The following is a 72,089-nucleotide window of genomic DNA, read 5'->3' on the forward strand; positions in this document are numbered from 1 at the left end:
CTTTGTTGAAATATTTATGGATGAAATGATATGGTGTCTGGGAACTGCCCCAGAATAATATCAGGGAGAGGTCAGTGTGGGGGATCCTAATGAAACAGGATTGGCATTAAGTTGTTAATTGTAGATGCATGTGATAGGTAAATAGAGGTTCATTGCACGATCCTGTCTACTTTAAAAAAAACTTTTTATGTTTATTTATTTAAGTAATCTTCAATGGGACTCAAACTCATGACCCCGAGATCAAGAGTCGGTTATGCTTTGGACTGAGCCAGCCAGGCAGCCCTAAAACTTTTAATTTTGAAATAGAGACTTACAGGAAGTTCCAAAGAAATAGGCAGGGAGGTCCATGCACCCTTCACCCTCCCTCAGTGTTGACATCTTGCATAACTCTAATAGGATACCAAAACCAGAAAACTGATATTGGTGCCATAAACTGAGCTTATTCAGATTCTATGGGTTGTAGGTAAACTTGTGTGTGTGCATGTGTATGTGTGTGTACTTCAGTATTGTTAATGTCACATGTAAGCTTTACGTAGCCATCACCACAAATCTCCGGGTGTTATTCCTTTGAGTCACACTTACCGTCCACCCCATCTCCGGATCCCTCACCCTGTTTTCAGCTGTACAGTTTTATTTCAAGGATGCCATGTAAATGGAATCACATAGTATGTAACACTTTTTTACTTTTACTTTTACTTTTACTGGCTTTTTTACTCTGCGTAAGTCAAAGTCCATCCACATTGTTGCATGAATCAATTTACTGCTGAGTGGTATCGCCTAGTATCATAGTTTGTCTAACTATTCACCCTTTGAAGGATATTGGTCTGTTTCCGGTTTTGGGCTAGTTGTACATAGGTTTTGCATATGTTCATGGAAATACATGAGCACAGGTGCTCATGGAATTCATGGAAATGCCCAGAAAATGAAGAATACCACGATTGCCTAAAACATCCCCATCTATACCACCCAAAGTCTCCTCGTTCCTGATGACTTCCTTGATTGATTTCAAATTCTACATGTCGGGGGTGCCTGCGTGGCTCAGTGCTTTAAGCCTCTGTCTTCGACTCAGGCCATGATCTCAAGGTCCTGGGATCGAGCCCCGCATCGGGCTCTCTGCTCAGTGGGGAGCCTGCTTCCTCCTCTCTCTCTGCCTGCCTCTCTGCCTACTTGTGATCTCTCTCCATCAAAATAAATAAATAAAATCTCAAAAAAAAGAAATTCTACATGTCCTTCAAGCAATAATTGCAATATAAATTACTAGTGTAGCAACAAGAAACCAAGCATAATTTGCTTAGAGTGTATCAGAATAGAAATGTGTAAGCAGACAAACACTTCTGCTGTGTAATGGGTTTCATACTCCTGCAAGAAAATAACCAAAAATTTCAAAAAACATTTAGAGCAAGACAAAAACTTTATTTAACAAATTAAATAGATTTTACATAGAATAGTCCATACCAAAAAGTGCCCAGAGCTGATGTTATTTTATTTTAGCAATAAAAGATTTTACTTTATTTTATTAAGATGTGTTTTTGATACTGGGTTTCAAAGTTTTGACCACTTTTTACTAAGATTTATGTGTCTGTGACCATTATTAGTGTTCATTGCTTATATCTGAGATAAAAAGCACCAGAACATAAAATAATAAACCAGGGAAGAGTATACTTTCTGAAAAAAATGCAAATAGATTACATTAAGACACATATAATAGTAAAGACAGCATGAAACCATCATAGCTAGTGCCTTTCACATTAGAATTTCACGCACACACTTACACATACACACACTCACACGCACCTGTATTTAGAACATTTATCACGTGGGAAAAGAAGACAGAGAAAATTCTAGGTCAAGAAAAAAGGTATTATCAGAATCTAAACATGTTTGGCAGGACTTCTAAACACTAAGTGAACTATATATCCAGAATAAATGAAACTCCATGGAAACACATAATCTTTGCCATTGGAACGTAAAGGCAAAATCTACCTCAGATTACCATATACATATTTACAAAACCTTTATTAACATCAATCCCATTAAATAGTCCAGAAGCTGATATTCCTTTGATTACACTAAGATTCATTCTTGCTCTTTTCCTCCTCCAGATAATGGCTTATAGCTTAGTTAAGCCTTGGGAAATCAGCTTCCTGAAACTCACCGAGGTCAAAGTGAATGTTGTGTCTGTGATCTTGGTAAAAATGTTCTAGTTCTTCCTCCTGTGAAGGGAGGAGGATCCATCTTCTCATTCCTATCTCCGTGATCTCGGAAAGTTTGGTGATAGCATTTAACAAGTGTCCAAACCATTGTCCACAATCTCGAGAAATTGATGGCCGAAGGCTAATATCCAACTCGGTCAGCTCTTTGAGGAACCACACATTTTGGCAGAAGATGGCCCATCCTGCATCACAGATGCCGTCATTATAGCTCAGGTCAAGCTCCTGTAACTTGGCCAGGTGACCTGTATGTATTACCGATGCTGAAAAATAAAGTCACAGTAAATGCTAAAATACAAGAAAACTGTCTCCCGTGGCTGTTTGCCAGTTCCAAGATCAGTAATGATTGGTGATTAGAAATTATTTGTTATTAGCTAGCAGCTTTATTCGGGGCATCTGAAATCAAGTTAATACCAAATCTGTTCTCTGTGCATCCCAAGTACAGCTTGAAAGTTTTTGTTTTGTTTTTTTTCCCCTCTCTTTCCAAATCCCAACCCAAAGAATATCTTTTGTGTCAAGTTCCTGCTCTTGGCTCCACTAAAGTCCCAGCTCTTCTACAGACTCTAATTAAATGTGAGGAGTGATGGCTCTCACTTAACTGAGGACCATTTATAAATTGTCATCTTGCTGTTTAATACCGTTTCATTGGTCACTGTTCATTCAGTCATTCTTCATTCAGCAAGTATTTAACTGAGCACTTTTTATGGCCAAATACACATGGGTGATTTCTAAGTCGCCTTAGGGACCTCCAATTCATAGAATAGTTTTCCCTTTGAAGAGCACATATCACAGTATGACCTAAAATGGCACTTGATAATAGTTTGTGATGAAGCTAAGAAAAGATGGTAACACTAGATAGTAACTAGCTTAGTTAACAAGAGTGTAACACTTGAGTAACACTCAAGATAGTAACTTGAGATAGGAGAGCTTCCCAGAGCAGCCAGCATGTGCTTCCCCTTGCCAGCCAAATGCAGTGATGGACTACAGAGGTCCCATGAGTAGCAGGGAATCTCAGAGTTGGCAGGGACCCACCCTGGAGGCATCCTCATTCAGCCTCTGGATCAATGATCAGAGATGACTCTCCCTCCGGCTTCTCTACTGGTCACCAGCCAGCTCCTGCCTGAGGCACCCTTGCCAGTTGCCCCCACAGAGTGGGGTGGCTCTCAGCAGGAGGAAGCCCCCCGTCCTTTAGGTCCCTTTCTGCCTTCCGGTGATGTTCACTGATGGCTCTGCAGCCTGCCAGATGCTTTGGCTCCTTCCTCACACCAGCCTTGCGGTGTTGGACGACAGTCTGTTCCCCTCGTATTCTCTCCCTTTAGGAGTAAGTGTGTCCCGGTCTTTCAGTCGTTCTTCATGTGTTCTGGCTCCCAGAGCAAGCAGGTTGCTCCATCCCCATTGCTTTCACTTGCCCAAGGTCTGGGTCCACTGTGCATTCAAAAGCTTAGCATTCCATACACTCGAGAGCCGCACTCTTGTTTGTGGTGTCCGTATTGATGTGGGTCTCTTCCTCTCTCTGCAACATTACTCACCATATTCTCAAGACCTAACTGTTAGAGACAATGTGCATGCTTTTCTGTTTTATAATTTTTTCTATTATGTAATTATGGCAATTTTAAAGGGTATAAAAAAATAGACCGAATAGGAGCATAAACTCCCATGTCCCTGTCATTCAGATTCAACACTTACCTTCATTACAACGATCTTGTTTCACCTAATCCTTCCCTTCTATTAACCTATTTATTTTTTTTAGTACAGACATTCCTCCTTTTACCGTACTTCACTTTACTGTGCTTCACAGATAGTGCTTTTATTAAATTAACAAATTGAAGGTTTGGGTCAACTCTGCATCAAGCACCATTTTTCCAACATCATTTGCTCACTCTGTGTCTTTATGTCACATTTTGTAATTCTCAAATATTTGAATTTTTTGCCTAATTTGTTACGGTGATCTGTGGTAGGATTTGCTGAAAGCTCAGATGATGGTTAGCTCTTTTAAGCAAACAAGTATTTTTTTAGGGGCAGTAGGGTCAGAGGGAAAGGGAGGGAGACGATCCTAGGCAGGCTCCATGCCCAGTGGGGCTCGATCTCACAACCCTGACATCATCACCTGAGCTGAAGTCACGAGTCAGATACTGAACAGACTGAGCCACCCAGGTACCCTACAATAAAGTATTTTTTAACTAAGGTACATTCTTTTTTTAGACATAATGTATTGCATGCTTAATAAACCACAGTATAGTGTACACATAACTTTGTATGTATTGGGAAACCAGAAAATGTACTCAACTTGACTTTTTGCATTATTTGCTCTATTGTGGTAGTGTTGAACCAAACCCACAATATCTCTGAGATATAACTGTATTTTATTTTCCTTATTTATCCTTTAGTATTGTTGACTGCATTCCCTATGCTATAATTCTCATCTGCATGACTTACTAAGTTTTTATACCACTTGGTTCTCTTGATCTATTTCACCCATTTTCCACCTCCTCTGGTAACTAATGATAAGTTTGTTCTCTGCATTTAAGAGTCTGCTTTTTGTCGTTTGTTTTGCATTTTAGATTCTGCACATAAAGGAAACCATATAGTATTTGTCTTTCTCTGACTTATTTCACTTAGGATTATACCCTCTAGGTCCAACATGTTCTCGCAAATGGAGGATCTCATTCTTGGGGCACCTGGCTGGCTCAGTCTGTAGAACACAAGACTCTGCAGAAGTTCAAGATTGTTGAGCCATTGATCCCATTGTTGGGTCATGAGTTCAAGCCCCATGTTGGGCATAAAACTTACTTTAAAAATAAATAAATAAAATGTATGTATCTTAAAAAACAGATCTCATTCTTTTTTATGGTTGAGTAATATTTGTGTGTGTGTGTGTGTGTGTGTATGTGTGTGTGTGTGTACCACTCTTTTCTACCCATTTATCCATCTGCGGACACTTGGGCTGCTTCCATATCTTAGATATTATAATTAATGCTGATATAAACATGGGGGGTGTATATCTTTTCAAATTAGTGTTTTTGTTTTCTTTGGGTAAGAACCCAGTGGTAGGATTACTGGATTGTGTGCTATTTCTATTTTTAATTTTTTGAGGAACCTCCGTATGGTTTTCCAGGGTGGTTGCACCAATTTACATTTCCACCAACTGTGCAGGAGGGTTCCTTTTCCTCCACATCCTCTCCAAGACTTCCTATTTCTTGTCTTTTTGATTTTAGCCATTCTGACAGGTGTAAGGTGATACTTCATATTGTTGTGGTTTTTAAGATTTTATTTTTAAGTATTTTAAGCAATGTGGTGCTCAAACATACAACCCTAAGATCGAGAGTCACTCTACTTACTGAGCCAGCCAGGCCCTCCCTCATTGTGGTTTTGATTTGCATTCCCCTGATGATTAGTGGTGCTCAGCATCTTTTCCTGTGTCTGGTTGACCATCTGCATGTCGTCTTCAGAAAAATGTCTCTCTGGTTCCTCTGTGCATCTTTAAATTGGTTTATTTGGGGTTTTTTGGTTTTGGAATTGTTTGAATTCTTTAAATATTTTGGACATTAATGCCTTACTGAATCTATCACTTGCGAATATTTTCTCCCATTCAGTAAGTTGCCTTTTCATGTTTTTTGGTGTTTTCCTTCATTGTGCAAAAGCTTTTCATTTTGTGTAGTCCCAAGAGTTTAATTTTGCTTTCGTTTTCCTTGTCTGAGGAGACATATCTAGAAAAATGTTGTTAAGGCCAGTGTCAAAAAGATCACTGCCTATGTTTTCTTCCATGAGTTTTATGGTTCCTGGTCTCACATTTAGGTCTCTAATCCATTCTGAGCTTTTGTGTGTGGTGTTAGAGAGTGGTCTAGTTTCATTTTTCTGCATGTAGTTGTTCAGCTTTCCCAGCACCAGTTATCGAGAGACTGTCTTTTCCCCATTGTATATTCTTGTTTCCTTTGTCGTAGATTACTTGACCACATAAGCAAAGATTTTTCTTTCCCGCCCTGGGTCTTTGCTCTGTTCCATTGATCTATGTGTCTGTCTGTATCTGTGCCAGGACCATACTGTTTAGATTACTACAACTCTGTAGTGTATCTTGAAATCTGGGATTATGTTACCTCCAGTTGTGTTCTTCATGATTGTTTTGGCTACTTGGGATCTTCTGTAATTCTATACACATTTTAGGATTATTCTAGTTTTGTGAAAAATGCTGTTGATATTTTGATAGGGGTTACATTAAATCTGTAGATTGCTTTGGATAGTATGGACATTTAACAATATTTGTTCTCCCAGCCCATGAGCATGGAGTATCTTTTCATTTGTTTATGTCATCTTTAATTTCTTTGATCAGTCTCCTATAGTTTTCAGAGTACGGGTCTTTCTCCTCCTTGGTTAAGTTACTCCTTGGTATTTTATTATTTGGGGTACAATTGGAAGTTGTTTTCTCAAATTTCTCTTTCTGCTCCTTTATTATTATAGAAATGCAACAGAATTCTGCAAATTGACTTTGTATCTTGTAGCTTTACTGAGTTCATTTAGCAGTTCTAATAGTTTGTGGTGGAGCATTTCAGGTTTTCTAGACATAGTTTTATGTCATCATGCATCATAGTGAAAGCTTTACTTCTCCTTACCAATTTGGATGCCTTTTATTTCCTGACTGCTGTGGCTAGAACTCCAGTACCATGTTGAATAAAAGTGGCGAGAGTGAACATCCTTCTCTTGTTCCTGACTTCAGAGAAAAACTCCATTTATCACCATTGAGTATGACGTTAGCCATAGGATTGACATAGATGACTTTTATCATGTTGAGGTATATTCCCTCCAATCCCACTTTTCTTGGAGTTTTTATCACATGTGGATATTGAGTCTTGTCAGATGCTTTTTTTTGCATGTCTGAAATGACTATATGATTTTTGAGATGATCATATTACTGTATTTTAAACCAAATAGCATGCATCATTTTAACTTACTTGTATTGTTTGAATTTTCCAATCATGCAAGTATCCTAATTATTATATTTCACTATTTTATACTTATTAGATATTTTAAAAATCTGGGTAATAGGATCATAAGTTATGGAAATATTTCTGTAGTTTTCTCTGAGAAACTGTTATTATTTATAAAAGAAAAAAAGCTATAAGTGATTAAGTATTTCTTAAAGAACATTTGTTAAAGTAATCCATGTAATCCATTTGTTAAAGTAATCCAATATAAAAGTGGCAATGGCTAACCAGATATAGTAAAACTTGTTATTCACAAAAAAAATTTTGGAGGGGTGCTCATCACTTAAGAGATCTGGGGATGGATGGCTGCGTGGTCCTGGGGATGTGGGCACAAGGGTAGAGGAGAGACACAGATGTACTCTCCAATTCATTATTTCCCAGTGGGAAGTGGACATAACAGAGGCGATTTTAGGGGAGATTTGGGAAAGGTATTATATTATATACCCTGGAATCCTGCAGTGCAAAACTTATTCCTTATTTAACTCTCTTTCCATCTTTCTAAATTGACATGGAGAAAGCATCAGATTGATGTTCTTAAAGACCTCTCTTCCCCTTTTTCTAACAGAGAGAGGATGAACCTCTATTCAAAGCCTTCAGCTGGCAACAGTGTACTAATGTCTATGAGAGGTGATTCCTGTATTTCAGTTACAGTGATGATGAGTTTCCTGTTTAAATAAAAGCATTTAGGTTAAAGACTCAGTATAAAGGAAAAATTAAGTAACAGTGCAGGTACCACGTGGACAGGGAAAACTTTGTGAAGGCAGACTGGAGGGAGCTGAAGTTTGAGTAAGAGACCAGGACAGTCCTTCCCCTCCTTGTGCAGGGAAGGCAGGGAGCAGAAGCTGGAATGCCCTATCGCCATGTCTATGCCCATCTGTCCCTTTGTGAAACACCCTCCTCTGTCTTCCTGGCTTGGGAATTGCCCTTGTTGGTTTCCACCAGCTCTCTCCTAAGCAGATGTCCAAGAGAAAGAAGGGAAGGGGCAAAGAGTGTTCACCACAGGCCTGGCCCGGCTCCTTGCCACCCTTCCCCTGCAGCAGGTGCACTGGGCTCCAAGGGCTGAGACTGCCGTGGGACCAGTGGATACAAACCCAGGAGTGCCACGTCCTCCGTCACCAAGCCACAGCTGCTCAGTCTCAGCACGCGAAGGGACGCTAAGAACTTCAGTGTTTCCAGAAGCAGCTTCAGGTTGCCACCAATACATTTATTCCAAGAGAGGTCGAATATTTTCAGAGCAGGGAGGTAAGCAGAGGCTTCAGCTAAAATTGATAACAGAACAGCAATCCTTTAGGCTTCCCTCTCTGCAACTGAGGAACCTGGGACAGCATAGTAATGTAACTGAGATAAGAAAGTTACAGGAACTATTGTCTTCTGTCCGAAATTCATGACCACAACTTATGCTGTCTATTTTTATTTGGGAGAAATGTTGGGAATTTAGAAAAGTAAGACTTGATTAAGTGGAACTCACTATCAACTGGGATTTTTCTCCTGTAGTTCCCATCTAGGAAAGAGAAAGCAGCAGAGGATTTGGACAGCTAGTTGAGATTTCCAGAGCACATCCTCGTTTTACGTATTCTTATCACAGCAGAAGTTCAGAAATGGGCCCAAGCCTCCTCCAGACTCTGAAGCACCCAAATGTGTTTGTGTCGACCTTCCTGCAGTTTCAGAGATGAGGAAGAGAACTAGTGGATTTGGGAGAGATTTTAAAATGAGGTTGAAAAGGTTCTGCTTAATTCTCAGCTGCCCCTAATGTTGAAATTAACCCAAACAACTATTCCTAAGATATAGTTAATTACACTTTAATTCCACTCTTCTTTCTAAAGAATAACAGGCGTCCATGGGGCAAGTATATGTCCTTTTATGATATCTAATAAGAAAATCCCTCCCACCTGCATGATACAGAGACCTATCAATAAGAAATGAAACTTTTTCTTCTAAAAGTGTTGTGGAGAATTATATGTTTACTTGACTTCTTTTTTTGGAAGCCAGGGGGAGAAAACATGAGAATGTAAGGAGGGGAGGGGCAGAGGGCAAGGGAGAGAGAGAATCTTAAGCAGGCTCCAGGCCAGCATGGAGCCTGACACAGGGCTTGATCTCATGACCCTGAGATCATGACCTAAGCCAAAAAGATACAGAGGCTCCTCATTTAGGTAAGAGACGGTATCTTAACAGGGAGCCTTTATGCTGAGATCTGAAGTCAGAGCTCCCCAGGAAAGAGAAGGAGGCCAGTGGGGGTGGGGGCATTCCATCCAGAGAACAGGAAAGCCTGGAGACAAGGGAGAGCTCAGTGACAGGAAGGAACTGAAAGAAACCAGCTGAAATTGGTTCAGGGAGCAAGGGGGAGACTGGCCAGTGGCCCGAGGTACTAGGGCCAGATCACCTGAGTCTCTTAGACACCGTGAAGGATGTGGATTTTAACTGAGGTGCTGAGGTGCCATTGTGTCTTTTTAAATTGGGTAGGGGTAAGATCTAATTTACTTTGTAAATGAAATTTATAGTTTCTCTCCCCACAATAATATTAACAACTAACATTCACTGAGCATTTACAATATGCCAGGCACCTTTCCAAGGACTTTACATGTATCAGCATATTTAATTTTTTAAAAAAGATTTTTATTTATTTATTTAACAGAGAGTGAGAGAGAGAGAGAGCACAAGCAGGGGGAACAGCAGGCAGAGCAGGCAGAGAGAGAAGCAGGCTCCCTGCTGGGTTAGGGGCCCGATGCGGGACTCGATCCTAGGACCCTAGGATCATGACCTGAGCCGAAGGCAGCCACTTAACTGACGGAGCCATCCAGGTGTCCCAACACATTTAATTCTTACAACCCCATGAAGTATGTACTAATATTCCAATTTACATTTTACAGACAAGGAGACTGAAACACAGAGATGTTAACTATCTCAGGTCACAAGAGCTAGAGCCAGAATTTGATTTTAAGCAGCCTAATCCCAGGTGCTTTGAAGCCAGAAAATGAACCACATACTTCCCCACAAAATAACTGCAATCAATTTTCAGGAGTTCACAGCCTCCTCCCCCAGGCACAACTCTAGACTGACTTGCTGACCTAGGTTAAGAACTCCAGATCTGCTATTTTGCCCATCCAGACATGGGGACAAGGAGATGAGCGATGCTGGGAGGAGTGGGCACAGTTCACAGCAAGAGCCAAATCTATGTGGGCTGAACAAAGTACTGGGCTGAAAGGTTGCAAGTGTGCCCTAAACGTAGAGGTCTTAGAATTTGGGGTGGATTACATGCATTCATTTCTGTTAACAGACATTAATAAGTAGCTTATTTTCTTACTAGAATATGTTTATTTCATTAATTGTAACTCCTGTCTAGCCCATGGTACAATTCATTTTCCTAGAAATGTCAACGGACATAGAACCCTTGGGGGCCAGAGAGAAGGACTCTGTTTTCCTCCTTGTCCAGGAAGCACCGCAGTGTAAGCTCTTTAGTCTGTGCATGTGTGCAGAGCAAGAGTTAACCTGCCAGGCCTGAGGCTGCTACCCCCTAAAGACTTCCTGGCAAGGCTGGCCAGCGTGTGGGCACTTGTAGTTGGATGTGTTCCACCCCTTCCTCACCTAATAAGAGTGGCTCGCTGCTCCTCCCCTATGTGTCTGCAAATTCTATGACTTACACTGAACACCAGCTTTCCTTCTGTGCTCTGGAATTCCTAGATGTGCCAGTAGAGGGTGCCTGTGTGGTCAACCCCCAATAAAAGCCCCAGATGGAAGGTTCAGGTGAGCTTCCCTGGAAGGCATCACTTCACATGTGTTGTCAGAAGCCAGTGGGCGAAGGAAGCGTGTCCTGTGTGACTCCACAGATGGAGGGCTCTTGGAAGCTTGTACTTGGTTTCCTCTTTGTGCCACATGCCTCTCCCTTTGCCAGTTTTGATTTGTATCCTTCTGTTGTAATAAATCCCAACAGTGAATCCAACTCTAGGCTGAAACCTGTGAGTCCTCCTAGTGAATCACTGAACCTAAATGTGGCGTTGGGGGGACGCCTGGGTGGCTCAGTGGGTTAAGCTGCTGCCTTCAGCTCGGGTCATGATCCCAGGGTCCTGGGATCAAGTCCCACATCGGGCTCCTTGCTCGGCGGGAAGACTGCCTCTCTCTCTGCCTCTGCCTGCCTCTCTGCCTGCTTGTGTGCTTTCTCTCTCTCTCTCTTTCTGACAAATAAATAAATAAAATCTTTAAAAAAAAAAAAAGGGTGGCGTTGGGGACCCCCATCCAGCAATGTATGCCCAAAGTGCTCTGCCTGGTTGGCAGATTCTGCAGAATGGTGCCAAGTGACTTTGCCTCAAAGTATCTCCCTCTAGGGGCGCCTGGGTGGCTCAGTTGTTAAGCATCTGCCTTCAGTTTGGGTCATGATCCCAGGGTCCTGGGATCAGGCCTCACGTCAGGATCCCTGCTCTGTGGGAAGCCTGCTTCTCCCTCTCCCACTCCCCCTGTTTATGTTCCCTCTTTCTCACTGTCTCTCTCTGTGTCATATAAATAAATAAAATCTTAAAAAAAGTATCTCCCTCTATCTTGTAAACAATATTCTTGACCCCGAAGAGGCAGACATTCCAGATTCTGTAGACCCTTGATCTAGGCTGGACAGTATTTATGACCTTTAAGCAGGCCCAGATTCCTAGAGAGGCAATGAATTCTGTTGGAAAGTGGGTGCTGGGCCATCAATTAGACTCACACACCAGGAATTGCCTCACTTTCCCCATCAGACTCCCAGCAATCCAGTTTATATTGGCACCTTGGTGAAATCCCAAGTTACCACGGATATGGACCTCAGAGTTGGCTATGTACACTTTAGATTGGTAAAAATGTTAAATTTGCGAATCAGCCAGAATCATTCATCTGGCCTTCAGAAAGCTACTTTTAAGAGAACACATTTCCTGAAAAGAAGACAAATTACTAATTCACAGCCTTGCCTCTGGCAAAGGCTTGCCGTGAGAGTTCCATGTAGGGAGTATGTGTTCTCATGTGTTACTGCTCATGCTTGCAGGGATCTGGGGAATTCTCTTACCCAGGGCGGTAAACGTCTCACTCTCCAGAGCACAGCTGTTGATGAGTAAGGACTTCAGTGCTGGTAAAAATCGGAGCCGGCTGAGGAGGTTTTCGGAAGAGCTGCCCATCTTCTTGTTGGCAGATAAATCCAACTCTTGAAGACTGGAGAGTAAAGGGATTACCTGGGCTGTGGAAATGTCAGCAGTGACATGTTTTAGGCACCATCTCATGAAGAGTCTTCTGGATATTTGGGTCCCACAGTCCCACAGTCTCCCTCCCTTATGCACACACACACCAACCACGCTCCCCAGTGTGCAGGGCTCTCGCCAGGCTAGACATTAGGAGCAAAGACCTTGGAGACAGAACTGGGTCCTAATTATGCCTCTGTGGCTAAAGAACCGTGTGATTTTAGGAAAGTTACTTAACTTCTCTGAACCTCAGTTACCACCATAGTAAGAACGACAGCAGAACTTCACAGGGTCACTGGGAAGATGAGATGACTCAGTACATGTCAGTATGGTGGGATCTCTGTGGGGCTGCCTCACCTCCGCAGAGCCTTCCAGGGCCCCCTAAGCTACAGAAGCCCTTGGTCACTATTATGTCACCCTATTCATTTTTGCTTATGTGTTTTTCCGTCCCCCCTCAGTGAAGATGAGCTTGTCTGTAGGGCCTGCTTCCTCCCCAGAGTATGCGGAAGAATCTAGAACACTGGAGGCACAGACGTTGGTGGAAGGAGGGAAAGAGGATAGGAAGGAAAGGCAGGCAGGCAGGTGGGATCCCAACAGATGTCACAGTGTCTTCCTCTTCACCGTGTGGGTGGTTTATTCCTGTCCCTACCAGATGGCGGCTCCTGGACTATGAATTTCCCTTAGCCCATGGCACAGTGCCTCGTACAACTGGATGATTTGAATCAAAATTTGTTGGCTAAACGACCTGTAATTCTATTCCTTTGGAGTATCTAGAATGATCAGATAAAAGAATGGTGAGTTATTTAAACTCTTAAGATATAAACGGAATGTATTTTCATTTCCATCTCTTTCAAATTATACAGTAGGAGAAGGATGCAATTTGTTACAGTTCTTCTATAATCATTAGCTTTCCAGGGCCGTTCACCTGTGCTGGTGGCAGCACATTTGGTAAGATAAGTGGAACCCCTGTTAGGCTTGCAGTAACAACTGAGGTCCCTGAAGCCCTGGAACCTTCTTCTGAGTAAGAAGACCTGAGGTGATATTCATTTCTTTTGGCTGTAACAAGGAAAATTCATTCTTTGGAATCTGGCTGTTGATAATTCAGGGGTATCTCCTCTCCTCCAGGTAGGAGGCTCAGAAGGAAAGGGGATGGTGATACCCCATTTGCCCCACCTGGAGCTCAGAAACAGATTTGTTTTGTTTCTTTAAAATCTTTATGAAAGGGGCACCTGGGTGGCTCAGTGGGTTAAAGCCTCTGCCTTCACCTCAGGTCATGATCTCAGGGTCATGGGATTGAGCCCCGCATTGGGCTCCCTGCTCAGTGGAGAGCTGCTTCCCTTCCTCTTGCTCTGCCTGCCTTTCTGCCTACTTGTGATCGCTGCCTGTCAAATAAATAAAATAAAATCTTTTTTTTAATTTTTAAATTTTTTTAAAAGATTTTATTTAATTATTTGACAGAGAAAGATCACAAGTAGGCAGGGGCGCCTGGGTGGCTCAGTGGGTTGAGCCGCTGCCTTCGGCTCAGGTCATGATCTCAGGGTCCTGGGATCGAGTCCCGCATCCGGCTCTCCGCTCAGCAGGGAGCCTGCTTCCTCCTCTTTCTCTGCCTGCCTCTCTGCCTACTTGTGACCTCTTTCTGTCAAATAAATAAAATCTTAAAAAAAAAAAAAAAAAAGAAGAAGCACTTCTGAGGAATTTAAAAAAAAAAAAAAAAAAGATCACAAGTAGGCAGAGAGAGAGGAGGAAGCAGGCTCCCTGCTCAGCAGAGATCATGACCTCAGCCGAAGGCAGAGGTTCTAACCCACTGAGCCACCCAGGCACCCCCTAAATAAATAAAATCTTAAAAAAAAATCTTTATGAAAGCCTTGAATTTTCTGTTTTCCAAATTGAGGCATGAGCCCCAAATGTAATTTAGCAGGTCTAAAATATAGATGTTAGACCTAATAAGTACCTGTTTTAGTCTTTTCCTTCCCAAAGAAAAGCTAAAAAATTCTTTTTATTCTTGTTTTCTTTTTTTATATGCGTTTTAAAAAAGATTTAATTTATTCGTTTATTTGAGAGAGTGAGAGAGAATGAGAGCAAGTGAACATGAGAGGGGAAAGGTCAGGGGGAGAGGAGATGCAGAGCCCCCGCTGAGCAGGGAGCCCAATGTGGGACTCGATCCCAGGACTCCAGGATTGTGACCTGAGCTGAAGGCAGTCGCTCAACCAACTGAGCCACCCAGGTGCCCTTATTCTTGTTTTCAATTGATTCATTCATTCGATCATATTCAACAAGAATCTCCTGGTGCCAACTCTGTGCCAGACCTCTGTACCTAATGAAGGAGAGATGCAGAAGGGGCTCCCAACACAGGAGGGGCCATGATCTGGAGAAAGAGCAAGGACAAAGGCCCCAGGACAGGAGGTCAGCACAGAAAAGTGGCTGGGGTAGAATCGAGGAGGGGAAGGCTAGGCAACAAAGTCAGAATGACAGAGGAGGAAAAGGGAGACCACTTGGACTCGCGGTAGTCTGGGCACAAGATGACAGTGGTCTGAACCAGCCCGGTCAAGGTCTAGACGGTAGGCCTTGGTGATGAGATCCTGGAGGTGTTTTGGAAGTTTACTGTGGCCACAGATGGAATAAACCCCTTAATGGCAAGGCTGCGCTTGGCGCTGTTTGTTATGGGAAACTGCATTTATACATTACGTGTTATAATTACAGGATTATGTCTACAGTGGAAAGTCAGTGTAGGCCCCTAAAGTTATAATGTATACCCGTGATGCACTACCCTAAATTCTTGTGTAATTTCATTGTATCCAAGGGGCTTAACTTTACTTGTTAGAAAGCCGCAGTGCCCTCTTTTGGGCCTTCTCTCTACATCCCTGTTCGAAACAAACTTTGTAACAGAGTCATTTCTAAACAGTAATACATATTCAAAATTTTCTCCACCAAGTGCCATATCCATCATTTACAAACGTGTATAGGAGGAATTTAGATTCATTCATATTTACTGAGCACATAATATATGGCAAATAAAATATTGGGGCATTCAAAGAACTTTTATGATTTGATGCTTTTGGTAAGTTTAAGTAAGTTTAAGGGGACATCTCAAATTTGTCAAGTTCCAAACATATACTGAGGTTCCAAAAGTCCTTCCTTGATTCTCTTGTTCACACTTACTCAGCGACGCCACGTCATTGGCCGTGAGCGAGCACTGGTGAAGATCCAAAACTTCTAGATGCTCCAACGTGGCCAGCAGAGCCGATGAGTCTTCAAAACCTCCACCCAGCTCCCTGTTGCAGGAAAGGTCTAATTTCTTCAGTCCACCCAAGTACCTAAAAGCAGCATCTAAAGGAGAAAATCAAAAGTCCCATTCTGACAAGCTAGAAGGTGGAAGGCAGGTGTAGGGCAGGCAAGGGGGCAGGTGTGTAGAAGGGAGATGGTGAAAATACACCAAGTTGAGAAAAGACAAGATGAGGGAAGAACTTTAGACTTCCTACCATCTGGCCCTCTCTGGACTTGACAGTGGCTTCAAACACCCCCCGCCCCAACCAACACCCTGTGATCTGCATTGACTGCCAATGGCTTCAGTGGAACCCTGCAATGGCTCATTCTCGTCCTCCTACACTGGCGCATTGGCATTTCACAGAATTCTAGACTTACTCAAACTGCCAGTGAAAAGGATATTATAGGCTCTGTAAGTCGAAGGGGAACACAAAATTTCATGTCATGCTCTCCCTACAGATGCCACTGAAGCTTTCTTTTTATCAGTACCAATTCCTTCCTACTACCAAGCATAAAATAATGTTGACATTTTCAAAAGTAAGAGAAAAATGGAGAGCTTTCTTAGCACATAACTTTTCTTTTGCCCAGTGTCTATCTCAAACCCGGAATATTCTGGTCTTTTCAGAGTCTGCCATCTTAAGAGGTTATCTTTAGACTCATGAAAGTATATGCTTATTGTAAAAGAGTTAGAAAAGAATAAAACAAAGAAGATTTAAATTACCTATAATCTCCTGCCCCAACATAACCGCTGTGTATATTTAATTGAATTTCCTAACAGCTTTAAAAAATTAAATATAAACTAAAATTACGTATATACAGAAAAATCCTAGTTATTGCTAACTCACCCAGCAGTCTGACACTCTCTTGTGATAGCCCACATGAGTGTAACTTCAGTACTTTCAGATTTGAGGTACTTCTTAATCCCTGAGAAATACTGTTCATACTGGCACCGATATTTCTGTTAAGGGAAAGGTCAAGGACTTCGAGATTTTGCATCATGGGTAGCAACTGACCTAGAGGGAAGTGAATCCAAATGAGAAGAGCAACTCAATAAAAAGGCAGGGTGTGACTGTTGGGGCAGGAGGGGGAGGGTGGCCTCATGTGATCCCAGGGGTACAGTGAGCCCCTCTTCCCATTCAGGGAGAGATAAAGCACAGCCAACTTTGACCCTTTGACCCTCAGGCTGCCTGCTCGTGGGCATCTTTACATTTATTTTCTGGGAGGGACCCTTCCAAATTCCACTTACCCACAAATGCCCCATCTTCAGATGTGAGGTCACAACCCACAAGCTCGAGTGCTTGTATCTTGCTCCCTTCTTGGAACTTCTGGAGGGTCAGAGGCAAGTTCCCCCCCACTTCACTGTTCCAGGACAAGTTCAGCTCCCGCAGGTCAGTTATGCCCCCGAGTGCTTCTCCTGTTACAAAACAGCCCAAAGATTGGGTCGATTGCTAATCTGCAAAGCAGGGAGTCTGCCTCAAAATCAGCACAAATGTTATTTATGGAATGATAATGGCTGAGCCAGGGACTGGTCAGGTGCCAAAGAACAGAGTAGACCCAGTTCTTGCCTGGTCCCAGCAGGCTGAGCCCCTGTATTTAGAGGCTCAGTGATTCTAGTCCCTCCAAGGTTCCGAAGCCGGGCCTCTGTACAAAAATCATTGTCCAGAAAACCCCACCTGTCAGTAGGGTGGTTTCGTGGATTTTGTTTTGTGGTAGTAAATACGTGTACTATTCCAACTGCTTTCTCTCATCCACCTTGTCTGGGGTCAGCATCACTGGGAAGCTGGACCAGAGGATGAGGAGAGGCCAAGCAAGGTACCCACCACTGCGGGGGCAAAGCTCACTTAGACATCAAGAATATACAACTGAACTGAGCCCTAGAGAGAACCAGTAATAAAGCACAAGATGCTAGCAGCTTGTAACAGCCATGCAGCCATGCACCCCGTACCACGTGCACAGCAGCCCTGGAGAGTGGAGGAGGGTGCAGTGAGAAAAGGGTGGAAAGCATCTAAGGGCTGGAATGGAAGCTGGAGGAGAGCAGGGAAGTGACCAGGGAAAGCAGCCTTAGGAATGACTTCTACTGTCCTGGGTAGAACAGGGCAGAGAGGCACACACATGGAAAATGCACTTCCTCGATGTGTGGAGTCAATCTCAACACTGAATGGTTAAGAGTAATGGAAAGTCCCCTGTGTCTAGAAGCCTCTCCTCCACGCTCCACTACTGGCCTTGGACTTCTGCCACTGGCCATTCTTTGTGTGGACTGAGGTTTGGGGAGTCCAGGAGCCTCCTGTTAAAATGCATGTTCTCTCAGCACAGGTGCCATTGTGTGTGCCATTGCCAGTCAGCTGGGGTGGCTTTCTATACCTGGAAGCCCTCCTCAGCATCAAGGACAGAGAGTGCAGGACTGATCAGCCAGGTCTGCTGTGCACGTGGTACGGGGGAGCCATCATCGATCATCCTACACTCAGCAATTGTAACAGGTATGATAACATTGGCGTGCCCCCTGATTTATGGTCTCTTTTCATTAAACCGTTTATTCTCCCTGTACCACATCTGCCCTCAATACTAAGGAAGGTCCCTTCTGATGGGAGAAGATGCAGAAGCCCTTCCAGAGAGGAGAAGGAGTCTGGGAGAGGGAGCGGGTTACAAAACATCACGGCAACAAGGATGTAGGCTCTCTCCTGAACCAGGTAATTTTGGAATGAGTTCCAGGGCAGAAATTCCCGTTGCCCCATTTCTTAACATTGGAAGATCATGAACAAAATTTAGATGAATCACAGAAAATAGAGAAACTACATTTTCTGTTCACCCCTGAGTAGCAGTGAGTTAAATTTGCAGTCTGCTACATCATAATCAGCTGCTAACCAGTGGGGCTCAACTCATCACATCAAGCCACTGAGAGTTCATTTCGATTGAGGGAGTAATGAAAGGAGGACCTCTCCATTACTGAGCACGTACTATGCGCCAGGCACGTCGAAAGTGCTTCATAGAAATTATTTAATCCTCACAATAGTTTTTTGAGGTAGATATCCAACCCATTTCAGAGAAAAGAAAGATAGAAAGCTGAGGCTTAGGAAGTTTAAATAATTGTCCATGGTCACAAGACTAGTTAGACGGGGGGCTAGAATGTGAACTAACACGTGGCCACTTATGGGGGGTTTCTCCTCAGCTAAAGGAAGGCTGGGCCAGGGGGCATCAAATGACCCTGATTTCCTACAGAGGGATTAGAGAGAGGACATTTGACGTGAACTGTGTTGTTTTTACAGATATTTTTGCAGAGATGTAAATGATCAAAATAGTCGCTGAAATAAGAAACTTCAGACCAAAAGAATATTTAAAAATCTGAATGGCAGGGCGCCTGGGTGGCTCAGTGGGTTAAGCCGCTGCCTTCGGCTCAGGTCATGATCTCGGGGTCCTGGGATCGAGCCCTGCATCGGGCTCTCTGCTCAGCAGGGAGCCTGCTTCCCTCTCTCTCTCTGCCTGCCTCTCCATCTACTTGTGATTTCTCTCTGTCAAATAAATACATAAAATCTTTAAAAAAAAAAATCTGAATGACATCTGAAACCAGCAAGGATTGTATAAAGAGTTGGGTTAATAGAGTGACAAATTTTATCCTACATTCTGTGTCCAGTATATAAATTAACTTAATTGAGGTCCTAGTTCTATTTAAACCATTGCTTTCAGTTTAAAGTTCTTGTTTTGATCCATTTTTTAAGATGGTAATGGAAAAATAGAAGAGATTATTTTGGGATCGGAAAATAATCATTATCTACCCCAACTCCTCAATTTTACAGACAATTAGCAGACTGAGAGTAAGCAAATTTGACAAACTATCTCCATTTAAATTCCGTTGAGAGCTAATGTCTTTCTGGCCAGCCTTGTTCCCTACTCTGTCCTGGGGCTTACTACAGTGCTAGTAGGTACAGGCTGCGTAGCTTTTTAGAAGTTTTGCAAGTGCTAGCATGGTATTCATTCCATCATCCAGGCGCTCTCATTCACAAGCACCTGGGGGGTGGGGGTGACCCAGGGAGTTTGCCCTTGACACTTCAGAGCCGCTTCCAGTGAAACATTGACCATACCCAGGGCTTGCACATCATCCGTGGTAAGTCTGCAACTTCCCAGCCTCAGGATTTTTAACTTGCTGAGGAGATGCAGGTGCTGTGTAACTGAATGGAGGTTTCCGCCTACAGAATCATTCCAGGAAATATCCAGTTTTTCCAAGTCTGGGAGAAGAGGCAACAAAGCAACTGGAAATGAACAAGAGGATATACAGAGTTGCTTACATCACTGCACGAAGGAGCGGTGGCCATACTGGCCTTCAGCAAAGCAGGGGTCCCTCAGCCATGCAATTGGGAAGAATGACTTTTGTATTTCCTATTTCCTAGGATATTTCCTATTTCTGCCAAATAAATGCGCTCCAAAAATGTAGTGGTATCTTCATAAGACTTCATAGGAGCTCCTTTATTGCAGCAGAAATGGTAATTCTACTGTTACTACCACTGCCGCTGTCATATGCATACTAGTCCTTTATTTTGCAAAAATAATTCCTCACCCCTTCATCCTATCGGATCCTCGGGCTGAAAGCTGGAAGACTGCTCTGTTGGCCAGGATTGCCGAGATTGGGGGTCCATGTTACCCCTTCTTTTAGATCATGATTTCCTGGGTATCACCACCTTAGAAAGCTCCCATTATATTTTAATAGACCAATATGTGGAGGTTTAGACAGGCACAAAGCCTGACCGGAACCTTCTCTGAGTAGCTGCCATTGCCCATTAACAGTGATCTTACTGTCTGTGATAAAGATTCGCTAAGGCCATCTTTATGTCCTGAAGCAACGAGACTCAAGAGTAGAAATGCCCACCTGGAGCAGGCAAAGAATCTTCGAGTATTTGCTTTTAAATACCTATCTTGAAGGTTCAGGGCAGCAGTCAGAAGTAGCAAGCTGAGCTCTTACAGTTTTAGGCACAGCAGCGTCCAATATTCTGAGGCCAAGCTTAGGAGTGAAATTTGTTTTTGCTTTTTTTATACTAGCCTTCAATTTCAACTTGTTTACCCAAATCCTAACTTTATTCAGCAGAGAAGTCTACTGAACACAGGAAGAAGGAAAAAAAAATTAAAAACAAGATTGCTGGGGCCCGCACTCCGAGACTCCAGGTCAGTGGTCTGGGTTGAAGTCAAGTGAACACAAACTCTGCGAGTGATTCTGACACACGGGCGTCTGGAAACACAGACATGGGTAGGTTCTTGCTGAAGACAATGTCCAAAATGTAATGGCATGGATTTCCGTTAAAATGGTCAAGGACCCCTCACTCCCGATCCAGTTCTTTTGATACCTCTGTGCTGGGAGACTCAACTAGTTTGAGGGAAGGCTGGGCTTCAGGTCTCTGAGAAAAAGGGAAAAGAAAGGTGGTCATAGTTGTGTGCGGAGGGGCACCTTCGCAACCATCACGGAATCGCCATCACGGAAGTGTGGCAGCTGCTGCTCACGCCGCTGAGCGTGTAGGTTGTGAGCAGTGACTGCTGGCGGCTCCTCTCTTGCCCCACTGATAACTACGCACCCAGCAGGGCTCGGGCGTCACGGACGGGCAGCACGAGTTTATATCTCGTGCCGTGGGCGAGACGAATGTTTTTCAGGGAGTAAGGAGCCAGCAGTAGGGGAGGTGAAATGCTAGGGAGAACTGACAAAGGAACCTTCCTCCTACACTTGGCTCAAATCTTTGAAGCTTGAGAAAGGATCAATTAACTTGTTAAAAAAAAAAAAATAGTGGTGCAGCTGCTATTCCCGAGTTGTCTGGGGCCACCCTGAGACCCGGGGTTGCCAGGTGAGTAATGAGCGTGTTTTGCCCGCCAGTGGCAACCCGAGGGCTCCCGTGGCCCTCCGTGCGCGCCGGCAGCTACAGACCCGCTTCCCTCAAGTCGGCCGCCGTCAGCCTGCAGTTGTTCAGATCTAGACACTTGTCCACGGCTGTTCTGCCCAGCTTCTGCAGGAACTGCTCCTTTTCCTCCATGCTGGGTCCGCATTCCATTTCTGAAGTGAGAGGCCGAGCTACATGGTGAGAATAAAGAAGAACGTGCCCTGAGTGAGACCGTGGTAAAGAGGCACAGTGATGGCAATAAGACAAGTCAACAAGACTAACAACAGTCCTGAGCAAACCTCCGCCCAGAAGGGAAGCGCTAAGCAGAGACAGAACTTCACCACTGTCCTGCCTCCAGGTGCTGGACACTGATCACTGCAGTGACCCTCTTCCGGCAAGGAAACTGAGGACTCAGGCGCTTTTCCTTCATGGCCTGACAGGAGCTTGTCAGCATGTAGACACGGTTGTCTTCCTGGACGAAATAGTGAACTTCTTAGCACAGCCTTTAAGGGACACGCAGCCTGGTGCACGCCAGGTGGGGAATACAGGTATTTGACCAAACCAGTGAGGAAAGGGAAGCATTGCAGTCACCTGCCCTCACCCGCCTGGAGCTTCATTGGCTACAGGAGCCAATGAAACGTGGCTCCTAGACCATTCAGTTGGCAGATCCAGAGGGCGGAGTGGCTGGGAGAGCTTTTCTCCACCCCTGCCAGAGAATACACCCAGAAAGCCTCATTTGTCCTTCTTGTTGTGAGAGACGACTTATGTGGCCCCCTTATCAAGTTCGAACATTAAGCTAAGAAAAGCTTTAGTTTCATTGAACACCTATTATGTCCCAGTATGTGTCAGCATTTAAGACACATATAAAACACATCATACTTTTGTAAGGAAAAACAAATATGCAGGTACTGACAGTGACTTTAAGGAGGTTTTGTAGATGAAAATGTAAATTTTAAAACATAAAAAGAGTATACTGGAATCCATAATGAAAGTGTAAGTTCCAAATATGCAGTGATACTCTTCTAACCTTTACGAAGTACAAAACCACATAGCTAAAGAGAAATGTATTGGTACCAGTGAAAATTAATAGTAAGATTTCAGTAGGAATCAGCCTAGACTTAAATATTAGGAGAGGAACACAAACTCTACTTCTCCTCTGCAGTGTGTTTGCTGGCTGGCTATGATTTTTTATTAACACATAATATATTATTTGTGAATCACCAGTCTTACACAATTTACAGCACTCACCAGTCTTATACAATTTACAGCACTCACCAGCATTCACTGACTGTTTTTTTTTTTAAAGGCAACTTGAATTTTATTTTTATTTATTTATTTTTATTGACATATAAGGTATTATCTGCTTCAGGGGTACAGGTTTGTGTACAGGCTTACACAATTCACAGCACTCACCTTAGTACATACCCTCCCCAACATCCATCATCCAGCCACTCTATCCCCCCTCCACCCTCCAGCAACCCTATATATGTTTTGTGAGATTAAGAGTTTCTTATGGTTTGTCTCCCTCCCAATCCCATCTTGTTTCATTTTTTCCATCCTTATCCCCCAAGACCCCTCGCCCTGCGTCTCAAATTCCTCATATCAGGGAGATCATATGATAATTGTCTTTCTCTGACTTATTTTGCTTAGCCTGATACCCTCTAGTTCCATCCACATCATTGCAAATGGCAAGATTTCATTTCTTTTGATGGCTGCATAGTATTCCATTGTGTATATATACCACATCATCTTTATCCATTCGTCTGTTGATGGTCATCTATGTTCTTTCCATAGTTTGGCTATTGTGGACATTGCTATTATAAACATTTGGGTGCAGGTGCCCCTTCAGATCACTACATTTGTATCTTTAGGGTAAATACCCAGTAGTGCGATTCCTGGGTCATAGGGCAGCTCTAATTTCAACTTTTTGAGGAACCTCCATGCTGTTTTCCAGAGTGGTTGCACCAGCTTGTATTCCCACCAACAGTGTAGGAAGGTTCCCCTTTCTCTGCATCCTCCCCAACATCTGTCATTTCCTGACTTACTAATTTTAGCCATTTTGGCTGCTGTGAGGTGGTATCTCACTGTGGTTCTGATTTGTATTTCCCTGATGCTGAGTGACGTTGAGCACTTTTTCATGTGTCTGTTGGCCATTTGGATATCTTCCTTACAGAAATGTCTGTTCATGTCTCCTGCCCTTTTCTTGATTGGATTATTTGTTCTTTGGGTGTTGAGTTTGATAAGTTGTTTTATAGATTTTGGATACTAACCTTTTATCTGTTATGTCATTTGTAAATATCTTCTCCCATTCTGTCAGCTGTCTTTTGGTTTTGTTGACTGTTTCTTTTGCTGTGCAAAAGCTTTTGATCTTGATGAAGTCCCAATAGTTCATTTTTGCCCTTGCTTCCCTTGCCTTTGACGATGTTTCTCAGAAGAAGTTGCTACGGCGGAGGTCGAAGAAGTCACCGTCTGTGTTCTCCAAGGATTTTGATGGATTCCTTTCTCACATTGAGGTCTTTCATCTATTTTGACTCTATTTTGTGTGTGGTATAAGGAAATGGTCCAGTTTCATTCTTCTGCATGTGGCTATCCAATTTTCCCAACACCATTTGCTGAAGAGACTGTCTTTCTTCCACTGGACATTCTTTCCTGCTTTGTCGAAGATTAGTTGGCCATAGAGTTGAAGATCCATTTCTGGGCTCTCTATTCTGTTCCACTGGTCTATGTGTCAGTTTTTGTGCAAGTACCATACTGTCTTGATTATTACAGCTTTGTAATAGAGCTTGAAGTCTGGAATCATGATGCTGCCAACTTTGGTTTTCTTACATTCCTCTGGCTATTTGGGGTCTTTTCTGGTTCCATACAATTTTTAGGATTATTTGTTCCATTTCTTTGAAAAAAATTGGTGGTATTTTGATAGGGATTATGTTAAATGTGTAGACTGCTTTAGGTAGCATAGACATTTTCTCAATATTTTTCTTCTAATCCATGAGCATGGAATGATTTTCCATTTCTTTGTGTCTCTCTCAATTTCTTTCATGAGTACTTTATAGTTTCTGAGTACAGATTCTTTGCCTCTTTGGTTAAGTTTATTTCTAGGTGTCTTGTGGTTTAGGGTGCAACTGTAAATGTGATCGACTTCTTAATTTCTCTTTCTTCTGTCTTGCTGTTGGTGCATAGAAATGCAACTGATTTCTGTGCATTGATTTTATATCCTGACACTTTACTGAATTCCTATATGAGTTCTAGCAGTTTTGGAGTGGAGTTTTGGGTTTTCCACATAAAGTTTCATATCATCTACAAAGAGTGAGAATTTGACTTCTTTGCCAACTTGGATGCTTTTTACTTCTTTTTGTTGTCTGATTGCTGAGGCTAGGACTTCTAATACTATGATAGAAAACCAGAACAGGGGGCGCCTGGGTGGCTCAGTGGGTTAAAGCCTCTGCCTTCAGCTCAGGTCATGATCCCAGCATCCTAGGATGGAGCCCCACATAGGGCTCTCTGCTTAGCAGGGAGCCTGCTTCCTCCTCTCTCTCTGCCTGCCTCTCTGCCTACTTCTGATCTCTGTCTGTCAAATAAATAAATAAAATCTTTAAAAAAAGAAAAAAGAAAAAGAAAACCTGAACAGACCCATAACAAGGAAGCAGATTGAAGCAGTCATCAAAGATCTCCCAACAAACAAGAGTCCAGGGCCAGACGGCTTCCCAAGGGAATTCTACCAAATGTTTAAAGAAGAATTAATACTTATTCCCCTGAAACGGTTCCAAAACAATAGAAATGGAAGGAAAACTTCCAAACTCATTTTATGAGGCCAGCTTTACCTTGATCCCAAACCCACACAAAGGCCTCATCAAAAAGGAGAGTTATAAACCAATATCCTTGATGAACGCAGATGCAAAAATTCTCACCAAAATAACTAGCCAATAGGATCAGGCAGTATATTAAAAGGATTATTCACCACGACCAAGTGGGATTATTCCTGGGTGCAAGGTTGGTTCAACATTCGCAAATCAATCAATGTGATACAATACATTAAGAAAGAATAAGAACCATGTGATACTTTCAATAGATGCTGAAAAAGCATTTGACAAAGTACAGCATCCTTACTTGATCAAAACTCTTCACAGTATAGGGATAGAGGGCACATACCTCAATATCATCAAAGCCATCTATGAAAAACCCACAGCAAATATCATTTTCAATGGGGATAAACTGAGAACTTTTCCGCTAAGGTCAGGAACACGGCAGGGATGTCCACTATCACCACTGACTGGCTGTTTTTAAGAGAACACCTATACTGCGTTCATCTTTGCAGGATGGTTGGTGTTACCACATTCTGCCAGTAGGAGACAGCACCATCCACCATTTTGCGTCTTCACTCTGGCCTTTCACTTGCATCGTGCATTGATTGAATAGATCGCATTTTATTTTGGGTAGGATTGCCAGATTTAGATAAAACAGAAACAGCCTTTCCAATAAAATTTAAACTTCAAGTAAACAAGGAATCATTGCTCAGTAAAGGTATGTCCCAAATATTGCATGTATTCTATCTGGCAATCCTAATTTGGGGTGGAGCAGAAGAGAGTGGTGGGTGGGGGACTAACTTTTTTTTTTTTTTTTAAAGATTTTATTTATTTGACAGACAGAGATCACAAGTAGGCAGGGAGGCAGGCAGAGAGAGGGGAGGAAGCAGGCTCCCTGCAGAGCAGAGAGCCCGATGCGGGGCTCGATCCCAGGACGCTGGGATCATGACCCCAGCTGAAGGCAGAGGCTTTAACCCACTGAGCTACCCAGGCACCCCGGGGGACTGACATTTATGTGCCAATGGGTACAGGATGTTTTGTGTAAACTTCATGCAAGGAGTCACAATCACACTATTTCATAGGTTTGGAACATGAGACACAGAGAGCCTGTCAATTAGTAAGTAGCAAGTCAGAATTTGAACCCAGAACAGTCTGCTCCAAAGCGCATTGTATGTATGTTTGTGTTAGAGTTTCTATGTTAAAAAAAAAAAACAACTGTGTGTGTGCTATCTGATGCTTTCTCCCTTCTGTTTTTGAGCTTTATATCTCCATAGGCTCAAACTACAACCGTGCTCAAGTTCCAGCTTCACCAAAGCTTCTGTTTTCTCAAGCTACTGTTTGGTCCATCATTAGGAAATGATTACTGTCAAATGTTTGGAAAGGGTGGTTTGGGCTTGCTGGTCCCACGTCACCCCATTTGCCAATTAACCCTCTATGTTCTGGTGACCACAATCACCTATCCCAACAAATTGTTTCTCAAAGATCACCAGCAGGGGCACCTGGGTGGCTCAGTGGGTTAAAGCCTCTGCCTTCGGCTCAGGTCATGATCCCAGGGTCCTGGGATCGAGCCCGGCATAGGGCTCTCTGCTCGGCAGGGCGCCTGCTTCCTCCTCTCTCTCTGCCTGCTTCTCTGCCTACTTGTGATCTCTGTCTGTCAAATAAATTTAAGAAAAAAAAAAAAAAAGGTCACCAGCAGTGACCTACCAATTGACAGTTTCAGGAATCTCCTCATACCGCATCCTACTTGGGCACTCTGTAATCCTGGATATGACTGGCAAGTCTAAGATAGCATGAATGGAAGACCTGGTTCAAATCATGGGCCCCTCAGGTGAGCAAGTCACTGAACTTCTCTGAGCCTCGGTTTACTTGTCTGGAAAGAGAAACTATAATTCCTACCTGGTTCACTTCTCATTTACTGGGGTCTCCCAAGGGAGATGGGACTCTGCAGTGCCTGTTATGTGAGAGTTATTCTATTAATATTTGTTGAATGCACAGATAATTGAATGAATGAATGAATATTAGCTTTAAACTCCTTAATGACCAAAATAAGTCAACATGATAAATCTTATCAAACTCCCAAGTATAAATACAAGTACCAATTTGTGAGGTCCTTGGACAGGTCCTTGCAGACCACACATATCATTTTTTTAATGCATAAACCCATTTCCTTAAAGGATAGCAAATGTCGCAGCTCAAGACATAAAACAGTTGAGTCAGAACTGCTCCCCATTGGCTGAGGTAGGATGACTGACATGCCATGAAGAGGACAAAGTTGTCACATGTGAGCAGTTCTATGGAGTGATTCAGAGCCTTTTCCTGGCTGTTTTACGGCTGAACCAAGATTTTGCCTTCTCCACGTGATCCTGTGAGCTAAGCAGTATCTTCGCATTAAGTTCTTTCCGACCTACATCTGTAAGGGTTGGTTTCTTGCTTATGAACAACCAAGAATCCTAGTAGTTTCATAAAACATGATTACACATTTGTAACATGGGTGGCACTGTACAGGGAACCAAGATAACAAGTTCCTGTTTTTAAGGAGCTACCTGTCTAATGGAAGAGACAAACACGAAAGCCATGCCCACCACACAGAGGAGACATGCAATGGTGGAGGTGTGCGGAGGGTCCCTGGGAACACATGGTATGATAATAAGTACCTCAGGTCCCAGGACAGGTCCTGGCAAGCTTTCAAGAGGAAGGGATACATGAACTACACCTTAAGGGAGAGGGAGAGTCAGCCAGGTGGGTGGACATGAGGGAGAGATAAGTGGAGGAGGGGTGCAGAAGGAGCATGGTGACATAAAGAAAGGTCTTTATAAGCCCAGGGAACCCCTTTGAAAGAATATGTATGGCCAGTTCAGGAAACTGCAAGTGAATCTCAATGTCAGGAGTAGAGGATGAACATGAGGTTGGGGGAAGGCAGAGGACATGAAGAGAGGTCCATCTGATCATAAACACCCTGAAGACCGTGCTTGGGAGTGTAGACTCTCTCCAAGGCAAGAGAGACTTGGGGAAAGATTTGAAGCAGGGGAAAGACATCATGTCTGTGATTTAGAGAGAGCAAGCCGTGGCAGAGTGGAGGACAAGCTGGTCAGGGAGCTGGACCAGAAATAGGGAAACTAGTGAGGAAGCTGTCCCAGCTGTCTGGGCAAAAAAACAGTGAAAGCCAGAACACCAATAGAGAGGAGGAACCAGTTCTCAGAGCCATTTGAGGGCAGAATTGACATGACTCCAGGAGCCACTGAATTTTGGGAGAAGTGGAAATGGAGAAGCCATGCAAGGTTGAGTGGCCAGTGTTGCACAGCCAGGATAACCAATGCCTGGCCTTGCACGGTCAATTTCATCATGGTTGTGGCATTCATGACCCAGGTTCCCGAAGCTTTGTTTCCTATTTCAGAAGAAGTATCAACAATCTTGTGATACAGGTTGTCCTTTTTTTTTTTTTTTAAGTAGACTTTAACTTCCTATTTCCAAAATATATTTAAATATACTTAATTGACTTTCACATAAAATGATATTATTTTTGGTATTTGATGCAAATAACTGGACAGAATTAAAGGTAGGTATAAATGAAACAAATTGGCCATGGGTTGATCACTGATGGGGGGAAGTGATCATGGGGACTCCTTCGAGACTTGTTTTAGACTATTCTCTCTACTGCTGTGTATGTTTACATAAGAAGTTTAAGATGTTTAAAAAATACACTTAATCTAATAATATGCCAATGGTATTGCATATGACATATAGCTTTAGGGAGAGATTTGGCACTATTTATTTTCATAACCCTTGAATCTATAATCTCTGTTCCAAGAATTTATATTTTTAAAAAAGGCTGAAGGGCGCCTGGGTGGCTCAGTGGGTTAAGCCTCTGCCTTCGGCTCAGGTCATGGTCTCAGGGTCCTGGGATCAAGCCCCGCATAGGCTCTCTGCTCAGTGGGGAGCCTGCTTCCTCCTCTCTCTCTGCCTGCTTCTCTGCCTACTTGTGATCTCTCTCTCTCTGTCAAATAAAATCTTAAAAAAGAAAAAAAAGGCTGAAATACAATGAAGCCAGGTACAAGCAAGAGGGAAAGACAAAAACAGTCACTGAAGGACAAAAAAGGAGCTTAAGTAGTTATGGCATATGCATGGAATAGCTGTTAAAGGTGGCATATGAACATCATTTTATGCATGTCTGCCATGCTAGGCTTAAGCAATATAATCGTATGTTGCAGAAGTAATATCACAGATCCCTGTAAGCTCAAGAGGGATTTGTAAGCTATTATAAGTGTAAAAGATGCCTGCTCTGGCCCCCAGGCACCTCCATGACTGTCCTCCTGCTCTTGTCCTCTCTCCTCACTCCTCTTGCTTCAGCACCCCTGACCTTGGGCTCACTCTCAAGCATGCCAGGCCCAGTCCCACCTTGGGCCTTTGCATTTACAGTTCCCTTTGTCTGGGAACCTACTGCCATTGACGTACACGTGACTGGCTTTATTCCTCCATTCTCCTTGGCTTACTTTATCCAGACCTCTGCTCAAATGCCACCAAATCAGAGACTTTCCCCACAATCCCATCTAAAGTAGGACCCCATCCATCCTCTGTCTCCTTAGCCTGCCGTATTTTTCTTCCGGTCACTTATCATGCTGAAATTGTGTGCATTGGGTTCTTTGTGTACACAAGGTCCTGTTTCTCTGTGGCCGCATTTGTAACACAACAGTAACTGTCATACAAAAGGTAGTGACTCCAGGTTTGTTGACTGCCTGACTGGCCATAAATGCATGCATATGAACAAAAGACTAAAAGAATCTTGAAGAAAGAATCATTTGTGTTAGAATGAAAGGAAACAAGGTATTTTCTCTATACCTTCCAGTAGTGTTACTTTTGATCATTTAAAAGTCAAATTAGCAAAATATTTAAAGCATTTAAGTCACACAGTAAACTCTTCGAATAGAGACTCAGATTAGTTTTAGTTTAACCCATACAGTCTCTTTAGGAGAAAGCATTATTCTAAAAATTAAAGAAGTAAGAGCAGTCAGAAGTTTACCAGTATCTAAGGTGGCTGTTTTCTGTGTCTCGTTGCAGGGTTGGAAATCAGTTGTTTCAAGGTCATTGCTCTCTTTTCTGCTTTCAGGTTTGGAGGACATGAATTTTGAGCCCCTGAGGAATCTGTTGAGAAATGAGGTCCGGGGTTTAGTTTCTCCATTTGAGGAATTCTTCTTCTGTGTTTGACTCATGGTCAAGTTGAAGGGGGCCTGTCTCAGTAAGACATCTTCCTGTTGTTTTCTGTTTCTAGGATTACTGAGAAGAAAAAGACTCTGTCAAGTCTGTGTGAAATCAGAATTTCCCTGCATGAGTTTTTATTTCCCCCTTTCCTTTGTTTTTACTACTGGTAATGTTTAAGGTAAAAATAAGAATGACGTAACCCAGGATCCGGGAACCAACAGATGGTGGCAGATACAAATCTAAAACAAACTTGGTTTTTAACTTTGCCCTATTTTATTATGTGAGATAACGGGTCATTAAAAACCACTTGGGCAAATGCATCAGATGTGTCAATACATTTGAAATTTCAGCTGTCAATTACAGTTACCTTCAAGGGACGACAGTAAAAGAGGATTTAGCATACCTCTCAACTGTCTGACCCTTCGCAGAATTGTTGCCCAGGAAGAGTTTGCCTTCAGTGAGCCCAGGCTCCTCTCTCCACATACTGCTGCTTTTTCTCCGGGCATCTTCCCTTTTTCCACTCCAGCCCCCCTCCGTTCCCCCATGGAAAACACATTGGCAGTAAAACTTTCACTCACTCCATAAACAGAGCCTACTCTGGGTCAGATGCGGCTCTAGATGGGAGAGTCGATGAGGAGCAAGACATAGCTCCTGTCTTTGATGGAGGCTTAACCTGTAAGTCGGAGAACACACTGGGGTAAGGGCTGCCAGGGAGGAGGGACCAAGGAAGTCAGGGAAGACTTTGATGGACTGCGCCTGCCTCCTAGAACAGACTTGGAGCCCGGGTTTTTAGCCTGGGGAGTTAGCTAAAAAGAGGAGAGAGGGAAGAGTGGTCCAGGCAGAAAAAACAAGCTCAAAAGTCTCCAAAAATAAAGGCTGGGAAAAGCCTAGGGTTGGCTCCAGCAGTGAATTCTGATCTTCCTGGAGCAAAAGATGTGGAGATGGAGGTAAGGAGTGGGTCTGGTGTGATTTGAGGCTAAAGAGTCATAAGGGTCAATCTATTGCCCCTCCTGGGATTTGCCTACATTTTAAAAGAGGGTTAAATACTTAAACTGCCAATGGCATTTTAGATTTTGGGGGGCATTTAAAAAATTTAAATTCAATTAATTACCATATAGTATATTATTAATTTTGTAGTTAGAGGTCAGTGATTCATCAGTCTCATACAACACTCGGTGCTCATTACATCCTGTGCCCTCCTTAATGTCCAATATCCAGTTACCCCATCCCTAGCCCACTCCTAGAATTTTAGATTTCATTAATAAAATTTAGATCCTGTCCTTGGTACAGGACCTAATTTTTTTTTTTAATATTTTATTATTTATTTGACAGAGAGAGAGAGAGAGAGACAGCAAGAGAGGGAATATAAGCAGGGGGAGTGAGAGAGAGAGAAGCAGGCTTCCTGTTAAGTAGGGAGCCCAATGTGGGGCTCCATATAGGGCTCCATGCAGGGCTCGATCCCAGGACCCTGGGACCATGACCCAAGCCAAAGGCAGATGCTTAACGACTGAGCCACCCCGGCACTCCCCTAATAGGTATTTTTGAAATTACAATGTTCATGGCTTCTTCCTATAAAATAGGTCTTTCTGTAATAGTATGTTCTAGAAGGACTCAAGAACATTTTGCACAGGGGCTCCGAAAAATGACCTTGGAGAGCCCCCCTCCATGCTAGGGAAACTCAATATTCTATACACCTGGAGCACTAAAATTTTAGAAGTCATAATTGGGCATCTTTTTCTTTTTGCATTTTCTTTTCAAATGAGAGCAGGGAGCAGCCCAGGTTTACCCAGGAACACAGCAATGGAACCAAACAGTAGCCGCCCGCTGCAGGCCCACAGCTGACCTAGCCTCAGTGGGTTGAGTGGGAAAGAAAAAAGACCTCTGGCAATGAACCCAGCCACAACCAGCAGCCCTGGCCGTCCCATCCTGATTCCACCTCAGGGGTCCTTGTCCTTTGGTTGGTCCTCTGGCCTCCCCCTCCAAGATTTACCTCCATGGTCATTGTCATGCAATTGCAGCTTTTGGTGGACACAGAGCCCTTCTCTAGAGTGTCATCCCACTAAATGGTTTCACTTTTTCTCCCACTAAATAAGCTGACTTCAGTTCCCAAGTCTTAAGAAAACACTACTGGATGGTGTTCCAGGATGTGGTAATTTACCCAAGTGAAACCCCACCCAGCTTGGGAGGCCCCTCCAGGTCCTCTGAGGAGGAGCACACTTGTGAGCAGAATGGGAAGGGCGGTGTTGGGGGGTGGGGGAGGCAAGATACAACCCAGGATGCAGGATTCAGGACTCGGGGGACAGAAGAGGAAACAGAAGTTGGAGGGGATGGGGGAGGGGAAGGCAGAAATAAGAGAAAGGCAAGGGTAAGAAACAACAGACAGGAAGCCAGGGAGGTAGAAAAGGACCAAGTATAAGGAAGGCAGACATGTGAGTGCCAAGCAGAAAGCATTTGCACATTACTTAACTAACATACAGTGGGTAAGAAGTAGGTTACCATGCTCACTCTAAAAACATCTTTTTGCTTTTTCTTTTTTTCCAGGATGTGTTCCGGAAATTCCTCTCTATATACAAACTTGAACAAGTACTCCAGCTTCCCGTACCAACTCAGGCTTACACAACCTTCCATTTTCCCTTGTCCCTGCACTGGATTTTACAGTGTGAAGGCAAAGCCTAGAAGCGGAATTGGGAAATTTGCAGATCACAACGTAACAACCAGACTACAGCCGCAGATAACTCGGCTTTGTCTCTTCTTCTATGATCAGACACATTCATTTAAGAGGCCTTTAGGAAAACTAAGGGCTGGCACTCCAATTTGACTTAGCAACATTAATTGAGCAGTTATTATTTGGATGTTTACTATATTATCACTAGATAAGGTTATTTGCATTGAAATTCCAAGGATAATATTCAGTTGGCATGTTGTTTTCTTGCATCTAAGCTGTATTTATTTATTTATTTGTTTGTTTGTTTATTTATTTATGTTTATTTAAAGTGAGAAATGCCTTTTCTTCCTTTTCCATCCTCAGGTTTGGGCTTAACATTACTTAACATTTCTGATCCAGTGTTTCAGAGTGAATCATATTTTCACTGATGCTTGTTAAAGGGAAATGCATCATTCTTTCTCGACAAAAGGTGCTTCACTAAGAGGGAAGTCCTGACACAGGCAACAACATGAATAAACCTTAAAGACATTATACTAAGTGAAATAAACCAGTCGCAAAAAGACAAAGGCAGTGTGATTCCACTTATGGGGTGGGGGTGGGGGGAATCTAGTCAAATTCATAGAGACAGAAAATAGAATGGTGGTTACCACGGGCAGAGCGGAGGGGAAGATGAAAAGTTGTTTAATGGGTACAGAGTTTCATAAGATGACAGTTTTATAAGATGACAAAGTTATGGAGATGGGTAGCACAACAATATGAATATATTTAAAACTACTGAACTGTACCTTTAAAAATGGTTAAGATGAGGGGCACTTGGCTGATTCAGTTGGTAGAGCATGCAACTCTTGATCTTGGGGTTGTGGGTTCAAACCCCTCATTGGATATAGAGATTGCTTTAAAATAAAATCTTTAAAAAATGGTTAATACAATAAACTTTACGTAATATGGGGGTTTTAGCACAACTAAGAATTTTATATATATGATACAGAGAACTAGAACACTAAATGTAAGGAAGTCTTAGACATACCATAATTTCAGCTTTTATTTTCCTTATGTATGTACAAGTGTGATATGATATGATTTTTTAATATCCATGCCTAAATATATTTTCTGAGTATAAAGTAAAAATCCTAGGTAAATTGTTACAAAAGTATTATGGTGGCATGCAGGGTCTTGAGTTATATATCTGGTGGTCTTAGTTGAGCCTTACTCAGAACTCTTCTCCAGAAAACACATTATTGTAAATATATTTCTAGCATTATTGTTAGTACTACTGTTCTCAGTTTAAGCAGAAAAGGAATTTATTAAAAGTATGGCAGAGATAAATAGTATTTGCCTGCACTCCTTTTGAACCCCACTTAAATAATAATTAAGGGATTTTTTTTTCTAAATCACTTCATAAATCTCTAAGGACGAAGACAACTGGCTAGATGTCAACAAAATTTTGGAATCTAGAGAGCGTAAGGAAGAATTTAACTGATTTTATAGTTAAGTGCATGTAAGCGTTGAGGAACAAATTTTTTTAAAATTTCAGTATACCAAAAGACTCAGTAAATGAACCAATAATTGTACCAGGTAACTCTGAAGGAAGAGGTGAGTATGGGTGGACTGAGGACAAAGTGATTAGTTAAAAATTTGTAAGAAGTTTTTTGTTTTTTTTTTTTAAGAGTTTATTTTTAAGTAATCTCTACACCCAACCTGGGGCTCAACCCCATAAACCCGGGATCAAGAATTGCATGCTCTGCTGACCGAGCAGTCTGGTGTCCCCACCTAAACAATTAAATTTTATTTCTGCCTGGGTGGCTCAGTCCATTAAGCATCTGCCTTTAGCTCAGGTCATGATCCCAGGGTCCTGGGATTGAGTCCCACATCGGGGTCTCTGCTCACCAGGGAATCTGCTTCTCCTTCTGCACGTACCCCTTCCCCCCCCACCCCCACTCATGCTCGCACGCTTTCTCACCTTCTCTCCCACTCTCAAGAATAAATAAATAAATTTTATTTCTCACACCAGGGCAGACAGAGATGACCTCTTCCCCACCCTGGCAGAAGATAGAAAGTTTATTTTCAGGACAGTTTGAATCATTGAAGATCTGGACTCAGACACTGGTCATGTTTTGAGTATCTTTTTGGATAGGGAAGTTGAGTAAGGTCTGTATATGGAACCATGAGACCTCCCCCAACTTCCCCTTCAGTTCTTCTTAGAACACACTGGCAACCAAGCTTGAACCTCCCCTTCCCCACCCCATCGCAGCATATGGGAGGACACCAATCTAGGGAAACCAATACTGACTGTGCAGTGTCCTTCAACTACATAAATTTGCCTATACCAAGCAATTACAGAGATGTTCACTGACTGAGAAGTCCTCCATATATACACAGAGCTCCAAAAAAATACCCAATTCTATATATGCTTCAAGGGCCAAAGATCTCAAGATAGTGGAGGGAAGACTGACATGAAAATGAGATGCAGAAACAATAAGAAAAAGGGAATTTAGAGAGAATAAGGACAATGTAGGGAGAATAAAAGATTTTTTAAAACTCACTATTGTACTTAGAGAGTGAAGTGTTGATGGAGGGTCCATAAACCAAGAACCAGATGTAAGAAAGGGAAAATCCAGAGAACAGAAGACCTTCTAGAAATTAAGAATGTGATACTTTCTGTGCAAGAATAAAGTGGTATCATTTTGAATCTACCTAATCCTCCAGCAATAGCCACCACCACCACAAATGCATAAGAGTGATCTACTATGAAACTAATAAGGTATCCTGTGAATTCCCAAGTACAAGGAGAGGGCTGATTAACTGACAGAAGCAAGACCCACATGATATCAGCAAGTGGCAGGAGATAGTAGAAAGCAGGCAAAGATAGGATCTTCTGGTGGCACTGAGTGCCCATAAACTCATTATCAAAACTGCCAAAGGTATTTATCCCAAAATCTAAATGTCCACACTCAGCATTGAAAGCTAATTGAACTTTTGGGGGAGTGGTGCTGAACTGGAAAGGGGTTCCTAGGGGTGAAGGCAAAAGAAAAGTTAGACTATATGGGGCTGTTTGGCCCTACTAAGCCTCAGCACTAACCAATGGAATCTCTTTTGCAGAATAAAGTCCCTCTCAGAGAAGAGTCTGCTGGGGTGGAATCTAAATGAAGCAGCACAGAGACATTGTGGGCAAAGGCAAGAGAAGATCCAGGTAAAGTGGGGAAGGAGGCAGAAAATCTAGTTTCAGAAAGCACAAGGCAATATTGTTTAACTCTGTTTTTTGTTTTTTTTTTTTTTGTAAAGATTTTATTTATTTATTTATTTATTTGACAGAGAGAGAGAGAGAGAGAGAGCAGCAGAGGGAGAGGGGGAAGCAGACTCTCTCTACCAGGCAGGGAGCTCGATGTGGGACTCGATCCCAGGACCCCAGGATCATGGCCTGAACTGAAGGCAAAAGCTTCACTGCCTAAGCCACCCAAGCATCCATGTCTAACTCTAAAATAACAATAGACTAGTCACAGAGCTAGGGAAGCAGTCCTGGCCCACTCTCTCTCCTAAGGTACACCGTGTGGGCCCCTTCATGGGGCTGGCTTGATGTGTTCTCACAAAATGGCAGCTGGCTTGCCAGAGCACATGACTCGTGAATGAGAGCAAGGAGAAAGCTGTGAGGCCTGTGGTGACCCAGTCGCTCATCATGCACTCTAACATATTCTATTCGTTAAAAGTGAGTCACTAAGTCCAGCCCTCACACAAGGTAAGGGAAACTAGGTTCTACCCCTTAAAGGGAGGAATACAAAAGAATTTGCAGACATTTAAAATGTCCTACAAAAAAAAATTAGAAAGTGGGAGATATAAATAGATGATAGGCAAAGACAAACCAACATCCGTTTGGGATTCCCTGAAGAAGAAACTCAAAGCAAACACTAATACCTTTAGTTCGTGAAACTACTTCTTTTTTTTTTAAGATTTCATTTATTTATTTGAGAGAGAGAAAGAAAGAGTACAAACAGGGGGAGCAGTGGAAAGGGAGGTGGGAAGCAGGCTCCCTGCTGAACGTTTAAGAATAAGGAAATGCTGTTGCTGTTGTCCTGGGATTGAGTCCCATATCAGGGAAGGGGAGGGTTAGGGTGGCTGGGTTATGGATGTTGGGGAGGGTTTGTCCTATGGTGAGTGCTGTGAATTGTGTAAGACTGATAATTCACAGACCTGTATCCCTGAAGCAAATAATAAAAAAATAAAAAAATAAAGGATATCTTAGTTGCTTCCAGTAAATAAATAAATTAATTAAATAAAGTTAAAAAAAAAAAAAAAGCTAACTGAACCACAAACATACAAACAAACGCCCAAACCATTTTAGGTCTTTGATTTATTGAAGTTAATTTTTGTAATGATGTGAGATTAGGGTCCAATCTCATTCTTTTGCATGTGGGTACTATTGTTCCAGAACTATTTGTTGAAAGAAGCTCTCTTTCCCATTGAATAGTGTCAGCACCTTGTTGAAAATTATTTGACCATAAATAAGTGGGTTTATATCTGGACTCTCAATTCTGTTCCATTCATCTATGTATCTATTATAATGCTGGACCACACTGGCTTGATTATTGCTACTTTGTAGCAAGTTTTGAAGCGGGAGTCCTCCAACTTTGTTCTTTTTTGGCTCTTTAGGGTTCCATGTGAGTTTTAGGATCAGCTTATCAATTTCTACAAAGAAGCCAACTGGGATTCTGATGGTGATTACGTTAATCTGTAGGTCAATTTGGGGAATACTACCATCTTAACATATTAGGTCTTCTGCTCCTTGGAAATGGAGTATCTTTCCATTTATTTAGAGGTTCTTTAGTTGTTTCAAACAATGTATTATAATTTTTAAAGCATAGGTCTTACACTTCTTTTGTTAGATTTATTCCCAAGTGTTTTATTCTTCTGGCACTATTATAAATGGAATTGTTCTCTTAATTCCATTTTTGGATTGTTCATTGATAAGTGTATAGAAATTCAATTGATTTTTTATATTGATTGTACAACTTTGACAAACTTGTTTAATACTCCTAATAGTTTCTAATTATTGCTGCAGTTTATTTTTTTTAGTGTTTAGTTAACAGATAGTGTAATACTAGTTTCAGGAGTGGGATTTCATGAATCATCAGTTACCTATAACACCCAGTGTTCATCACAAGTGCCCTCCTCAATACATATCACCCATTTAGCCTATCCCTCACCCACCTCCCCTCCAACAACCCTAGTGTGTTCTGTATAGTTCAGAATCACTGCAGTTTAAAATTTGCTTTCTGTTGTACTTATTACTAATTCATGCACAGATTCTGGTAGAGCTTCAAAACTCCCTCCAATATGGCCAGATAAATCAGAAATCACTCTTGCCCCAGTTTTGTTTTGTTTTGTTTGTTTTGTTTTTACTGAAATATCCCTGGTTTTGACCACTAATGGCCTGGGTGACCCTAACCCTAGTACCTGTCATTCTGGGATTTCCTTTTGTAAATATCTTGGGACTTTTTCCTTTTTGGATCCTATGTTTTTCTTTATCTTGGCTAATTGCCTCATTTGGTGTGCAGTACATAATCCATTGGCCTCCTGAGAAAGTATACATGAGAGGGAAATTTTTTTGAGACTCAATTTGTTCAAAATCTCTATCTCTTACCTTCTGTAAGGCAGGTTACTTGGGAATGTAAAATTCTACATTGGAAATAACTTCCCATAGAATTTTGAAGACACTATTCTATAGTCTTTTAGCCTTTTTTAAAAGGTTTTATTTATTTGTCAGAGAGAGAGAGAGACAGAGAGCACAAGCAGGGGGAGTGGCAGACAGAGGGAGAAGCAGGCTCCCCACTGAGCAAGGAGCCCAGGGTAGGACTCCGTCCCAAGACCCTGGGATCATGACCTGAGCCAAAGGGAGACTTTTTTTTTTTTTTTCAGTGTTCCAAGATTCATTGTTTATGCACCACACCCAGTGCTCCATGCAATACCTGCCCTCCTTAATACCCAGCACCAGGCTCACCCAACCCCCCACCCCACGCCCCTCCAAAACCGGCAGTTTGTTTCTCAGTGTTCACAGTTTCTCATGGTTTGTCTTCCCCTCCGATTTCCACCAACTCACTTCTCCTCTCCTTCTCCCAATGTCCTCCATGGTATTCCTTATGCTCCACAAGTAAGTGAGACCATATGATAGTTGACTCTCTCTGCTTGACTTATTTCGCCAGCATAATCTCCTCCAGACCCATCCAATTGATACAAAAGTTGGATATTCATCCTTTCTGATGGAGGCATAATATTCCATTATATATATGGACCATATCTTCAAAGGTAGACATTTAACTGACTGAGCCACCCAGGCATCCCTACAGTCTTCTAGCTTTTAAAGTTAATGCTGAAAGTCCAATGTCAGTTTGAGTCCTATCTTCTTTATGCATCTGTTTTTCCTCTATAGCAGCTTTTAGCATCCTTTATTAGTCATTGTTTAGAAATGTCAGGAACGAGTGCTTTGATACAGGTGTTTTCTTCTTCATTCTTTTGATGACTACTTGGGAGGCTATTTCATTGTAGAAACTCACACTTTCCAGTTCCGGGAAGTTTTCTTATGTAATTTCTTTGCTTTTTTTTCTCTGTCTTTCTGGAGAGAATAGACTATTATTGATCATTTTACTTGCAGCTATTTCTTTTAGTTTTTTCCATAATACAGAAATGATAGTCTGTTATACTATAGTGGTATTACTTTTTCATAGGTTTCATAATTTAATATTCATAATGTCAGAGCACACAACCATTAAATACTTGGTCTTCCTTAAATATATCAATTATTCTTAGAGCCACACGTAAGTATATATTCAGTGATCAACATCAGTTAGGCCTTATGCTGATGTCATTTTCATTATTTTTGTTGTCCAAAGATAAATCTTTAGATTAGATAAATCTTTAGATTGCTAACTCTGCAGCAACCCTCAGTTTGTTTCCTGAGATTAAGAGTATCTTATGGTTTGTCTCCCTCCCAATATCATCTTGTTTCATTTGTCCCCTGCTACCTGCCATGACACCTGCCCTGCCTCTCAAATTCCTCATATCATTGAGATCACATGATAATTGTCTTTCTCTGATTGACTTATTTCACTTAGCATAATACCCTTTAGTTCCATCCATGTCTTTGCAAATGGCAAGACTTCGGGGTTTTCCACAGCTTCATAGTACCCCATTGTGTATATATGCCACATCTTTATCCATTCATCTGATGGGCATCTAGATTCTTTCCATAGTTTGGCTATTGTGGACATTGCTATTATAAACATTTGGGTGCACGTGCCCCTTCAGATCACAACATTTGTATCTTTAGGGTAAATACCCAGTAGTGCGATTCCTGGGTCATAGGGTAGTTCTACTTTCAACATTTTGAGGAACCTCCATACTGTTTTCCAGAGTGGCTGCACCAGCTTGCATTCCCACCAACAGTGTAGGAAGGTTCCCCTTTCTCTGCATCCTCCCCAACATCTGTCATTTCCTGACTTACTAATTTTAGCCATTTTGGCTGCTGTGAAGTGGTATCTCACTGTGGTTCTGTTTTGTATTTCCCTGATGCTGAGTGACGTTGAACACTTTTTCATGTGTCTGTTGGCCATTTGGATGTCTTCCTTGTAGAAATGTCTGTTCATGTCTCCTGCCCTTTTCTTGATTGGATTATTTGTTCTTTGGGTGTTGAGTTTGATAAGTTCTTTACAGATTTTGGATACTAGCCTTTTATCTGATATGTCATTTGTAAATATCTTCTCCCATTCTGTCAGCTATCTTTTGGTGTTGTTGACTGTTTCCTTTGCTGTGCAAAAGCTTTTGATCTTGATGAAGTCCCAATAGTTCATTTTTGTCCTTGCTTCCCTTGCCTTTGGCAATGTTTCTAAGAAGAAGTTGCTGTGGCTGAGGTTGAAGAGGTCATTGCCTATGTTCTCCTCAAGGATTTTTTTTGATGGATTCCTTTCTCACATTGAGGTCTTTCATCCATTTTGAGTCTATTTTTGTGTGTGGTATAATTAAATGGTCCATAAAACTTTATTTTATTTAAATCCAATTAATTAACATACAGTGTATTATTAGTTTCATAAGTAGACTTCAGTGATTCACCAGTTATATATAATACCCAGTGCTCATTATATCATGTGACCTCCTTAATGCCCTATTTACCCCATCTCCCCAACCACCTCCCCTCCAGCAACCCTGTTTGTTTCCTATGATTAAAAGTTTTTTTATGGTTTGTCTCCCTCCCTGATTTCATCTTTTTTTTTTCCCTCCCTTCCCCTATGTGCCTCTGTTTTGTTTCTCAAATTCCACATGAGTGAGATCATATGATAATTGTCTTTCTCTGATTGACTTGTTTCACTTAGCATAATGCCCTCTAGTTCCATCCACGTCAAAGACCTAAAATGTAAGAGGTGGGGCACATGGTTGGCTCAGTTGGTAGAGCATGGACTCTTGATCTCGGGTTTTAAAATTTGAGACCCATGTTGGGGGTAGAGATTACATAAGGATAAAATCTTTAGGGGCACCTGGGTGGCTCAGTGGGTTAGGCCTCTGCCTTCAGCTCAGGTTGTGATCTCAAGGTCCTGGGATTGAGCCCCGCATCTGGCTCTCTGCTCTTCGGGGAGCCTGCTTCCCCCTCTCTCTCTGCCTGCCTCTCTGCCTACTTGTGATCTCTCTGTCAAATAAATAAATAAAATATTTTTTAAAAAAGAATAAAATCTTTAAAAAATGTAAGAGACAAAACTATAAAATTCTTAAAAGGTAACATAGGAGTAAATCTTTGTGACTTTTGACTTGCCAGTTCTTGATATGATACCAAAACCCCGAGTAACAAAAGCAACAAAGAGAAGAAATAGATCAATTGGCGTTTATCAAAATTTAAAACTTTTGAGCCTTGAGGGATATTATCAGGAAAATGAAAAAACTCACAGAATGGGAGAAAATATTTATAAATCATTTATGTGATAAAAAAAAACTTGCATCTAGGGGGCGCCTGGGTGGCTCAGTGTGTTAAGCCTCTGCCTACGGCTCAGGTCATGATCTCAGGGTCCTGGGATCAAGCCCTGAATCCGGCTCTCTGCTCAGCAGGGAGCCTGCTTCCCCACTCTTTCTGCCTGCCTCATTCTGCCTAGTTATGATCTCTCTCTCTGTGTCAAATAAATAATTTAAAAAATCCTTATATCTAGAACATGTAAAGAACTTTTACAAGTCAATACTAAAAAGACTAACCCAACTCATAACTTAAAATGGGCAAATGATGAATATACGTTTTTCCAAAGAAAACAGACAGATGGCCAATAAGCTCATGAAAAGACACTCAACATCATTAGTCACCAAGGAAATGCAAATCTACACTAGGATGAGATACCACTTCATATCCAGTAGGATGGTTAGAATAAAAAGTCAGATAACAATGTGGAGAATTCAAAACACTGCATGTACTGCTGGCTGGAACAGAAAATGGCAAAACTGGCAAAATGGCACTTTGCTTTTTTTGTTTTTGTTTGGGTTTATTTTGTTTTGTTTTGTTTTTGAGGGGGTGCACAATCACTTTGGATAATAGTCTGGGGGTTCCCCTGTGCCCTGCACCAGGAAAACATTAAAACTCAGATAAAATCCCAAGCCTCGGAGGTCTATCTAGACAAATCCTGATCGTGAAATCAGCTTAAGGTAAAGAAAGTCCAAAGATAATTAGAGAGCTGTAATTAGCTGTTTAGTTAGTCACAGAAAATAATACAGGTACATGGGGCGCCTGGGTGGCTCAGTGGGTTAAAGCCTCTCAGGTCATGATCTCAGGGTCCTGGGATCGAGCCCCACATGGGGCTCTCTGCTCAGCGGGGAGTCTGCTTCCTCCTCTCTCTCTGCCTGCCTCTCTGCCTCCTTGTGATCTCTGTCTGTCAAATAAATAAATAAATAAAATCTTTAAAAAAAAAGAAAATAATACAGGTCCAGTGAGGTTTGAAACATCTACTCCCCTCTGGTCCATAAGCTAGATGCTCAATGTAGCTCATTCCAGCTGCATTTCTTTCTTTCTTTCTTTCTTTCTTTCTTTCTTTCTTTCTTTCTTTCTTTCTTTCTTTCTTTCTTTCTTTCTTTTTAAAGGACCCTGAGATCACAACCTGACCCGAAGGCAGAGGCCTAACCCACTGAGCCACCCAGGCGCCCCCCAGCTGCATTTCTTATGCTCCCTTTTAAACCTCCTCAAAGCAGTCTGGAGCGACTGCCTGACAGAGGAACTCAATGAGACAAACATTTGTATGATAAGCATGTGTATGTACGTTACACAGCCCTGAGTTCTGACAAAGCTCACCTTTGATGAACTTGTTCTTATATAGCTTCTATATTCCTAACATAGAGAACAGATAAACGGAAGGGAACATGCTTTGATGAAATGCAGAAGAAATGGAGAAAGACGGTGGTTTCACTCTTGGCAGAGAAAAGACCAAAGACAAGAAATGCAGCACTAGATACATACAGGGTTTTCAGCTTCCCCTAAGTGGCCTCAGGTTATCTCTGAAAATGGTTTGCCAGTCACTTGACCCAGAAAACCCTACAAAATCATGCAAATCAAGAGGTTCAAATCTTCGTGCTCACTTTAAGAACTCACATGAAACTGCCCAGACCATCAAGGGCATGCATATCTGAGAAGCCCCCAGGTATCTGAAAGATGTCACTTTGCAGAAGCCACGTGTGCCATTCCATTGCTACAGTGGTGGACCTGGCAGGTGTGTCTGGGCCAAACAGTGGGACTGGGCACAGGCTTGGGGGGCTCAAAAGCAGTGCTAGATTTTTACCATGTGTGCTTAAAAATGCATAGGGTAATGCTGAACTTAAGGATTTAGAGGCAGATTCTCTCGTCACTGAGAATCACTGAGCACATCCAAGTGCACAAAGCCCCAGAGATGCAGTGTAGAACTTATGGGGCTCCTGGTCAAACGAACCCAGCCATGAGCTCTCCCTACCATGCTGAGATGATGATCCTTAACTGAAAAATAGAAGGTTTTTCCCAAACCAGAAGAGGAGCTCATCCAGAAGAAAAAGATATCGCAGAAGAAACTAAAGAAACAAAAACTTGTGGCCTGGGAGTCGATTCTGCATAAAATAAATACAGAGAAGTACAGGGTTTGCAAAAGCTGAAGTGAGAGCTGGAAGGCTTTCGAAAATGCTGCTCTCATTTAAATCTGGCTCCTCTGAGACGTGGTGTGATGAGCACCACGACTGGCATGTTCAAAATCTCCTTCAACCCTCTTCCAGCAGCTTTTCCGTATTGCAGGGACTACAAGCCCTTTTTTTTTTCTTTTTCAAAAAAGGTTTATTTATCTATTCATTTTCTTTTAGAAAGAGAGAGAGATGTGCAAGCTGGAGGAGGGACTGAGGAAGGGAGAGAGTCTCGTGCCGACTCCAGGCTGAGTGTGGAGCCCCACTCTGGATCTCATGACGCGGAGATCGTGACCTGAGCCAAAACCAAGAGTCAGACACTTAACCAACGGAGTCACCCAGGTGCCCTGAGACTACAAATTTAAGGACTTTTCCCAGCCTCCCTGAAAGCTAGGTTCTGGATGTGATCTAAGTCTGGCTGATCTCTCACGTTTGTGCAAGCCTTGAATCTGTAAGCAGGGTACTTGGGGACAGGGGCAGGTCACGTGACACCCAATTTCCTGATGTATGTGGTCTCAAGCCAGCAGCTGTGACAGCTGCTTCCAGTTTCACAGGCAGCATCTTTTTTTTTTTTTTTAAAGATTTTATTTATTTATTTGACAGAGATCACAACTAGGCAGAGAGGCAGGCAGAGAGAGTGAGAGGGGGGAAGCAGGCTCCCTGCTGAGCAGAGAGCCCAATGTTGGGCTCGATCCCCAGACCCTGAGATCATGACCTGAGCCAAAGGCAGAGGCTTAACCCACTGAGCCACCCAGGCGCCCCACAGGCAACATCCTTAATGTTACCCAGGCAGCAGTGTTCTTGCTGGGCCATTTCCGTGGGGGTGGCTCTAGGTTCTTCCTGGAAACATAGTGTAGAACCCATTTCTCCATGATTCCATAAGCCATTTAATACCTATAATAAATGCCTTTCTACCAAGCTAGCCAGAGCTGATCCTGGATCAGGCTGAATACCTCCAATGGCAGGAGGCAACGGTAACTTCTGAAGTAGTGGGAGACACCACTGGGCAAACTTATGACAGGTGGACCTGCTCAATCTCTCAACTTGGTTCAGTGCCTCCCAATAAGAAGGAGCTCAGTGCCCACTCCACAAGGCCTGCTGGGGTAAAGAGGATTATAGAAGGGTGATGCATGACCACTGTTTGTTTCAAGAAAATCCAAATAAATTTAGAACAACTTATTGAGGTCTTTAATGAAGCCCAGAAGGCCCGTCCAGTGTGGCTTCTCTGTGTTTCACAAGCCTGGTAGACCATTCCCCTACTTTTTCTTGTCCAGCCATGCTGGCCTTTCCTTTTTTGGATTGACTATGCCCTTCTCTGTTCCCAGCCTGGAACATTCTTTAACTGATGACTCCTACGTGTTCTCAAGTCAATCCTCCCATCAAATCTCAGACCTTGGGTTGTTCATGTTATGTGCTCTCTTGACATGTTCTATCTCTCTTCGTAATGAGTCACAGCCAGAATTAAATACTGATTTATGGAAGTTAAAAATAGAGGTCTGCCCTGCAGACAAAGTTCAGGAGAGCAGAGCCTGCCTTATGGGCTAGCATATTCCCAACGTCTCACAGAGCTTGGTCCGTGACTGGTACTCAGTAAGTGTAGTTTGAGTCAAGGCGCTCCATCTTCCTGGTTCAGTTTTGTTGCATCTCTGAATACGTGCCCCCAGATTGTGGCAGCAAGGGAAGATAGCCTGCAGAATCGGCCACAGGTTCCTAAATACTTCTGCATGGGAGTGACCTGCATCCCTTCCTACTAACATTTTATTGGCCAAAGCAAGTCACGAGGTCATCTACATTCAAAAGGGTGATCAGGAATGGGAGAAGAACTGGAAATTTTGACCTCCTGTGGCTCCCCACCTGAGAGGCTAACCTAAACATTAAGGTTGGGATGGGGGAAGTAATGATTAGTCTATAAGTAGTGGCTTGAGTTTTACTTCCTAAAGCAAGCACATTGCATTCTTTGTTCTAAGGCACAGTTTTCCCCTTTCAGTTTTATTGTTAGGTTCTCTCCTGGCTAATGAGCATTCATATCTTGGCAGTCCTAAGCTCAGGGCTTTACCAGAAATGTCCCTGTGAAAATGAACTTTAGGTCAATAGCAGAATTTGCTTACCCAAGCTGGCTCATCATCTATTCATTGCCTTAATGAGGACAAGCAGATTTAGTCCCTTTGTTACACATGAACCATGGGTGTACTGTTGCTTTCATTCATTTGTTTTGAAATTAGCTGTTCTTGGGTCTTTGCAGAATGGTGATTGCAGATTGCATCAACAATCAACCACACATTTATTGAACATCTGTTACCTATAATTCCTTTACTAGGTATTGAGAGGTAAAAATACAATTTATGGCACTTGTCCTCAAGGAACTAACTCCAGCTGAGAAAACAAGATGTATCCCACCCCCACCCAAATATCACCTAAACTCATGACCATGTAAATTTAAACACAGACTCAGTGGTGGGGCAATAAAAAGGATTTCAGAGGCAAGAAAATTCTACATAGTGTTGTATAGTCAGGGTCTCTGGGGGTATGCGGAAGGCAATCTGTGCCTGGGGGGTGGTAGATCTCAGCAAGTAGAATATGGGTCTCCCCCTGCCCAACCCCAGGCCTAGGCTGCCTTAGAGAGAGCTTGAGAGAGCAGAGAGAGGAGCATGATCAACAACAGTGATAGGGAGGGAACATTTACCATCCATGGATGGAGAAAGGAGGCTGTCAAAGCAGCAGGGAGAAATATTGAAAGCAGGGGACTTAGCCCAGTGGGGACCTCCAGTTGGTCCAGACATTCTCAGTCCTGAGGTTGGGTTGACCTCGGGTCATAATTGCACGTGAGAATCCAGAAATTCTAGGTCATCTAGGAAGCCCAGGATTGGGATTAATATCCAAATCCCATGTCATGTCAAACATCTTTGTGTTGTGTCTGACATCCTCTCAGCCCATGGTTGCCCTGCTCATTATTGCAACAAGCAGGCCTGTGCAGGCCTAACCTGACAGCACAGCTCGGCTGAACCCAAGGACTCTTCCCGGCTCTGGAGCTCTGTCGCCATTTTGAAAGATGCTGAGGAAGCTGCCCAGACATTCTTCTGTGGCCACAAGTCTCAAGTGCCAGGGACTTAACACCCCTGGGGCAAACCTTAGCCAAGAGGGCACTTGTGAGGGGCATGCACCAGATACGTGCTCCCCTCCTCCCAGGCTGACAATTCTGAGGGTGTTTTACATATTTCCACAGGGGTTCCCCAGAGAGAGTGAACCACCGTTGCCTTCTTTAACACACTTTGGACTGGCTTTTCCTCCTCCCGTTTCATCTTCCGGGTCCCCAAAGAAGTAGGTCCTCATGCTCAATTAAGGAAAGAAAACCCTTTAAACTTGTTCACTTCTTTCATCATTACAGTATTTACCCCTTTGCCTCAGGGTTATTTACTGAGGTTAAAAAAAGCAAATTCTTTGCTCCTTGATCTTATAGTTTAATAAGTTATATTGAACATCTTTTCATATTAGTACATATACATCTAATTTTTGAAATAGTATCCACTCTGTGGAATATCATAATTTATATAATCAGTTCTCTATTCACTCTTGTGATAAATACTTCAATGGACATCTTTTGGGGGGATCATCAAAGATCCTTTACTGAACTATTTTCCTTTGTTGTTCTTAACTAGTGGGGCATTCCACAGCACCAGTGTTGAGGTTATCAGCCATCAGCATGGCAGCCCACAGATTGGGCAGTCCCCAGGATCTTTTTAATGGTTCCAGAGAATTCTCTGGCTAAAGATCAGTGCGCACCTGTCAGACAATGTTGACAATCCCATCAAAAGTGGTATTTCCCCTGTGCTGAATATTTTTCTGCTTCTCCCTGTCTCTTGGCAATTTCTTGAGGGCTTCATGATCAGGCAGAGGGAGAAAGTGTCACTTCAATCAGGGCCTATCTGTTCAGAAAGGTCATTTTCACTGTTATCCTCAGACCCTTCTAATCACTGGTTGTCTTGGTGAGATCATCACCAACCTTTCTGGGAGACAGGCTCAGGCTCATACAAGATCACACTCCTGATCTTGGGAGCCAGGGCAGACAGGCACGGACTTTCCCATGGTCACCTCAGGTACATGACTTTGATCCTGTTGGGGTGACCTGGTGTGGCAGGGTGGAGGCAGCTGGTGTCAGATGAGCTCAGAATCAGAGTGACCAAAGACAGTTGCATCCTCACCTCCCGCTCTGAGCTGAAAGCCAAAAGCCCAACGGACATCTCTATGTATGTATGCGCCCTCTTTTCCCAAACTGTCCTTAATCTTCATTTTACTGTGATTTCTCCTGACCCAAATGTTGGGAGAAAAATCCTAGCCTGTACTTTATTAGGATAGGCCAGGATGGACAGCCTTCAGGCCGTAAAGCTGAACTCAGGGAGTTTTGCAGGACGTACTAATGTGCCTTTATACCTGTGAGAGTTTAGCCAACTGAGAAGTTAGAACAGTGTGCACACAGGCTACCCTCACTTCTGACACCAGGTGCAAGTTCAGGGGTACCTAGTACCTGTAACTACCCTTGGGTTTGATCATTAGCTAAACTCACACAACTCACTGAAAGCTGTTATGCCCTGGTCAGGCTGTAACACAACTGATGGATACTGATTGGAATCAGTTAAGGGAAGAAGTACCCAGGGCAGAAGTCAAGATTGAGTGCAAAATGAACTCCCCATGAACCCATGACACTGCCACTTTCTTGGCATTGATGTGACAAAATATGCAGTGAGTATTGCCAACCAAGGAGGTTTACCCAAGCCTTGGGGTCCAGAGTCTCTGTTAGGGTCCCATCTAGTGGCAGATCTTGGGTTCTAGCCCCTCGGGAGTTCACCTGATATCACAAGGCTCAAATCCCCAACCCCTATGGAGTTGTGACTATCCGTTTGCGGCAGAGCCCTCAGGCAAACAAAAACACTCCTATCAGGAAGCTGAGGACAAAGGCCAGACCTCTCCTGGGAGTGAAGGCTGCACAAAACCAAAACCAGAATCTAGTCCATTAAATATTTCTGGGAAATTTATAATTAATAATGTCCAGTTTCTTGGGGCACCAGGGTGGCTCAGTCAGTTAAGCATCTGGCTCTTGATTGGGCTCAGGTCATGACCTCAGGGTCATGAGATAGAGCCCCAGGTCAGGCTCAGTCGGGAGTCTGCTTGAGATTCCCTCTCTCCCTTGCTCTCTGCCCCTCCCCCTGCTTTCTTTCTCTCTCTCAACTAAATAAATAAATCTTTAAAAAATAATGTACAGTTTTTTTTCCTTAGAATTATGTTTAACCAAACTAAATAGGAAGAACTACCAGTTGACTCACTAACAAAAAGCGTCCTTGACAGCAATTGGCTCAACATGTGGCAAAGAGAAAACCATGCCAGGATCCTGGTCAAATGATCCACCCCCACTACCCCCAATTCACTCTCTGCCCACACATGCCTCCTCTGGCAAACAGCAAGCTGCAGTGGGACCTCGTGTTTCCCCCTTGGTCAGGGATCTTTGTGTATTTTAAGGGAAATAAAATCCTTACATTTTTGAATCATTTACAGTTAACTCATTAAAAAATTTCACAGTGGAAATTTTGTGGTTCTCTTCTTCTTTAAATTTTGGAGGGAAAAGAGTAAACAAGTTTATACCAGATACTTTAAACATTTACTATAACCACAAACCCAGTTTCAGGCCAGAAAATAATACATGATAATATTGGTGTTAGTATCATATGGACCATATTCTTCCAGACATTGAGTACTCACATCACACCATAGCCACAAAGCTTTCTGGAGCAATTCCAGACAAAAGTTGTCTTAGTACATTTAGGCTGCGCCAACGGAATATCACAGACTGGGTGGCTAATAAACAAAAATTTATTTCTCATGCTTCTGGAAGCTGGGAAGTTCAAGATCAAGGTGCTGACAGGCAGATTCTGTGTCTGGTGAGAACATGCTTCCTGGTCCCAAGAAAGCCATTTTTTTCACTGTGCCCTCACACAGCAGAAGGGGCTAGGGAGTTCTTTTGGGTCCCTTTTCAAAGGCATTAAGCCCATTCATAAGGTTTCCACCCTCATGACCTAATCACCTTCCAAAGGCCCCACCTCCAAATACCATCACTTTGGGAATTGGTTTCAACACAAGTTTTGAGGGAATGCAGTCAGTCAGTCTATAGAAGAAGGGATCTCTCAGCCTTTGTGATATGTTCCCCCACACTTCTGATCTGAGCTAATATTACCTGTGTGCTTATCTCTCCAACTAGAGTATAAAATCCAGTGTTGGAAGGTACTTCATACCTTGACACACACTGCACCTTGCCAAGCACAGAACACGTTGATAACTGCTTGGCAGAACGCATAGTGGGGCTTCAATAAACATTTGTGGATGATGAAACAGTTTAGAATTTTGTAGGTTTCTTTTGCATGTGTTTATTTATTTGATCTCCACAATGCTTATTGTAACTTTGTCCTAGGTTTGGAAAGCAGGCTCCTTTACCTTCCTCCTCCCCCACCCTGCCCCCCATTCTTTAGTTGCAAAGGACTGTACCACTAGGTACATACATACATTCAGTAATGCCCAGGATCAGCACTGGATACCTATCAGTCACATATCTTTTGTATGACACTGACAGGGTAAAATTACACATGACTGAATAGGAATAGAAACAATCTGAGAGGGATGCCTGGGTGGCTCAGTTGGTTAAGACACTGCCTTCGGCTTAAGTCATGATCCCAGTATCCTGGGATCGAGTCCCGCATCAGGCCCTCCGCTCAGCAGGAGCCTGCTTCTCCCTCTGCCTCTGCCTGCTTGCGTGCTTGTGCTCTCTCTCTATGACAAATAAATAAATAAAAATCTTTAAAAAAAAATAAAAATTAAATTAAAAAAAAAGAGAAACAATCTGAGAGAATTCCTGGAGGGTGGAAAAGGAGGGATTCTGCCATGAGGAATTTTCTCTGGTTTTTAGTATATTTTATTTTTTTGCCTCACTGAGAAAGTATGCAATTAACCTCAAGAACCAACGCTCAACTAAAACCTACTAACTCTTTTGTTCCTCAAATAAGCTTTATGTAATTTATACATTAACCGAAGTTAGACCTTTCCTGGAGGTGCAGTTACCACCAATTCCCAAATTCTGTGGCCAGGAGCAGTATCATTTAAACATAGTACTGGGTTTCCACTATGTAATCACTTTAAATTAAACCACTGGTTTGGGCAGGACTGTGAGACCACGTTCTGCCCTAGAAGAGCCCTTAATGACTAACTGTTGTTGTCTAGGAAAACAGTGGAAACTCTGCTGCCATTCAAGAAAAATGTGATCAGGGGACTGTTCCCTTGATTGCTAGAGCAACTCCAGGGTGTTTTAGTGGGTCAATTTTCAGAGTAGTCTGGCCATAGTAAAGATTTTTTAAATCCGGTGTTAGGTACATTCTTTAAGGCTTTGGGAGTAACTGTTAACTATACATATAAACATTCCTTTTTTTCTCTGGCCTTATATCCAGCCTCCCACTTCTGAGGCTCCAGCTGCTTTATCTGGTAAATATTTTATTAAACTGGGAGAGTTGTTGACTCTCTTTCGAAGGTACTCCTGTAAAACAGGATAGATTTTTAGTGGTATGCTATGACTTACATGTGGTCCTGTAAGACATGGGCTCAAAGTCTCCCCCAGAGAAGAGATTTGGGGCCAAAAAAACCCTTCCACTAAGATCCTTGAGGTGAAAACAATTTTCATAACAACACGAAGAAGTTATTTGCTCGCTTCACTCTCATACACTAATGACTGTACAGTGGAAATTGCCAGAAACTACATGACATGGTATCACACCAGATGGAATAAGAAGCAGATAGGAGAATCCAGCTGTCTTCTTTTAAGCCAGACACTCCAGAGATTGACAAAAATGGAAAACAATGCCATTCTTCAAACTAAATTTTTTGAAAAGATATTATTCATAAACACATCTTACTTACCTTGGGAGAGAAATCGGAGTGGGACATGAACCACGAGAGACCATGGACTCCAGGAAACCGAGAGTTTTACAAGGGAGGGGGTGGGGGGATGAGGTAGCCAGGTGATGGGTGTTCAGGAGGGCATGGATTGCATGGAGCATTGGGTGTTCTGCGCTAACAATGAATCATGGAACACTACATCAAAAATTAATGATGTATTGTATGGTGACTAACATAATACAACAAAAATTATCTTACTTCATGAACAAGTAAACAGTTGTTTTTGAATGAATTAATATTTTTAAACTTTTTTTTTTGAGAGAGAGGGAGACTGAGTGGCAGAGGGAGAGGAAGAGAGAGAGAGAGAGTCTTAAACAGGTTTCATGTCTAGTGCAAAGCTTGATGCAAGGCTCGATCTCACAACCCTGAGATCATGACTTGAGCCAAAATTGAGAGGTGAACTCTTAATCAACTGAGCCACCCAGATGCCCCAAACTGATAAATATTTTTTTAAATTCTCTTGGTTGAATTTCCTGTACAGTAAGTATTGATGTATATACCCATTTAAACAAAAGTTTTTTGAGGCATTCAATACATTTTAAAAACAAAATGGACCCCGAGACCAAAAATAGTTTGAGAATTGCTGGTGTGAGGGAAATACGGCGATATCTTTGCCATGTACTAGCCACCTTTCCACATGTTCCACCTTGAAGAGCACACAACACACACACACCAATCAAGCTCTTTCCCAACACTTACTTAAGAAAAAAACCGTTTTATTCAATAATTAATATTAAACAACTCATCAAAGCAATTGAAAGAAAAAAGTTCCCCAACTGAGTAACAAAGGAGGAAACCAGAGTATGTCACCCGAAAATATGCCTCTTTGAGCTTTTACGTTGAGCTGAATGCAATAAAGCAGCAGCAAACATGGGAAAACCCTCTACCTTCCAACTTTTCTGCCTAAAAGCAGGATATGAATTCCCTTTTCTTGGAGGTGACTACGGACTCATCAGCCCAGAGACAGCACCAGAGAAATCTGCCAACAAATCAATTTCATCAGCTTCCGCCCCTGTATTTCCTTCCCTCAGTTTGTCTCCCTTGGAAGGCTAACACAGCTCTCTTTTGTCCTGTCATTTCTTCACACATTTGTTGTTCTGCGTGGAAGATACTACAGAAGGAGTATAAGTCTCCCCTTTTTATTTAGTTTCTCTTTCTCTGAGTTTCTCCCATGCATACATAAGATATATATGCTAACAAACTTGGATTACTTTGTTTTAATTATTCTCTGTTACATTAACCCAGCTGAAAACGCAGAAGGTGGAAGGAAAGGTTTTCCCTCCCCTATCAATATGTATTGATAAAACTACTATATAAAATGTAGTTTGGATATGGGAGCAAGGATGGAAAAAGCGTAAAGTAAGAACTAAATGTAAATGATGATTTTGCTATTAGGCTATATTCGCACATGTATTCAACTGTAATTTGGACATTCAAAAAATTTGACCTCTTCTATTAGCTAAAAACCCTAGGACACTGTTTTCCTAATTTTTTAAACAGTCTTCATTACATAAGGCCAAGCACAAGATAGCATGTCCCTCAAGGAAATATTAAGCATTTGTAAACAAATAAATTCCTCTATTGGTGCTGATATGGAACGATTTCTAAGATATGTTCAGTGAAAATAGCAAAATCTAACATATATTAGAGTGCTTTCTACATTCTGGGCCCTGCTCTAAGCATTTAATAGACATCAGCTTGTTTCATCCTCACCACAACCGGAAGAGGCAGGCACTCCTCTTTGCCTCCTTGCAGAGATCAGGAAGCAGCCTCCATGTCTTTTGTCCAAGGTCACCCTGGTAAAAATGGACAGAGTCAAGACTGGACAGAGTCAGGGCTCCAGAGCCTCAGCTTTTAATAACTCTACCATACCACCACTCTGTGCTTCAAGGCACAGAGTAGCTACCTTTTGTAACACTGAAGGGGGAGGAAAGATATATCATATTTACTTACATATATACATAAAACAGCTTGGAAAATATAAGCAAAAGCCACTCAGGTTGATTGCCTTGAGAAGGGAAGTTGCAGTCAAAGGGCAGGGGAGAAAAGGAACTCTTTGCAATTTTGGACCTTGGGAATACATTATTTACTTAAAATGGACAATAAAATGTAAGTAATAAAAACATAACCCCCAAGTCCAACTTCCTTCCAAAGGGCCTTCCAGGCCCTCAATTCCAGATACACCGTGCCCAACAACTGACATTTGGTTGTTGCCTCATTTTTTTTTTTTTTTTTTAACCATAAGTGGTCTTTCTCTACTAGATTATAAACTCTCTGAATGTCATACCATCTCGGTGCTCATAGGTCTTGGAGTTCCCTGCAGGACTTAGCACGGTGCCGGGCATTAGCAAATGCTTAATAAAGACCAGTTTATTAACTTGTAAGCCTGTTCCCAAGAAATTGCAATCTTGAACCTGAGCCGGCTTCCTGGAGCAAACTGTCTTTTGTGATGAAAATATGTGGATAGGGTCTGCAGAGGGGAAAAGCCCAGCACGGGCAAAAGAGAAGCACAGGCTAACCTCTTTTCTGAAAAAGTTCATATTCAATATCTGAAAAAAAAATTTTTGAAATTGAAGTAGTCATCATGGGAAATAGAAATTCTTTTTTTTTTTTTTTTTAAAGATTTTATTTGTTTATTTGACAGACAGAGATCACAAGCGGACAGAGAGGCAGGCAGAGAGAGAGAGAGGGAAGCAGGCTTCCTGCTGAGCAGAGAGCCCGATGCGGGACTCGATCCCAGGACCCTGGGATCATGACCTGAGCCGAAGGCAGCGGCTTAACCCACTGAGCCACCCAGGCGCCCGGGAAATAGAAATTCTTTACTGGACTCCCTACAAGTATTTTATAAAGTTTGGAAGTTTTTTTTTTTGCTTGTTTACATAATAGAAAGAGCACTGTTGTCTTTTCAACACCTGCCTTGGGGCCTCTAAGCACTTAATCCAGTTGAGAAATCAAAAGGAAAGGAAGATTTTTCCATGATGATGTAATCTATTTGTCTCTCTCTCTCTCTCTCTTTTTAAAAATAAATTGGTGATGCTGAGCATTTGTAGAAAAATCATTTAGAATCCCAAGGCACTTTATAAACGAAGCAGTGAGAGGGGTGGGTTAATATCACACAAGCGAGGGGCTAGCCAAGCCTCCTTCAGGTGAAGGTGGTTGTGATGGAATAAAAGCTCTTTAGGTTTCAGTCTAGGCCTTCCCCCCTGCCCCAGTTTTGTGAACTGAACTTCTGGATAATGTCTTGTATGGATCCTAAAATTGGTCATATTTTATTTTTCAGTAAGAGTGTTTGGGGTTACAAAAATAGGGCTTAAGTGCTCATATAGAAAATAAGTCAGTAGGAGTGAAATAAGGCAAGCAGAGAGAGTCAATTATATGGTTTCACTTACTTGTGGAGCATAAGGAATAACACAGAGGACATTAGGAGAAGGAAAGGAAAAGTGAGTGGGGGGAATCGGAGGGGGGGATGAAAGATGAGAGACTGTGGACTTTGGGAAACAAACTGAGGGTTATGAAGGGGAGAGGGGTGGGCGGATGGGTGGGTGGTGGGTATTGTGGAGGGCACATATTGCATGGAGCACTGGGTGTGGGGCATAAACAGTGAATCTTGGAATATGAAAAAAATAAAATTAAGATGCTAAAAAAAATAATTAGGGGGAAAAAAGAAAAGAAGTCAGTAGGCGAGAAATTTTCCCATTCTTTGAAAAGACACTCAAAAGTTTCAGCGTCTCTGCCTGGGTCCCATCGATCAGTAGAAAAACACGAATTATACACAAAATATTAGCAACATGATGTTCCGCTCTCCAGGCATATTTATATTCTCCTAGGATCAGCAATCCTTAACTCACAGGAATGACCTCAGATGATGAACCATTCAGAAATTTCTACTTCCTCTTAAAGATTATCTTACTCTGAGGTCTTCTTCCTCTTAACTTTCTTGCTACAATTGCAAATTAGGAGCAAAATTCTATATTTAAGTTTAGAAACTATCAAAAGAGCACATTTTATTTTATTCAAATTTGCTTTTGAGCTTTTCACAAGAGAGAGGGGATAGTAGCCATCACTTCAAAAGCCAAATGCTATTCTGATTTTTTTTTATTGTTTTGGAGAACAAAAGATGGGGTTTTTATGTTGGAAATTTTGGAGCCGATTTTATGTTCAGATACTTTGAGGAGATTAAGGACAGGTCCTGACATAAACCATCAGTACTTCCAACACCTGCCTTACTTTTAGATGTTCCGTAATTTTCCAGCCACGTTTCAGAGTTATTGACAAGCACAAAGTTCTGCCATTTAGATGGGTATCAAAACAATTTGGCAGTAAGGCGTCCTCACAACTTAAACTGAATATCATAGCCGAGGAAACCCGCTACTTAGGATGGAGCCAAATCTCTACCTCAGAGCTGGTCTTAAACAGGTTACTTAACCAAGTCTCTGGTGTAGCAGCCTGAGTCATTAATATTCATCCTTTGGTTTTATCGGCACAGAAAGCCAATGAAAAGGTCCTTTTTAAAAAAAGATTTTATTTATTTATTCAACAGTGAGAGAGCGAGAGAGAGAGCGCAAGCGCACAAAAAAAGAGAAAAGGAGAGGGAGAAGCTGAGCAAGGAACCCAATGTGGGACTCAATCCCAGGACCTTGGGATCATGACCCGAGCCAAAGGCAGACGCTTAACCAACTGAGCCACTCAGGTGCTCTGAGAAGGTCTTTTTAGTTATTTGTTTATCAATTTTTTAAATTGAAGCTGATTCCCCTTTTAAAGGGAGTTCAACTTTTGCAGCTTCAGAGTTCTCCTTCCTAGAAAGAAAGCAGACATGATTCTACTTCTGTATCTGTGGAGCTAGCCTGCATGCCCCCTTGCTGAACATTGATCCCACGAGGCCTGCTTGCCAGACTGCTGGATGGTGAAAGAGCTTGGAGGGCTGCCAGGACACTATTGGCATCTCCGCCCTGCTCATGGCCAAGTGCTTGGCAGGAAACAGGGCTGAGCTCTCCAGGCTGTGGTGCTGTAGGCCAGCAGCCTGGTCTCTTCTAGGATTCCTGGCTCCTCAGCTGGCAAACATGGAGCTCTGCCATGGCCGAGATTCTTGCCCCTCCAACCTCCCTGTTGGGTTGGCTAAGAGAGCTATGTCTAATGACCTCCTAGGCGATTATCATTTTAAAACATTGTTTATTTCAGCTCTTTTTCAACATCCAAGATTTCCATTTGGAAATCTAACATATTATGTATCTAACATATTAACTCCTAGGATGTGTGTATAATTTAAAAATAAGCATATAGAGGGGATTCATGCTTGAAAATGTTTTCTTCTTCTTTTTTTTTAATCATGAAAAAACTGTATTTAGATTTAGCCATCTGGACTCAGTTTAGATGATCCCCAATTTTGTTGGCAACATCCAAAGCATCACAGTCAGGGGCCAGCCGAATGTAAGCCGTCTTCTCTCCATCAGGCCTGATTAAGGTGTTGACCTTGGCTACATCAATGTCATAAAGCTTCTTCACAGCCTGTTTGATCTGGTGCTTGTTGGCCTTGACATCCACAATGAACACAAGTGTGTTGTTGTCTTCTATTTTCTTCCTGGCTGACTCAGTAGTCGGGGAACTTGATGATGGCATAGTGGTCAAGCTTGTTTCTCCTGGGGGCGCTCTTTCGAGGGTATTTGGGCTGCCTTCAGAGACGCAGAGTCTTGGGTCGTCGGAACATAGGTGATGTGCGGATCTTCTTTCTTTTGTGACTGTGGACGCCTTTCAGCACCGCTTTCTTGGCTTTCAAAGCCTTTGCTTTGGCTTCGTCTTTGGGAGGGGCAGGGGCTTCCTTCTTAGCTTTCGGCGCCATCTTCGTAAAAGGGGTTGAAAATGTTTTCTAATGGGAGTTCATAATCAAAGAAGTTTGGATACCACTGATCCAGGAGTGAAAGTTCTGGTAAGGGTCTGTGCCCTTTTCCCAAAAGCAGTTAAAAAGCTTATGTCCAAGACTCAAGAACCAAATTGAAACAGCTCCAAATAGCCAATGATGGGACAGTTTGAGTACTAATACCAACAATGAATTAAATAAATATATTAAATAAATTAGAAAGTCATGTGAGTTCATAATGGAACTTTTATTTTTTTTATTGTGCTTTTTTTTTTTTTTAAGATTTTATTTATTTATTTGTCAAAGAGAGAAAGCATTCACAAGCAGGGAGAGCGGCAAACAGAGGGAGAGGCAGGCTCTCTATTGAGCAAGGAGCCTGACTCAGGACTTGATCCCAGGACCCCGAGATTATGACCTGAACTGAAGGCAGCTTAACCCACTGAGCCACCCAGGCATCCCAATAATGAAATTTTTTAAAGTAAAGTCACCAGTCCTCATTGAAAGATATTAGTAAACCAATTATTCTAAAATGAGTCAAAACTTGAATCTGTCTTTCCTGTGTGAGCTGTACCCTCACACTCAAGGAATAATAGAATTAGAATACGAGCATTTGGCAAATCTCAAACGAAATAAGATCTAGGTTTTGGCTATCTGTAGCCACCATCGCAGGGGAGAACTGAACAGGACATACCTCCTGATGGAAGATTCAACACCATCTTTATATAAAGTGACCTCGCCAAAATATTAAACCTGAGTCAGATCGAGCATCTAACTCTAATATTTCAGGAATATGAAGGCCTGGGGAACATGGTACCACCACCAGGGGGATGCCATTATCAAAACCAGAGACTTGACAGAAAAAATAACCTGTTTTCTTAAATACATTCCAAGGAAATAAAAGGGAGAGGAGAACCTAGATCTTCACAGAAAGTCAGTACACATCAAATGCACATACATGGGCATTTTTTGGATTCTCAAGCAAATCAACTTTTTAAAAAAACTATGAGACAAATCAAGGCAACTTGAACCTTGACTAGACAATAAATGATGTTTAGAATTGTGGGTGATCAAGATGCAGTCATGGTTTCATGATAATTGTTTTAGGGTCTTTCTCTCTTAAGAGGTATAGACTGCAGTCTTTGTGGATGAAATGATCCCAGAGCTGGCATTTGGTTTAGTACATTCCAGTGTGGGGAAGGAGAAGCAGAAGGCATAAATGAACCAGAGCAGGCAAGAGTTTGTCATTGTTGTGGCTACATTACTAGTGCATTCAGGTTTATTGTTCTAGCCTATCTCCTTTAGGGTATATTTGAAATTAGCCATAATGAGTGTCTTTTTTTAAGGCTATGTCCAACCACCATCCTCTTCTGTATTCCTAAACTGTACAACAGAGACAAGAAAATGTTCCTCAGAAACAAGAATTTTATATGCTCTAGTGGAATCCAACAAAACTAGATAAAATGGACCAATGAGTCTCTGCTCCAATCTCACCTCTAAGGGAAAGCCAAGCAAAAGAGGCCATGATTATCCTGATGATTGTTCCATACAGGATTTCCACTCTGGAAAGGGAAATCCTGCAGCATTTAGTGCATTCCAGAAAATAGTCCATACAGGAACCATGTTCTCATTGAGACAAAGGACACCCTGTTGAATGCCCTGATTGCTGAGTCAGTTCTCCTCTCCACCCCACCTCCCCTGTGGAGAGCTGGCCAGGGCAGCAATGTTGGAGATGGCTTTCAATACACCTGTTCATTAAAATATTTTTAAAAAGAAATGACAGAGTATTTAATTTCATTTGATTTGTCATGTTTTGAAATCTGCAAGGACAGGGCACCTGGGCGGCTCAGTGGGTTAAAGCCTCTGCCTTGGGCTCAGGTCATGACCCCAGGGTCCTGGGATTGAACCCCACATCAGGCTCTCTGCTCAGTGGGAAGCCTGCTCCCCCTCCTTCTCTGCCTGCCTCTCTGCCTACTTGTGATCTCTGTCAAATAAATAAATAAAATCTTAAAAAAAAAAAAAAGAAAGAAATCTGCGAAGTCGTTGGGCATATAGTGGTTGCCTGTAAGTGGTCTTTGAATGAACATTTGTGCATAGAGTGTTTCATAGGATTTACACTCATGCCACAGGAGAGAGGTCAATCTAGTGATTCACCAGAACATGGTCTGGATGGAGAACACAAATTTAAGGGGCATAACATTATCATGATAGTGGGACCTGCCATCCTTTGGTTCCCTGATATTAGAACTAAAATGTTCTGATACGGGTGCTCTGAGGTTTTCCCTGGATATGTTACTTGCTTGGGGCCACTACAACAAAGACTCACAACTGGGTGACTTAAACAACACAAGTTTTTAGTCTTACAGTGTGGAAGCTAGTAGTCTAAGATCAAGGTGTTGGCAGGGCTGGTGCCTTCTGAGGACCTGAAAGAAAAAGTTAGTTCCATGCCGTTCGCTTAACTTGAGATGATTTGCTCACACTTTTATAATACGTTGGCTTGTAGAAGCATCATTCTGGTTTCTGCCTTCATGTTCACATGCCATTCTCCCTGCATGTCTGTGTCCAAAGTTCCCTTCTTAAAAGGACACCAGTCACTAGATTAGAGCCCATTGTAATGACATTAATAACTTTAACTCGGGTGAGGACTTCTGTAAAACCCTATCTCCATATCAGGTCACATTCTGAGGTACTGGGTGGGGGTTAGGTTAGGACTTCAACAAATAAATTCTGGAGGGGCACAATTCAACCCATAATACTAGGTATCTCGTATCTTCCCAGACCTCCCTGTCCTTGGGGACAATTGCACTAGCTTAGACAGAGTTTTCCAAGGAGGTCTCTGGGTGACAAGATCTCGATCGAGCTTCTGAAGCTTTCTCAATAGGGCTGTGGTTAACATTGCCTGTTCTGGTTCTTGGTGGCCTGGCTTTGTGGCTGTTACTTCCCTGTCATTGGAATCTGCTTCTCTACTCCCTCTTCTTTCACTTCAGTGATCCTTAATGCTGAAGAAGAGTCTCTTCCTCACCAGCAAAATGCTTTTTTGGTCTTACTTCCTGTGGCTTGGCCTTCCTTATACTGGCTATTCTATTCTTTGAGCTTTCTTTGAAAGGTAGCCTGCTCCTTTTGGAGAAACTTGGGAAAAATTTCCCAGATCTAGACAAATGTGGGCAGGTAATAGGGATTTCTCCTCTATTGACCTTGAGCTTTTTTTTTTTTTTTAAAGATTTTATTTATTTATTTGAGAGTGGGGGAGCAGAGAGAGAAAGAGAGAGAGAGTAGAGAGGGAGAGGGAGAAGCAGACTCCTTGCTGAGCAGATAGTCTGACATGGGACTTGATCCCAGGACCTGGGGATCATGACCTGAGCCGAAGGCAGACACTTAATGACTGAGTCACCCAGGCACCCCTTGACCTCTTCTTTAGGGCCCAGTTTTCCTTCCCTCATTCAAGACATGGTACATGATTGGCTTCGCAGGGTACCTATGTCCCCGTAAATTGAAGGAAGCCTTCATCACATCTTTGAGAGTCCTCATCTTGATGGTCTAGGAGCTTTTAACTTCTCAAAATTCACTTCCCTGTTTTTCCAAGACCCTGAGGGGTCCTCATGCAACAGAAGTCCTAGTAGCCTGCTAGGATATTCCAGACTTCTCACAGCTAGTATGCAAATCAGTGGCCACCTAGCTCTCCCTATAGGATTACATCTTCATGTAACTATCACTCCTGCTGTTTGTAGTCTCTGCCCAGAGCAAGCAAACAAAGGACAGCCTTATCCTTTTGGATATAAAGTAGACTTCCAACCCGATAAGCTACATTCTTACTCACAGTACTTCCAAAATTAGAGCTAGAAAGAGGACATCCATGGACTCATGTCCCCTTAGCTAAAGAGTGCCAAGCGGCATTAGCACAGAACCTTAAGGAACTTATACTCCCCTTGTGTTTTCTAAGAGGGGACAGTTAAAGCCCAGGTCACCAGACAACAGTAATAATTGTGTGCTGAGATCTCAGCTGCAAGAAGAAAAAAATGAATAGCCTGAGGCCGCAGGACTCAGAGCAGGAGAACCAAGAAAAGGCCCAGAGCCTCCAATGGCAGAGACCTAGGGGGGCAGGAGTAGGGAGTGGGAGGGAAGGTGCTCTGCTCCAATTCACTCAACTCCAACCTAAGGCAGTGGGTGAGAGTGAGAAGCTTGTAAAGCCAGACAGACTTGGGCTCAAGTCCCAGGTGTCTCTAACCAGGAATTTGAACTCACCTGTGTCCTTGCCTTAGCACTCTTGTTTATAAAATGAAAGTCATAAACTAGTACCAGCTTACAGGTTTGTTGTGGTGAATGCACGAGGCAGTGTATAAATACTTGGCACAGGGTTTACTACAGGGTAAGGACTCAATAAATGTTAGCTCTCGGCGTTATTGTCATATGAAGTGCAAGGCTCTGTTCTGCTGGAGGAACAGAGGGGACTCCTTTAGCCTCGGCTGCCTGCATTTATGGACAAAGAAGTCCCTCTCTCTGAACTCCAATCAGCATCTTGAGGTCAGTGTTACCCTATGAGAAAAACATGCTGCGTGTTTCCCCCAAAGGCCAGGACAGAACTCTCGAATTTCTCTGGCATTTTGTAAGGTGGACACGCATCTTCCAATGTCACATTTCAGAATCTGACAATTCAGTGGAATGTGGCTCACTCATCAGTCTCACCGAAGAAAATGAAACACCCACAAAATTGAAACCATGTCCCAAAAGGCATGCCTCAAAGGACTTGAACGCAAATGAGATCTCTCTAACGGAGGGCAGTTACGCGGGCAGCCTTCCCTTCAGGAGTAAGAAGGGGGATACTCTATATGCTGGAGCTTAGGGAGGGGCATAGGAGTGGGGAGGGGAGGCTGTTGCCATGGTTTCTGACAGGAGTAGAGGCAGCAATACCATTTTTGCACTATAATAGATGGAAAAGATAAGGTCTCACCCTTGTTACTCTTAGTGTGTCTTTAGAAGGGCGATTAGTAGATGAGTGGAAAGTGGAAAAACTAGCCACAGGAAAAGGGGATGCATTAGTCTTACAGACAGGAGAGAAAAATTACTTATTTTTTTTGTTGTACCTAAAGAATTCATGAGTCAGCCAGAAAATTACTTGACATACCGGCAGTTACTCCTATATTGCAGCTGACTTCTCTTCTTGACGGATTGGTTTGGGCTGGGCTGGCTGGTCCCACCGTCTCTTCCAGGCACTTCTTCAATGGGTCGAACGAGGGGAAGCCACTTGGATAATCAGCACGGTCACCAGCTGCAGCTTCTTTTTGCTCTGAAGCGTGTTCCTCCTTCCAATCCGAAGAACCTGGGTTTGCAGCCGCAGGTGGGACACGACGAAACAGCAAACATTTGGACAGGGTTTGTCCCTGTTACGTCAGGGGTGACTTTGTTTAGTTGAAAGTTGGGGACGTCTGATTCTCAGATTTTGTGTGTGACTCTCTGCTGCAGTTTGGACCAGAGAACTAAGAGGGAGACACCACAAAAAAATGAAAATGAAGTGCACTTGTGTGAAATGAGGACTGGTGTTTTGGTGTGTGTGTGTGGGGGGGGGTGTAGATGCAACCCAAGGAGGCTGTGTTTGCTGGATAGTAAGTGCCATGCCTGATTTTCCTCAACATGTCCCACATTTTCAAGCATTTGATCTTTCACTGTTTTCTAAACCTTGACTCAAAATCACAAGGTAATTGGACCTTTCCTTTAGGTGATGAGTTTTAAAACCTCCAATTTGTTGTAGGAAACATGACTGACCAGGTGGTAAGGACAAGGAGTGTGAACATTCAGGTTGATACCCTGAGGTGTGAACTCCAGTTTCTAGAACTATACCCAACACCAGGCGGCTTATTTCCTTTTGTCAGGATTTGCCTTTCTAGATACCATCCTTATACGCATCTTTAGGATTCCACTGTAAGTGACACGTAAGGCAAGCTCTCCCTTTAGCTGCTGAATATTTTTGTCACACTTAATCATGTCCTCATGATTCCAGAAGACATGAAAAACCAGCTGCTTATATCTGCATATATTGAAAATGTTTTATTTAATTTTATGTGTGTTTATATTACTTTATTTAATATCTTAATTGATTACACATCAAAATATTTAAATTATATTTAATATAGTAATATGTTGGGACTATTTTTGACTTTTAAAGATATATGACATTTTGAAATTGGGACTAAATGAGTACACTCTCCATATTAGGATATTATGAGATTTTATATAGGTAGATGTATAATGACTAAGATTGCAGCATGATAGGAAATGTTGATTTGGTGACTTGAATAATATAAAAGGCATTGCTGTTCATAATGTGATTTTTTTTGTAATGATGATCAACTCTCAACAAGATATAGAACAGAAGACAACAATTTTCTCTCAACTTACATCATAGTTGAATATCTGGAAAAGTTGGTGTATTTCAAAAACCACACAAGAGAAAGCTTTGTGTTTTATGCAGAGTTCTAATTCTGAGTTTTCCTAATTATAATTTATCTTCATGAATTCCTGGTGAAACACTTAAAAATTGGGTGTGAGGTAATACAGTGCTTTGTTGAATGGGACTATCCACACCTTGCAGGATGTCTCCTATCCCTGGGACTATCCATAAATTCCATAATGTTCTCTAAACAACCGAACAACCAAAAACCTTCAACAGGCTTCTACAAAGTCCCTGTGGAGGCATCATTGTCCCCAGTAAGAATGCCTGGTCTAAGATCCCTGCTAGTTCTAAAATGTGGTGGCTCTGTTTATGTACTTTACTTCCGAACTTAATTTAATTAGTTTTAATGTCTAGTGTGTGCTTTTCCATTCAGGGTGGCAAAGACAAACACATGTCTTGTTCCTTTACAATGACTTCCCAGTGTCTACCTAATGTCTAGCACAGTCCCTGATACATAGTAGATACTCAGTAAATAGTTCTGAATGTGAGCAGACACCCAGGGAGGGGACTCAAGCAGTACAAAACACCATTCTTTCCCTAACCTTCTAATTGGAGGCAGCAGCCATTTCTACTACATTATCATTGGTAAATGAGGAACAACACGTGACAACAGAATAATGTCGGCACAAAATAAGAGTTCATTCAGGGTGCATCTTCTGGTAGAAACTGTAAGGGCAATAAAGTGATAAGAGATTACTGAGGCACCCAGGGAGGAAGGTTCTGTACACTCTATGGAATTGGAACTGGACCCTGAAGGAAGGGTTGAACTAGGGTGAGAAAGGAGGAAGGCTTTTCAGAGAAATGGGGAGGAAGCGGGGCTCAGAGTCAAGCAGGGTGCAGGGGCCAGATTTAGAAAGACTCTGAATAGCAATTATTGGAGACCTACTTAAAAGCTTTCAAGGAGAGGCCAAAGTTACCACTATTCTAGAAACCCAAGCAGAATGTTGCAGGGGGTGGGGTGGGTGGAAGGAGTGTGGATGTTTGAGGGCCAGAAGTGGTCTAAGCAGCATTGTGCAGGGCCAGCTTGCAACAACTCACAAGCGCTGATTATAAAATTCTGAGGGATTTTCATGTTGGTAGTTAAAGACACCCGTTATTAAAAATTGAATCACATAGAGTCACAATTGAATCCATTATCTTAAAAATAAACATAATACATACTCAAAACTTATCACTTCCTAATTATTTTACCACCTTTTACTATTTTCTATGGTTTTGAGATGATTTACATCTACTTATCAGAATGATGGAAACAATGTGTAACCATGTGCCTCTCTTCAGGGACAGTGGTGGCTTGAGACCTGCCATGGCTGTGAGGATGGATACCACAGAATCAGAGAATACTATGGATTAGAGCCTGATACATTGTTTTGTTGATCGTAGACTTAAGAGAGTGATGAAGAAAATGTTAATAATCCAGATGAAACGTTAAGTGTCATGTCTCTGAGAAGCCATTACTTAGAAAACAGCACAAAAAATTGAGAAACTATTCTTTCAATATTTATATTTTTTCCACTTTATTGAGGTATAATGGACAAAATTATAAGATATTTAAATGTTCAGTGTGATGATTGATAAACACAGGTTGTGCAGAGTCTCCCTGTCAAGTTAATTAACCTATCCATCATCTCACATATTTACCTTTCTTGGGGGTGGCGCTAAGAGCATTTAAGTTCTATACTCTTAGAGAATCCAGACTATACAATACCATGTTATTAATCATAGTTGTTATGTTTTACCTTAGATACCCAGATTTTATTCATCCTAAATGAAAATTCATACCCTTTTACCAAACTTTCCCTATTTCTTTCCCCTTCCAGCCCCTGGCAACCACTTTTCCACTTTCTGTTTCTATGAGTTTGATCTTTTTTTCTTTTTCAGTTCTACATCTAAGTGATACCATGCCATAATGGGGGAAAGTCCTATATCTGGTTTGGGGCTAAGAACCAGAATATATAGAGAACTCCAGCAACAAGACAACAACAACAAACAAACCCAAGCAACTCAATTAAAAAATGGGCAAGGGACTTGAACAGACATTCCTCTAAAGAAGACAAACAAATGGCCAATAAGCACATGAAATATGTTCAACACCACTGATCACAAGGGGAATGCATATCAAAACTACAATCAGGTATCCCTTCACACCCGGTAGGATCACTATTGTAAAACACACACACCTCTCCACACACAAGACAGAAATAGCAAGTGTTGGCAAAGATGTGGAGAAATGGAATCCTTGTGCCTTGCAGGCAGGAATCTAAAATAGTGCAGCTGCTGTGGAAAACTATAGAGTAATTCCTCAAAAAGTTAAAAATAGAATTACCATATGATCCAGAAATTTCCCTTCTGGATATATACTCAAAGGAATTGAAAACAGGGTCTTAAGGAGATATTAGCACACCTATTTTCATAGTAGCATTATTCATAATAGCCAAGGGTAGAAGCAACCCAAAAGTCCATCAATGGATGAATGAATTTTTAAGGGGTGGTATATACATACAATGGAATTTTATTCAGCCTTAAAAAGGGAGGAAATTAAACTTGAGGACATTACACTTAGTGAAATAAGCCAGTCACAGAAGAACAAATACTGTATTGATTTCACTTATATGTGGTACCCGGAGTAGTCAAAATGGTAGAAACAGAATGTAGAATGGTGGTTGCCAGGAGTTGAGGAGAAGAGGAGAAGGGCAGGAGGGGGAGTTTTAAAATGGGAACAGAGTTTCAGTTTGCAAGATGAAAAGAGTTCTGGGGATTGGTCGTACAACAATGTGAATGAAACTGCTGCTAAACTGAATGCTTAAAAATGGCTAAGATGATACATTTTATGTTGAGTGTACTTTACCACAAGTTAAAAAAAAAAAGATCTTTCACGCCATGTGGTACTCATAAGAGTGATTCATTATTTAGATATAAAATATAGACACCCAAGACTCCTTTGCAACAGGAAGCTGTTCATTCCAGGAGTCAGAGCACTAAGCTGGAGTGAGGGAACCTGGGGCCACTTCTGGTTTCATCGATGATGCAGTGCACGTGAAATGCAGTTATAGCATTATTGTACCTTTTGAGGATTTGATCAGATGCTATCACTGCTTTCAAAGAAACTGTTTCAGGTATGAAAGGGATAATATTTATAAAACAACAGTGGTGCCTTACCAAAAAGAAGACTGTAGAAAAGAAAAAAGCCACCCACAGGGTGGCTCAGTTGGTTGAGCATCTGACACTTGGCTTTAGCTCAGGTCATGATCTCAGGGTCATGAGTTTGAGCCCTGAGTCAGGCTCCTGTGTTCAGCTCAGACTGCTTGAGAGTCTCTCTCCCCCATTCACCCGCTCTCTCTCTCATAAATAAATAAAATCTTTAAAAAAGAAAAAGTATATCACTGGTATTATTATGCTACTTCTGTAAACATTTTACATGTTAAAAAGAAATCTTTCCATTTAACTGGTCAGGGCTAAATATCTATTAATGATAGGCCGTTTGTCACAGCAAGTAATATTTAGTTTCCAGAAACCAATCTTTAAAAGCCAGCTTTGTACAACTGTTGAAGTCTATCATTACAAGGATTTATTCTTGGCACTGAATCCTGGAGCTTTGGCTAATAGCAGTCAACTGAGGTAATTCTAGCTTAATTTTGCAAGTGTTCTAATGGCAGTAAAAATATGTTACTCATGAATCATAATGACACTCAGCAAAAGAGCTCAATATTTTATAGAGCTTTAAGAGCATGGCAACTATAGTTCCCATTTTCCACGATCATCCTTCGTGGGGAATAGTTTTATTATTTAGAGAAATGAAAATAATTTTTGGAATCAAATTCCATTATACCTAATCCCCACATAACAAAAATATGTTCAATTCCAGAAGTTTTGTGATGTGGCCAAGTAGTCTAGATCCAAATTCCCTGGAAGAATTGTTAATCCTGTAATCTTGGTGCCAAAGAAAATATCACCACTAGAAACCCAGTTTACAAATGCAATTGTTTTAATGACCCTTTCAAATTAATTTTCCTGTTTGAAGATGAAACACTATTTCTTTCTGTTTGCTAGTCTACTCTTTTTTCTATGCCTTGCCAATCATTTTTTTGTATTTAGTTCTTATGCTATATCTATAGTGAAGAGGGAGGAGCAAATGAATCATGTAGCAGGAACAAGAGTCCTTTGTAAAAAGGAGGGGAGGAACATTTATATGCTAGAAGCAAGAACCATGTGTCTGGCATACAGTTTTCATGGTGCTTGACATTTTTATGGCCATTTAAAAAGCATTATTTAAGAGGTGTCCAGGGGGCTCAGTTAGTTAAGCGTTGGACTCTTGATTTTGGCCGAGGTCATGATCTCAGGGTCATGAGACTGAGCCCTGCATCTCCTTTGCACTGGTGTGGAGTCGGAGTAAGATTCTCTCTCTCCCTCTCCTCTGCCTCCTCCCCCAACCCTGCGAAGCATTATTTAAGATCAAATGATGTTTTGAAAGCACAGTATTGGGCAGAAAACAATTTTTAAATATTATTTTTCTTTTCAGGGTTCATGGCTTTCTTAATCTTAGTAATTATTTTTTAAGGGGACTATTAAGGAAAGTGAGACTTTAAAAAAATTGATAAAATGAAGGTAAATGGCAAGTAAAACTAGCATCTAGAGAAACGAAAACCCCTGTTGATTATCTTCTTGTCTTACCATTTCCAAATTGTTGTCCACTTGTAAAATATAAATGAGCAAGAAATAAACCAGAGTTCACTGATTCAGTGGAATTGCCATTATAACAGTAACATATTTCATAGTCTTGAATATATGCAATAGATGTAAAGTATGTTTGCTATTTCCAGCTCGGTTATTTAAATAAGCAAACACTTTCATCCATACAAGGCTTATCCTAAATATTGTTAAACAATGAAAGTGCCTGCATCCTCTTGGATGATATGTAAGTAGCAGAGGCGCTGTCTGGGAAGCTTGCTGGAGTGGGTCATCAGTCCCAGGGGCTGCAGGGAGGACCATCTCAGCCAGAGGATGGACAGCCAAACCTCAGAGGTTTGACAACATGTGTGTCAGACGTTGAGTCAACAGGTAGGGCCTCCTGGTGAATGGACCAGGCCATGATGCCCCCAAGGGAAGCCGGCTTAACCTCCAGCCTGCGGCAACACCCAGAGAGCCACAGGGTCAGATATGGTCCCTCAACTCTCCCCTCCCCTGCTGGGACACTGTATGTTGCCCATGCCCAACTTATGCAGCATCTTAAGAGAGGGAGTTGGAGAAAAGATCCAGAGGAGACAACTGAATCTCAGAAGAGGCTAGACTACCCAAGAAACATGGTCTCTTTGCCTTGTTAGGTAGGTCTGAATGTACCAGATTGGACTCAATGTAGTTTCTCACCTCTTATTGAGAGAGAACTTTTGAAGGAGACTAGAACAACTGCAAAAAAATAGGCATTTCTTCATACTGAGTATAGGGTGCAAATTTCCAACCCTCCTGAATGCTTAACAAATACCCCACACACCCACGGCTGGTCTCCTGCTCACCCACTCCTCCCTGCCTGTGGAGCTGCTTCTAGCCACTCCCCAAATAGCTGGGGCCCGGCCCGTCCTCCCTTCCCCTCTCCTTTGCAGCCATTGCTCTCCTACTCCTACTCCTTCTCAGCACAGCGACAGTCACCTCCACTGCGGACCAGTCTGACCGGATTCTGGCAGGGGTGTCTCAGTGGAAATCCTGGAGCAACAGTACTTGGGGGCTCAGGGCACTCACTGTTTTCTAACAAAAGCAGGAGATTTGGTTTTTGGTTTTTTGTTTTTTAACAATCTGCACAATCAGACCCATGTGTACTGACTGCATACCAGAAAGAAGCTTCTACCTCTTCTCTCCCACTTCCCATCAGAGCCCCCAGACTCTCCGGAAGCCCCTGTTTCTCCTTCTCCCCCATTTCCTCCTGTCAGAGCCCCTCACCTTCCTTCCTTCCTTCACATAGCAGGAGCTGATGTTGGAGGGTAGACAGAGTAAGAGCTGCTCGTGGGGTGGAGGAATGCATCCAGGGCCAGGCCAAGAGAAACCAGGTCATTGGTGAACGCGACCAGGACTCTGATCACATTTCCAGAGAGCAGGACTATAAATGGGAGCTCTGTCTTGGAATGAGGACCGCTGTTACACTGTTAGATGGGTGTTTAGGGCTGGCCATGAACTGAATTCCCCTTTAAGAAAAGGAATTCCCCTTTTACGAAAGCAGTACATTTATAAGTTCTTGTTTAGCAATGTAGAGATAAGCCTTTCAGACACAAGCTCTTCTGATTTGAGGCCTATTGGTGATGAAAATCTATATGCATTTATTATTTATTAGCAGAGATTTTAATATACACATACAATACAAAGAGAGAGATAGTTGAGTAAAGAAATCAAGGCAAAAGGAAAACCTTTTCCAAAGGTTTTATTTTTCCAACATTAGGAAAAATAAGATGAAGCCATGGATAATTTCTAATTTTAAAATGCATGCCTGAGGTGCCTGGGTGGCTCAGTGGATTAAAGTCTCTGCCTTTGGCTCAGGTTATGATCCCAGGGTCCTGGGATCGAGCCCCTCACTGGGCTCTCTGCTCAGTAGGGAGCCTGTTTCCCTCCCTCTCTCTCTGCCTGCCTCTCTGCCTACTTGTGATCTCTGTCTGTCAAATAAAAATAAAAAAATAAAATCTTTTAAAAAATGCATGCCTAATTATTGAGGCCTAAAATTATTGAGGCGCCTGGGTGGCTGAGTTGGTTAAGCAACTGCCTTCGGCTCAGGTCATGATCCTGGAGTCCTGGGATCGAGTTCCACATCAGGCTCCCTGCTCAGCAAGGAGTCTGCTTCTCCCTCTAACCCTCCCCCATCTCATGCTCTCTCTCATTCTCTCTCTCTTAAATAAATAAAATCTTTAAAAAAAAATAAAATAAACTGCATGACTAAAGGCAGGCCAGGAATTTGGCTTTGAGCTTCCTGGTAGCCAGTGCAAAGAAAGACATTCACTAGATAAATGATTCTTGAGATTTTGTTTTGGCTGGTTTTCTCAGGGAAAATCCCAATTATTCTTATTCCTAGCACTGAAGGCCTAGGAAAATTTCTCCCAGGGCTCTTCAATAGAGGACTCCATATAATGTCATTACCTAACATAATAACACCTAGTGGGAACTATCCAAATATTCTGTCTACATTGTTGCCTTCATGTCTCAGAGAAACTCTACAAGACTCTGCTGAGATGAGGAAACTGAGGCTCAAAGAATTTCAATGCCTTGGGCAGGTTGTCAAGCTCACAAATGGTTGGCCTGAAACATGATGGGGTCTGTTAGTCATGTAAATCTCTGCTCTTGACTGCCATTTCAGGAGAAAGAATCCCAAAGTGAAATCAGTACATCCCACGAGGTAATTTTTTTAGCAAACTCAACAGCCAATGATAAAAATGTGTGTCAACAGGGGCCCCTGGGGCCCCTCAGTCAGTTAAGTGTCTGACTTTGGCTAAGGTCGTGATCTGGGGGTCCTGGG

The 72,089-nt window shown here is 42.3% G+C and overlaps 1 protein-coding gene and 1 pseudogene across 2 annotated transcripts; one reads left to right on the plus strand and one right to left on the minus strand.

Moving 5' to 3' along the window:
- Positions 1 to 2,109: 2,109 nt before the first annotated feature.
- LRRC31 (leucine rich repeat containing 31) lies at positions 2,110 to 30,507 on the minus strand. 2 transcript variants are annotated; one of them, XM_044255105.1, is made up of 9 exons: positions 30,318 to 30,507; positions 21,545 to 21,688; positions 19,722 to 19,889; positions 16,892 to 17,059; positions 16,491 to 16,658; positions 15,541 to 15,708; positions 12,213 to 12,380; positions 8,281 to 8,448; positions 2,110 to 2,473 (listed from the first exon to the last, which is right to left on the minus strand). In XM_044255105.1, exons 1-9 carry the CDS (start codon positions 30,505 to 30,507, stop codon positions 2,118 to 2,120), a joined length of 1,698 nt encoding a protein of 565 aa, XP_044111040.1. In that variant the 3' UTR covers positions 2,110 to 2,117. The 2 variants fall into 2 exon arrangements, with proteins under 2 accessions (XP_044111040.1, XP_044111041.1); XM_044255106.1 differs by lacking the exon at positions 19,722 to 19,889.
- A 13,166-nt stretch (positions 30,508 to 43,673) lies between these two features.
- On the plus strand, positions 43,674 to 44,291 carry LOC122910099 (annotated as a pseudogene).
- Positions 44,292 to 72,089: the final 27,798 nt, after the last annotated feature.

The sequence above is a fragment of the Neovison vison genome, chromosome 6 (assembly GCF_020171115.1).
Source record: "Neovison vison isolate M4711 chromosome 6, ASM_NN_V1, whole genome shotgun sequence".
Lineage (NCBI taxonomy): Eukaryota > Metazoa > Chordata > Mammalia > Carnivora > Mustelidae > Neogale > Neogale vison.

Excerpts from the sequence above, each read along its gene's own strand:
- LRRC31 (XM_044255105.1), bottom strand. The coding sequence starts at position 30,507 with ATGAGTCAAACACAGAAGAAGAATTCCTCAAATGGAGAAACTAAACCC. Across the intron at positions 21,689-30,317 it reads AACAGCCACCTTAGATACTG|CTCGGCCTCTCACTTCAGAA; the intron begins GTAAACTTCTGA and ends CTCACCATGTAG. Across the intron at positions 16,659-16,891 it reads TGAAGATGGGGCATTTGTGG|GTCAGTTGCTACCCATGATG; the intron begins GTAAGTGGAATT and ends ACTTCCCTCTAG.